The sequence below is a fragment of the Meriones unguiculatus genome, chromosome 2 (assembly GCF_030254825.1).
Source record: "Meriones unguiculatus strain TT.TT164.6M chromosome 2, Bangor_MerUng_6.1, whole genome shotgun sequence".
Lineage (NCBI taxonomy): Eukaryota > Metazoa > Chordata > Mammalia > Rodentia > Muridae > Meriones > Meriones unguiculatus.
The window spans coordinates 99,191,646-99,263,734 of record NC_083350.1 but is presented as its reverse complement, the minus strand read 5'-3'; positions in this window follow the sequence as shown (position 1 = coordinate 99,263,734).

The following is a 72,089-nucleotide window of genomic DNA, read 5'->3' as shown; positions in this document are numbered from 1 at the left end:
CACTTTAGAGAAGCCTTATAAAAGTCCTCCGACCGTCCTCAAGACTTGTGTCCCCTGGGACCCGTCCCACCAAGAGCAGAAATCAAAGGCCCCATCATCATCTCCAGGGATCTATCTATCAAGTTGTATTTCTAGAACTCTGCTCTGCTTTCACCCGCCCAACCGCACTATGGTTTCAGCTTCTATCTGGAGCGAAATGTGCTGGAGAGCCTTCCCTCCTAGTGGGCAACTGTCATTGCATATATATATGCAGGTATGCGTATGTATTTCTAAATATAACCTGTTGAATCTATATAATGTTACTTCCATGTATATCTTCAGGGCTGACCTTTTGTCACTGGACAACTGGCACTACTGTGCTCTTCCCTGGAAAGAACCGCCTCTCCCACTCATTATAGATGAACAGATAGGTGGAAAATTGCTACATAGAGATAGATAGATAGATAGATAGCCAAATAGATGATAGGTAGGTGGGCAGATAGATAATAGATAGATTGACATATGATAGATAGATAGATAGATAGCCAGATAGGTGATAGATAGGTAGGCAGATAGATAGATAACAGCCAGATAGATGATAGATAGGTAGATAGATAGATAGATAGATAGATAGATAGATAGATAGATAGATAGATAGATTGATATATGCTAAATAGATAGTAGATAGATAGATAGATGATAGATAGGTAGATAGATAGATTGATTGATTGATATATGCTAGATAGTAGATAGATAGATAGATAGATAGATAGATAGATAGATAGATAGATAGATAGATAGATAAGTAGGTAGATAGATAGATAATAGATAGGTAGATTGATATATAATAGATAGATAGTTAATAGGTAGGTAGATGATAGACAGGTAGATGGACAGATAGACAGACAGAAAGATAATAGGCCGCACGGGCCCCTTAGTTTCCCTCCCACAGCTGTCAGCCTCACTACTTCACTGTGGTCCCCAGTGCCCAGCCTTGACCCCCACATGCTCACAGAGCATCCCAGACTCTACTCAATAGCTTCTGGAGAAGAGGAAAAGGAGATTGACTGTTGAAGGAGCACCCATACGGTCGATGTCATGTGTCGGCGTGTCTGGGTCATGGACACTGTAGTTTGCTCTGTGTTAACTTATGCTTTACAGGAAGATACTATTTACATTGATTGTTATCAGTCCAGTCCAAGTAAAGAAAATTACCCTCTGGAATATGAGCAGTCCTCATCCATTGGGTGAGAACTTAAGAGAAAAGAATTCTGCTTTACATTGCCTCTGACCTAAAACTGCAGAGTAAGTTCATACCAGAATTTCCAGCCTGCTGCTCTCTCCCACTGTGTTTCTGACTTGCAAGCCCCAACAATCTCAGGAGATAATTCCTTAAAACAAATATCTTTTTGTTGTTGTTGTTTATTTTTGAGATTATTACTTACAACATCTCTCCCTTCCCTTTCCTCCCCAAATCCTCCCATAGGCCTCTGCATCAGAGGAATCATTTTCTGGTGTATTTTGTGGCCCTTTCAGTCCAGTGGGCAAAGGCCAGTTTCCCACACACATTGTTCCTTGCCTTTGTCCATTCTCTGTTGGCCATTTTCCCATTCTTTGTTTAGTGCTGTTCTGGTATGTACTTGACCTGAATTATTGCAACATTTTCTTTCTAATTTACATGTGGCATATAAACCAAATCACAAATTTCATCTCCTTTCCTCATTCTCTATCTATCTATCTATCTGTCTCTCTCTCTCTCTCTCTCACATACACACACACATACACACACACACACCTTCCTCTCCCTCTCCCTCTCCCTCTCCCTCTCTTCAAGTCTTACCCTCCATGAAGTTTATACACAAAGAAAAAAGTTTGAATTGCAAACAGCCAATTGACTTATCACCTCATCTGTATTTATAACTCTTATTCATCCAAGCAAGACATCAGTTTTCCTGGGAAATCAGCTCTGCTCCTCCTGAGGTGTGAGAAAGAAATGATGTACTATTCCCTAGAGATTTAAAGGAATATTTGTAGTAACCTAAAAATAACCTAATCCAGCCACTACACTGAGGTCTAAGGCTCAGCTAATTACCACTGCTTAATTAATTCAGGAGTCCATTCAACTGAATGCCTGGCTGTGCTATGAAATCATCATTTAATAACCAAAGGTTTTCTAGGAGATCTGCATTGTGGCCCATCTGTGGAGACTTATTTAATTCCACCATTTGGTTTCACCTGGTTCCCTGAAAAACTGGTTATCACTAAAGAAAAAGAGGAGGCAAAGGCTCACTGGTCTAAGGAGCCTTGCCTAGAAATGAGAACCTCCCTGGTGACAGAGCCACACTTTATGGAGAGGTCATCGCAACCCGTAAACCACAGGCAGAAAGATTTGTAAGTAATAACAAATACCTTAGTGCCAAAAGGAAAATATGGCCAGAGTACTTAGCCAGTTGAAATGAATGGAGATTCACATTGCAATAGAAACATTATCCAAGAGGCCAAAGTACAACTGTGGTCAGGATGTACTATATGAGAGAACAATTTTTTAAAATATCCAAGGTGCAGATATAGGCCAAGTTCAAATCTTGACTCAGTATTTATTACATATATCATCTTCCTGACTTTGGTTAAGTTTCAACATCCTTATCTGTAAAGTGAACATATTCATAGGGGTGTGGTGAGCATTAAATGATCAAATATTCCTCTACTAATCTAAATACAATGTTTAGCTAATAGCCACTACATGGTAAATGCTTTACAAGTATTGTAGCTAATTATTATGTGTTAGTGAATCCTGTTAACAGTTATCAAATAAAACTGCTGTTTTCAACTGCATCATCAGAGGATGTCTGACTTTAAGATACTTCTTGAGGTCTTACAAAAACTGAAGAAACAGAGAGGATGACATTTTTATCCCTGGTGAAGGAAGGAAATTTGGAGGATCAAAGTGTATGAGATTCCAAAAAGTAAACACTAGTATTATTAGCTAAGGTTACAGGAAGGAGTCAGAAAATATGGTCTGATGAACTCAGTGTCTGGCTCTTTGATCACCTCCCCCTGAGCAGGGAGCCACACAGAAAGACAATGCAGCCAGTCTTGATGAGACCTCATAGGCTAGTGTCAGATGGAAGTGGAGGTGGACCTCTCCTATCAGTGGACTGGGGAGGGCCATGGGAGGAGAAGAGAGAAGAAAGGTGGGATTGGAAGGGGATGAGGGAGGGGGCTACAGCTGGGATACAAAATGAATAAATTGTAATTAATTTTAAAAATAAATTAATTAAATAAAAAAATCCCACCTCTAGGTATACCTATGAGGACTTTTCCAGGAGATTCAACAAAGTGATGAAGATCTACCCTGAACATGGGTAATAGCATCCCATAGGCTGGGATCCCAGATTGAATAAAATGAAAGAAGAGCTGAGCACCAGGATTCATATCTCTTTCCTTCCTGATTGAAGATACAAGGTGATCACCACCTCAAGTTCCTGCTGCTATATGATGGACTTTATCCCTCTCAAACCTGAGCCAAAATAAACTCATTCTCTTTAAAAGGAAGAAAGAAAGAAAGAAAGAAAGAAAGAAAGAAAGAAAGAAAGAAAGAAAGAAAGGATCAATTCAATCCACATATGCATCTTGCAGTCTTTGTTCTACCAGAATTAACTCTGCTTCAGCTGTTAGATATCTGAACTGTTTAAATCTGAATCTTCTGGTAATGTTTTAAACAAATTATTTAACTCATAAGTACTTAATCCAACTGTAGGCTTCAGCCAATTAATATCTCTCATTAATTTTTGAAAATCATTAAGAGTTTGGAACTAGTCTCAATAGATCTATACCTTTTGTGGTCAAATTTTTGTTGACTTATTTTATAACCCAAATAGCTAATTGAATCTCCTCTTTGTATTTTTTTCTGGAGTAATCTGTAGAACCCAGCATGCCAGAGTTTTTTTGTGTTTCCTTAAACAGTTTTCTAAAGTATCTATGTCAGAATCAGCCAACAAACTATCATCTATGTAATGATAAATGATAAATTGAGGAAACTGCCTATGAATTATTTTTATATAATTTATTTTTTCATGAATTACAGTTCATTTATTTTGTATTCCAGCTGTAGCCCCCTCCCTCATCCCCTACCATTCCCACCCTCCCTCTCTCATCTCCTCCCATATCCTTACCCAAGTCCATTGATAGGGAAGGTCCTCCTCCCCTTCCCTCTGACCTTCGCCTATCAGGTCTCATCAGGACTGGCTGCATTGTCTTCTTCTGTGGCCTGGTAAGGCTGCTCCCCCATCAGGGGGGGGAGGTGATTTATTTCTAATGGTTGTCACACAAAATATTAACATAACGTTGGACTATGTAGCAGTCCCTGTGAAAGTACCTTTCAATGGTATCTCTTTATTGGACCACTGTTGTTCAGGGTAGGTACAGAGAAAGTAAACCTTTCTCTATCCTTCTCATGCAAGAGTATTGTGAAAAAAAAACAATCTTTTAAGTCAGTTATTATTATAGGCCATGATCTAGGTAACAAAGAAGGTAAAGGAATTGCAGGCTGTAAAGGACCCGTTGGGATTACAACAAAAACATATTTACCTCAAATAACCAACGCTTCCACTACAAAATGGAATACATATTAGGTAGAAGCAAGAAGGGTACTAAGAGAGGAAGGGAGCAGAAAGTGAAGAGGTAAGGGAATACTGTGAAAGAATAAATAAGAAAAATATAAATAAATATTTTTAAAGGTAGAGATGCATAAAGACATCAGCAATCACAACAAACATGCAGTATCAAATCACTGTTCTTACTCATACAGTTTTTAAAGACACAGTCACATTCAACTATATATATTGCTTATAAAAACAATATCTATTGTCAAAAGTTGAAAGTAAAAAGGTGAGAAAACGTAAAATGTGTAGCAAAGGCTAACCATGAATTTCATGCAGTCATTGCAAACCGTACTCAACCAAACTTAATTGAAAAAAACACTTTAATAATAAATAAATAATTCATATAATCTTGAACTTGCAAATACTTAATAATATTCCTTCAAAACATGTAAAGTGGGGGCTGGAGACATGGCTCAGTGATTAGGAGGACTGACTGCTCTTCTAGAATCCTCTGCATGCACATGGCAGCTCACAACCCTTCGTAATTCCAGTCTAAGTGGATCCAGGGCCTCCTTCTGGCCACCAGGAACACTGCAAGTACATATTGCACAAACATGCACTCAAGCAAAACGCCCACACATAATATAATAAAATGAAATGAACTTATTAAACAAAAAACATCACAATTCATAAATTTCACCAAATTAGCTGTAACTTTTTTTATGGATGGATGGATGGATGGATGGTCAGATTGAATTTGCCCTCAAAGGAAAATTCAATAAACTCTGAACACTCTGTAGCACACAGAAAATATTTTGTGACCAAAGCACTATAAAATTAAGAAATGAGAGAGGTCTGCCCACTGCTTTGTGGCACAGCCAGGTAAAGATGCTCACCTCTATGTGGGCCGCCCACCATGGGCTGCACTACCGTGATGAGCAAGGATTAGATGGAGAGATGGGAGAGAAAGAGAAGCAGAACTGTTTGTGCATTATGAAGAGAAGCAGAACCGGGGACTCAAGGGTGATAAGGAACAGCCTGATGTGAGTAGCATGTGACACCACCTGCATGCCATGGACCACAGTGAGGTCCCAGCTTGTGCTGCCACCGAGAGCCATGTCTGCATCCATGACTTTGCAGCCCTGTGGATAGAAGGTTCTGTGTCAATGTCCATGACCACCAAAGGCCATCCCCAGTCTGAGCTGCGACTTGGGGCCATGTTGCTGTCCAAAGGCTGCACAAATTTGGCCTCACCCTTCGCCAGCTGCAGCATTCAGAAGAGCTGGCCCCATCCCTTGTCTGCCATTTGGTGGCATGGGCATAGGCAAGATCTCTCTCTCTCTCTCTCTCTCTCTCTCTCTCTCTCTCTCTCACACACACACACACACACACACACACACACACTTGTATGCATATGCTCCTCACTGCCTGCAGCAAGCAGAAAAGCTGACCCCAAAACTGTGAGAGCAGAAGAGTTGGCCACACCTCTCGTTGGCTACAGCACTCCAGGAGAGTGGGCCCTATCCCTTGCCAGTTGTATGAAAGGGTGGTCATGGGAGAGATCCTCTCCCCCAGCCTGCCTCAGCCAGTCACCATCTGCAGCAGGCAAAAGAGCTGGCCCAGCTCCTTGCCTGGGTAGTATGGGAGAGCTGGCCTTGGTAGCACGGGTGGGAGAGCACATAAGAGAGGGAGAGCTGGTCCCACCCCTAGCCAGGACAGTGCTGGAGAGCTGGCTCTGAAGGTGTGAGTGCAGGAGAACCTATCCTGCCTCTTGCTGGCTACAGCAAACAGAAGAGCTGGCCCTGCCCCTCACCTGAACAAAGCAGGAGAGCTCACGCTGGTGGCACAGCCACAGGAGAGCTGATGGGCTGAACAACACAGGCACCACGATCCACACCCAGATCCAGGGTTTTCAGTTGGCCCACCCCAACATCCATCCTAACAGGAACTGCCAGAGTTTGTGATGGTACCTGTCCTGCAGAGCCAAAGCTGCAGGATCTCCACAACATAGGGCAACAGGGTATCTGAGAGGAACCACAGTGAGGATCCAGTATTGATAGTGTAGCAAAAGCCAGAAGCCTTGAACTAGACCAATGGCTCATTACAATGAACATTTGCAAGTAAAGCTGTTCAGACAAAACAGTACACTGTGTGACGAACAGTGATACACTGAAGCTTCCACAGCAAGATTCTGTTGTTGTTGTTTTATTTTTAGCTTTCTTTTGAGGGGGGAGGTTGCAAGGGCAAATAGCAGGTATGGAGGGACAGGGAGGTGAGTGGGATTGGAGTGTATAATGTAAAATTCACAAAGAATAAATATAAAGTTTGAAGAAAAGGTAGAGAGAATCTGGGGGAGAAAACACAATCAAAATATTTGTATGAGTATTTTTAATTTTTATTTTCATAATTACACTTTATTCACTTTGTATCTCCCCATAAGCCCCTCCTTTCTCCCCTCCCAGTCCCACCCTCCCTCCCCCTTCTTCACTGCATGCCCCTCCTCAAGTCCACTGATAGGGGAGGTCCTCCTCTCCTTCCTTCTGATCCTAGTCTATCAGATCTCATCAGGAGTGGCTGCAGTGTCATCTTCTATGGCCTGGTAAGGCTGCTCCCCCCTCAAGGGGAGGTGATCAAAGAGCAGGCCAATCAGATTATGTCAGAGGCAGTCCCTGTTCCCATTACTATGGAACCCACTTGAACACTAAACTGCCATGGGCTACATCTGTGCAGGGGTTCTAGGTTATCTCCATGCATGGTATTTGCTTGGAGTATGAGTCTCTGGGAAGTTCCCTGTGTTCAAATGTCTGGTTCTGTTGCTCTCCTTGTGGGGTTCCTGTCCTCTCCAGATCTTACTATTTCCCACTTCTTACATAAGATTCCATGCACTCTGCCCAACAGTTGGCCATAAGTCTCAGCATCTGCTTTGATAGTCTGCAGGGCAGAGCCTTTTAGAGGCCCTCTGTGGCAGGTTCCTAGCCTGTTTCCTGTTTTCTTCCTCCTCTGATGTCCATCCTCTTTGCCTTTCAGGTTGGGGATTGAGCATTTTAGTGAGGGTCCTCTCGATTAGTTTCTTTAGATGCACAGATTTCAGTAGGTTCATCCTATATTACATGTCTATATGAGTGAGTATATATCGTGTGTGTCTTTCTGCTTCTGGAACAGCTCACTCAAGATGATGTATGAAATTTTTTAAATAAAAATGTTTTTTTAAAGCTGCTACAAACATGCTTGAGCAAATGTCCTTGTTTAATACATGAGCGTCTTTTGGATATATGCCTAGGAGTGGTATGGCTGGATCTTGAGGAAGCACTAATCCTAATTGTCTGAGAAAGTGCCAGATTGATTTCCAAAGTGGCTGTACAAGTTTACATTCCCACCAGCAGTGGAGGAGGGTTCCCTTTCTCCACAACCTCTCCAGCATGTGTTGTCACTTGAATTTTTGATCTTAGCCATCCTTATGGGTGTAAGGTGAAATCTCAGGGTCGTTTTGACTTGCATTTCCCTAATGGCTAATGACGTTGAGCATTTCTTTACGTGTTTCTCTGCCATTCGATATTCCTCTACAGAGAATTCTCTGCTTAGCTCTGTTCCCCAATTTTTAATTGGATTGCTTGATTTGCTGCTTTTTAACTTCTTTAGTTCTTTATATAATCTGGATATCAGCACTCTGTCAGATACAGGATTGGTGAAGATCCTTTCCCAATCTGTAGGCAGTCATTTTGTTCTGATGACAGTGTCCCTTGCTTTACAGAAGCTTTTCAGTTTCATGAGGTCCCATTTATTGATTGTTGCTTCTAGAGCCTGTGCTGTTGGCGTTCTGTTCAGGAAGTTGTGTCCTGTGCCAATGAGTTCAAGGCTCTTCCCCACTTTTTCTTCTAAGAGGTTTAGTGTGTCTAGTTTTATATTGAGGTATTTGATCCTCTTGGACTTTAGTTTTGTGCAGAGTGATAAGTATGGATCTATCTGCATTTTTGTACATGTAGACATCCAATTAGACCAGCACCATTATTTGCAGTAACCAGAAGCTGGAAAAAAAAAACAGATGCCCCTCAGTTGAGGAATGGATACAAAAATTGTGGTACATTTACACAATGGAATATTACTCAGCAATAAAAAACAAGGAAATCATGAAATTTGCAGGCAAATGGTGGTCACTGGAAAAGATCATCCTAAGTAAGGTATGCCAGAAGCAGGAAGACACACAGGGTATATACTCACTCATAAGTGGATATTAGATATATAATACAGGCTAAACATGCTAAAATCTGAACATCTAAAGAAACTAATCAAGAAGGAGGACTCTAGCTAAGTTGCTCAATCCCCATTCAGAAAGGCAAAGAGGATGGACATCAAAGAGGGAGAAAATAGGGAAAAGGACAGGAACCTACCACAGTGGGCCTCTGTAAGGCTCTACCCTGCAGAGTTTCAGAGCAGATGCTGAGAATTATAACCAAACTTTGAGCAGAGTGCAGAGAATCTTATGAAAGAAGGGAGAGATAGTAAGACCTGGAGAGGACAGGAGCTCCACAAGGACAGTAACAAAACCAAAAATCTGGGCACGGGGGGTCTTTTCTGAGACTGATACTCCAAACAAGGACCATTCACGGAGATAACCTAGAACCCCTGCACAGATGTAGCTCATAGCAGTTCAGTGTCCAAGTAGGTTTCATAATCATGGGAACAGGGACTGTCTCTGACATGAACTGATTGTCCTGCTCTTTGATCACCTCCCCCTGAGGGGGGAGCAGCCTTACCAGGACACAGAGGAAGACAATGCAGCCACTCCTGATGAGACCTGATAGACTAGGATCAGAAGGAAGGAGAGGAGGACCTCCCCTATCAGTGGGCTTGGGAAGGGACATGGGTGGAGAAGGGGGAAGGAGGGGAGGTTGGGAGGGGGGTGGGAGGGAGCTACAGGGGGGATACAAAGTGAATAAACTATAATTAATAAAATTTTTAAAAGACTGCCTTATTCAGGAAAAAAATGTTTTTTAAAAGATTGATTGTTTTATTTCAGTGAATAGTGGTTATACTGTCTCTTCTAATCCCATTCACTCTGTTAAATAAATTAAAAATCAAAGCATTATTTACTTTACTATGACATTCTGATAACTGCCTACACATGCTGAAACATAATAAGAAAGAATAAAATATAGGAAAAATGTTGAACATGCTAGAACCTTTTTCTAAAAACTTTAAGTACTTTTCTACTATAGAAGTAATTCATAGATAGATAGATAGATAGATAGATAGATAGATAGATAGATACACGAGGACTAATAAAGGCCTATCTCAGAAATGCAAAGATGATTAATATTAGAAAATCAATCAAAATAGCACCACTCCAACATTTTGGGGGGAAAGTGGTAAACTCAAAGCTTCAAAAAAAGGGAGAGGAATTAAACTCAGTCCCTACATATTATAAAAGCTTAGCAACTGAGGCTAAGGGAGAATATCTTTCCTTAACAAAGGGTGTTCATTTTAAAAGGCCTTCTGCAGGAACTAGAGAGATTGCTCAGTGGTTAAGAACACTGGTTGCACTGAAATCGGGGACAAGACAAGGGTACCCACTCTTTCCATATCTCTTCAACATAGTACTTGAAGTTCTAGTTAGAGCAATAAGACAACTAAAGGAGATCAAGGGAATACAAATTGGAACAGAAGAGGTCAAAGTTTCACTATTCGCAGATGATATGATAGTATACATGAGCAACCCCCAAAATTTAACCAGAGAACTCCTTCGGCTGATAAACATCTTCAGCAAAGTGGCTGGATACAAAATTAACTCAAAAAAATTAGAAGCCCTCCTGTATACCAAAGGCAAAAGGGCTGAGAAAGAAATTAGGGAAACAACACCATTCACAATAGCCACTAATAACATAAAGTACCTTGGAGTGACTCTAACCAACCAAGTGAAAGACCTGTATAAGAAAAACTTCAAATCTCTGAAGAAAGAAATTGAAGAAGATATCAGAAGATAGAAAGATGTCCCGTGCTCATGGATCAGTAGGATTAACGTAATGAAAATGGCTATTCTGCCAAAAGCAATCTACAGATTCAATGCAATTCCCATCAAAATACCAACATAATTCTTCATAGATCTTGAGAGAAAAATTATCAACTTCATATGGAGAAACAAAAAAAAAAACCCAGAATTTCCAAAATGATCCTGTACAACAACAGATCGTCTGGAGGCATCTCCATCCCTGATCTCAAGCTGTACTACAGAGCAATAGTCATAAAAACAGCATGGCATTGGCATAGAAATAGAATAGTGGATCAATGGAACCAAATAGAAGACCCAAAATTAAACCCACATATCTATGGATACTTGATTTTTTACAAAGAAGCCAAAACTGTTCAGTGGAATAAAGACAGCATCTTCAACAAATGGTGCTGGTCCAACTGGATGTTTACATGCAGGAAAATAAAAATAGGTCCATATTTATCACCCTGCACAAAACTAAAGTCCAAGTGGATCAAAGATATCAACATAAAACCAGATACACTAAATCGGTTAGAAGAAAAAGTGGGTAAGACATTGGAACTCATTGGCACAGGAGACAACTTCCTGAACAGAACACCAACAGCACAGGCTCTAAGAGCAACAATCAACAAATGGGACCTCATGAAGCTGAAAAGCTTCTGTAAAGCAAAGGACATACTCATCAAAACAAAACGACAGCCTACAGACTGGGAAAAGATCTTCATCAACCCTATATCTGACAGAGGGCTGATATCCAGAATATACAAAGAACTAAAGAAGTTAAAAAGCAACAAATCAAGAAATCCAATTTAAAAAATGGGGTACAGAGCTAAACAGAGAATTCTCAGTAGAGGAATACAGAATGACAGAGAAACACTTAAAGAAATGGTCAACATACTTAGCCATCAGAGAGATGCAAATCAAAACGACCCTGAGATTTCACCTGACACCCACCAGAATGGCTAAGATCAAAAACTCAAGTGACAACACATGCTGGAGAGGTTGTGGAGAAAGGGAAACCCTCCTCCACTGCTGGTGGGAATGCAAACTTGTACAACCACTTTGGAAATCAATCTGGTGCTTTCTCAGATAATTGGGAATAGTGCTTCCTCAAGATCCAGCTATACCACTCCTAGGCATATATCCAAAAGAGGCTCAAGTACACAACAAGGACATTTGCTCAACCATGTTTGTAGCAGCTTTATTCGCAATAGCCAGGAGCTTGAAACAACCCAGATGTCCCTCAGTTGAGGAATGGATACAGAAATTGTGGTAATTTTACACAATGGAATACTACGCAGCAATTAAAAACAAGGAAATCATGAAATTTGCAGGCAAATGGTGGGACCTAGAAACGATCATCCTGAGTAAGGTATCCCAAAAGGAGAAAGACACACATGGCATATACTCACTTATATAGACCTATAAGATAGGATAAATATACTGAAATCTATCCACCTAAAGAAGATAAACAAGAAAGAGGACCCAGGGTACGATGATCAATCCTCACTTAGAAAGACAAATGGGATGGACATTGGATGTAGGAGCAAACAAGTAACAGGACAGGAGCTTACCACAGAGGGCCTCTGAAAGACTCTACCTACCATGTATCAAAGCAGATATTAAGACTCATAACCAAACCTCTGGCAGAATGCAGGGAATCAAAAAAAGGGGGGGTAATATGACCTGGAGAGTTCAGGAGTTCCACAAGGACCAACTATATCTGAGCACAAGGGTCTTTTATGAGACTGTTTCTCCAAACAAGGACCATGTATGGATGTAACCTAGAGCCCCTGCTCAGATGTAGCCCTTGGTAGCTCAGTATCCAAGTGGGTACCCTAATAAGGGGAACAGGGACTGTTTCTGATATGAACTCGATGGCGGGCTCTTTGACTTCTACCCTCCCCCAGGGAGGAGCAGCCTTGCTAGGCCACAGAGGAGGACTTTGCAGCCAGTCCTGAAGATACCTGATAAACCAGTATCAGATGTAAGGGGAGGAGGTTCTCCCTTATCAGTGGACTTGGAAAGGGGCAGGGTGGAGATGAGGGTGGGAGGGTGGGATTGGGAGGGAAAGAGGGAGTGGGATACAGCTGGGATACAAAGTTAACAAACTGTAACTACTATAAAAAAATAAAAATTAAAAAAAAAAAGAACACTGGTTGCTCTTCCAGAGGACCTGAGCTAAGTCCCCAGCATCCACACAGTAACTCACAACTGCCTGTAACTCCGATTCAGGGCTTTCAATTCCTTTTTTTTTTTTTTTTACTTTTTTTTTTTACTTTTGTTGGTACTTGTACTCATGTGGACACATACACACATAGACACAAAATAAAAATAAAATAAATCTTAAAAAAAAAACTTCTTCAACTGTCAGGCTGAAGACATTGGTCTTTCTGTAATAAGGTTGCTTGTGATGGTTAGCTTTAACTATCAAGAAACTATCTGAATTACATAAATTTTCACATAGTTATAAAATCTTGGGCCTGGGAGGTAGTTCAGCAAGTAAAAGCACTTGCTGAGACCCACATTCTGGAAGGAGAGAATCAAATCCTGTTATAAGGCAAAAATAAACACAGTCTAGAATCACCCAGGAAGAGTCTCAAGGAGGAATTGTCAAGACTGATCGATTTGCTGATGTAGAAAGATGTGCCCACTATTGGTGGCACCATTTCCTGGGTGTGGACCCTGAAATGTTTAAGACTGAAGAGTATAGGTTAAGCACAAGCTTTCCTTTTCTTGGCTATGGTTGTAACTTGCTTCTTCAAGTTCATGCTACCCTTACATCCTAATAATGATAGGCCTATAGCTAGGAGCTAAAATAAACCCTTTCTTCCTTAATTTGCTTTTGCAGACTGTTGTATCATAGCTAGGACAATGTCCTTTAATATTGCTTGTATTCAGTGCTTTCCTGGAAGCTGTAGCTAAAAATAAAAGGACTAGAAAAGAGAGAGAGATGTAGAGACCGGACAAGAAGAGCCATAACTGTCATTGTTCACAGATAACAATTGTTTACACAGAAAGATCTATGAGATTATATAAAGAAACCATTAAAAGCAGTAAGAGCTTGATAGATATAAAAATCATACACAAAAATCAATAACCTCCCTATATACAAGCAATATCCAATTAAAAAGCACAACTTAAAAAATTGTCTCAGTCAAAAGTAGCAACAAAAACTGTAAGCTATGTACGAATGTAGCTGACAAACTATATTAATATTTGGAAAACAATGTGCAATTTTACTTAAGCAAATAAATTTTGAAGCATGGCAGGGGAAATGAGGAAATGCTGTGTTCATGACTAAGAAGCAGGCAGTGTTGAGAGATGGCAGCTCTTTAAAAAATGAATCTATAAAGTCAATGCATTCAGATCAAATCCACTGGGGTTTTCACAGACCCTGTCAAGCCAATGCTAAAATTCCTATAGAACAACAAAGGTCAAAGAACAAGCAGCACAATTCTGACAAGTAATGAAATAGGACTCATTATAAAGTCATAGCACAGGAAAATGAGACAGTGGGCAGTTGGAGCAGAGTAGGAAGCTCAGAAACATACCCAAGTGTGAGCATTGGAGCTCGGTATGGAGTGAGAGAGGCCTGGGTGTGGGAGGAGAAGCGCCAGTGTTCTCACAATTCTTTAATATCATCAACAGGATCACTCAAAGGATAATAAGTCTGTTAATATGAATTGTTGGTGAGAATGTAGGAAATTCACATGTGCCTAATAGGAAAATAAGTTGTTCCAGGACGTTGGAGAGTGGACTTTGGAAATTAATCTGGAGCTTTCTCAGAAAATTGGGAATAGCTCCACCTCAAGACCCAGCTATACCCTGGGCAAATACCCAAAAGAGTATCATACAAGTGCATTTGCTCAGCTATGTTCATGGCAGCTTTATTCATAATAGCCAGAATCTGGAAACAACCTAGATGTCTCTTAACCAAAGAATGGATAAAGTTTGAAATACTACTTAGTTCTCAAAAACAAGGAAATCATGCAATCTGCAGGCAAATGGATGGAACTAGAAAAGATCATCCTGAGTGAGGTAACCCAGACCCAGAAAGACACACATGGTATATACTCACTTACAAGTGGATTTTAGCCATAAAGTAAAGGATAGACATACTATAATTCACAGACCTAAAGAAGATAAGTAACAAGAGGGAACCAAGGGAGGATGCTTAAATCTCACTCAGAAGGAAAAATATAATAGACAAAAAAGTGGTTGAAGAGAGGGAACCAGGCAAGAGAGGGGAGCACAGAGAATAATGAGAGTGGAGACCAGACCTGGAGTTAGCAAGGGTGAGAGTACAGAGGGCCCACAGAGAGAAAAGAAAGTGTAGGCAAGGGCATCTCTGTGACAAACTGGAGACCTAAGACAGGGTAGGCTTCTGCGAGGATATGAGGGTGACTCTAGCTGAGACTCCTAGTAACAGGGCCATGGAGACTGAAGAGGACACCCTCTAGCTAGACAGGACTCCTAGTGGAGGGAGGGGAACACCAACCCACCCACAAAAACTTTGACCCAGAATTTATCCTGCCTACAAGATGTGCAGGGCTAAAGTTAGAACAGAGATTGCGGAAATGTCCAACCAATGCCTGACCCAACCTGAGTACCACCCCATGGGAGAAAGCCACCTCCTCACACTATTAATGATAGTCTGCTATGCTCACAGACAGGATCTTAGCATAACTGTCCTCTGAGAGGCTCCACTCAGCAGCAGATTGAAACAGATGCTGAGACTCACAGCCAAATACTGGGAAAAGAGCGGAGAATTTTGTGGAAAAGTGGGAAGAAGGATAGAAGGACCTGAAGGTGATAGGAGCTCCTCAAGAAGACCAACAGAGCCAACTAACCAGGGCCCAGAGGGGTTTGTGGAGATTGAGGCACCAACCAAGGACCGTGAATAGACTGGACCTAGGCCCCCTCTTCAGATGTAGCAGATGGGCAGCTCAGGGTTCACGTGGATCCCCTAGTGAAAGGAGCTCAGGCTGACTCTTAACTCTGTTGCCTGCTTTCTGATCACAGTCCCCTGGCTGGGCTGCCTCATCATGTGACCTGATGATCTGCAGGGTTGGGTGGGCTCTCCTTTCCTGAGGAATATGAGAGGAGAGATGAGGGAAGAGGGAAGGAGGGTGGGGCTGGAAGTAGAGGATCAGGATGTAAAGTGAAGAAATAAATAGTCATTTTTGCAGGCTACTAAACTTGACTCATTCATAAGTGGCTACTCCACTCTTACCTACCCTGTAGAAACTAAGCATGCCTCAGAATGACTAACAAGCGGTGATTTATTTACGTTCATAAGCTGTAATGGAATTACAATAAGCTACGTATTGATTAATCTGTGGTATAGACAGATTATTGTTATGTGAGTTTTGTTTTGTTTTGTTTGGATGGAATAAGTTCGTCCTATAAAATCTTGGCTGGCCTGGCACTCACTGTGTCTCAGACTATCTTTGAACTTGTTGAGTCCCTCCTCCCTCAGCCTCCTAAGAGCTCGGGTTACAAATATGCTCCCACACACACGCCCCGCTTCATTTATGTGATTTTAAAATTTATGTAGCAATACTATACATTTGTTAAAGGCACAAAAATTAATACTGTGGAGGTAGATCAACAGTTAAGAGCACTTGTTACACAGCATGGGGACCATAACTTAATCCCAGCATCCATGAAAAAATCAAATATGGCCCCAACACACCCCAGCAGTGAAGGTAGGGACAGAGAGAGGAGGGTCAGTGGCTTGCAATCTTGTCAGTTTACAATCTAACAGACAGAGACAGAGACAGAGAGACAGAGAGAGAGGGAGAGGGGGGAGCTCTGCCTCTAACGAATAAGGTGAAGAGTGAGAAAGGACAAAATGTGGTGTGCGTACTGACGTACAAGCATGCACACATAACACACATATGCAAACACACATTCACTCCTTACACACAAACATTCACACTCATAAATTAATTTCTTAAGTAAATAAGTAATATTTAAAGTGAAGAGAAGGTATAATAGTTCTGTGGTAGAGCAAAAGATCCCAAGTTCAAACACCAGTGACCCCTGGCATACTTTAAGCCAGACATGGTGGTGTACATCTTTAATCCCAGAACTCCAGAGGCAGCGGCAAGCAAGTATCTATGAGGTTGAGGCTAGCCTGGTCTACATAGGGTGCTCCGTGTCATCCAGGGATACATAGTAAGACTCTGTCTCTAAAAGGGAAAGAGAGAATGAATGTGGGAATGATATGCACTCATTTTGTCGCTATCATTCATTCACTTCTAGGTAGGTCTCTCAGTAAGGATAGGAAGTTATTTAGGTGGTGGCATGTGAGTGAGATGTTTTCTGTTCTTTTGTATGATCAACATGGATGAAACTAACCCATGAAGTTAGAAGTGTGCTCTGCAGAGGTAGAGATCCAAGAAATCCTAAGTTCAAACAAAATGATGTAGAGGTGAATAAGTGGACAGAATGAAGCTGTGACCAGCTGAGTAAGGCTGAAAGAAAGATGGAGAAGAGCAAGAACCAGACAGGAATGATCTCTCCTGCCCAGGGAACAGATGAAATCACTTATTAGACCTCACCCCATGAATCTTCATAAACCAAAATACTCCGTCAAGAGCCCTATCTTTCCTTTTCTCCATCTCATGCTTGGCTAACCACTCTGTGGTTATAGCAGCTTGCCCCACAGCACTGCTCTGCTCTGGGGAGTCCTGCAGCCTCCGCTGGAAAGGAGCATTCCTGCAGGGCGAGGCTGAAGCAGCGATTCTGAATGGGCCCTTAGGTTAGGGTGCATTAGGGAACTCCAAGCTAAGACACTGCCCTTCCTTCTAGCAGCCGCTTGGCCTTGGGTAAGTGACCCTAGCCTCTGTTCCTTCTCCTCCCAAGGTGTACCAAGAATGCTTGCCTGGGCTAGAGAGATGGTTCCATGGCTAAGAGTGCATGCTGCCCTTCGGAAGACCAGAGTTCAGTTTCCTCCGCCTGCAACTCCATCTCCATGGAATCCAACATCCTCTCTGGCCTCTGTGGGCACTCACGTGAGCATTGCCACACATAGCCACACAAGTACCCACAGAATTAAAAATCAAAGTATCTGAGGCTGAAAGACAGTCTGAGGCTGGGAAGATTATCCTGCTCTTCCACAGGACCCAAATCAGCTCTAGGAACCTTGTCAGGAAGATCACAACTACCTATAACTCCCACTCCAGAAATCCAAGGCTGTCTTCTGCCTTCTTTGGACACCTGCAAACATGTTGCACGTACTCACACAAACACTACATACACAGAAATAAAAATAAAATTAAATCTTTTTTAATTGCCTCATTGAGTTATTGTGAAATTAAAGTGAAACAATGTATTCAGGAAGGTTACTATGTTGCCTGTATCAATCAAAATGCTTTGGGTTATAAAATCCAGACTCCAACACAGAGTTCTTCAGCGTTGGCACTTGTTGGCACTCATCACAGAATGTAAGGAAGTGTAGCCTTCTGGGTGGTTTTTGTTACTCTAATTCTCAGTAAGACCATCAAATCTGCTCACCTTCGTCCCAAAGCTGACTGCCCAGTACCTAAAAAGAAAGCTCTCAGCAGGATGAGGCTACATTTTTGTTTATACCCATGGAGTCCAGCATCTCTGGAAGGGGAGAGAAAATTCCTAAAACAAAACAAAACAAAAAAAGGATCAAAAACAAAAGTAAAAACAAAAGCATATATATACTCCTATCACTTTTACATAGTATGAGAGCACTCAGAAATGAAGGCCCAAGAACACAGACAGTCATACGGAACTGTGACTGGAAGACAAAAGGATCTACTCTCCAGACAACAAACAGAGGGGAATTTACAAGACCTGTCATTCAGATCTCTGGGTCTTTAGAAATAAGGACATAGACTAAACCTCTCGGGATGAGGATCTTTGGCCTACTTTCCTTTATTGCCGTTGTTTTGGTTTTTGTTTGTTTATTCACTTTATATCCCTCCCTCTTCTCCATCTTCCCTCCCCTACTCCCCATATAAGGTGAGCCCCGCCCTAACTCACACCAGCATATCAAGTTGCATCAGGACTGATGTGTAGGGGGACTAGGTGGAGTCCATGCACAGTCCTGGGTTGGTATATCAGTCTCCCTATCCGCCCCTGGGCCCTGGTTAGTTGGCTCTGTTGGTCTTCTTGTGGAGTTCCTGCCCCATCCAGGTCCTTCTAGTCTTCCCCCAATCTTCCACAAGTATCCCTGTGCTCTGCCCAGGAGATCAGATGTGGGGAGAGGCAATGAAAGGACAGAGGACTTGTTTTTTGTTTTTTGAGACAGGGTTTCTCTGTGTAGCCCTGACTTTCCTGAAACTCACTACGTAGACCAGGCTGACCTCCAACTCAGAGATCCACCTGCCTCTGACCCCGAGTGCTAGGATTAAAGGCCTGCACAACTACTGCCTAGCTCTTTGACCTACTTTCTAAGAAAGGACAGCCATGTTCTATGTTGACATCAGACAATAAGCAGTAAGAGAACATCCATCACTTAGTAAGGCAGTTACCTCTCTAGAAGCTCACAATAAACCTTTCTGTCACTCAGCAAATGACACCAGGAGGGGTTGACTCAGAGAAAAGAAAAAAGTCAAAAGTTCTTTTTACATAAGTCCTGGGTCAGCAACATCAGCACTGCCTGGAAATAAGAACCCTCTGCTCCGATCCCACACCAATCAACTCTGAGACGCTAGGGTGGCATCTAGCCATCCTTAGGAGTGTTTAACCAGGTCCTCCAGATGCCACAAGACACACCCTAAAGCTGCCTCCCTACAGCACTCAGGCTCTGCACAGGAGAGATAGACACCTCTAAAAACATAGTGTGTGGGGGTGTGTGGGGTGGGGTGTGTTTATTGACAGTCAGGGAGATGTGAAGTAGGTACCCAAACATGCAGTAATGTTCTGTGGGTCATTACCATAAGCCAGACTTGATCTAACCATGTTGCTTGTGTTAGTAAAACAACTCTACAGTGGGCAGAATTTTAGATGCATAATAGCTGCAGAAACTGAAATATAAATTATGCTATTGTCTGAGACCTCACAACAAACCCATGAGAGAGCCCTGACTACCATCGAGGGATGGAATTCCAGAGATGACCTCTAAACAATACCATTACACAGGTTTATTTGGCCTCTTTTGGTTTTTAAAAGTTCCCAACTTACAAAATAAGGGCCCAGCCACTAATCGGTGGTGACTCCCTCACCTAGAGAATGCCATTGATGTAAGTGAAATCTGCAGGCTCTCTAACTCATTGTACAAATAGAAAAACTAGGTCTTGTGAGTAACTGAAATGGGGTCCAGTGAGGAGGCTCAGCAGGTAGGGATTCCTGTTACCTGATGACTGTGTTTGATTCCCATAACACACATGGTAAAAGGAAAGAACTGACTCCTACAAGTTGTCTTCTGACCTCCACAGAAATACTGTGGCACACATGCATCCAATGCACATACACACAAAAAGTAAATGAATACAATTGTTAAACAGTAACTAAAACTCTTTCCAAAATTATTGACCATAGCCAGGAAATAAAATTCCATGTTGTTTTGTTTTGTTTTGTTTTGAATTGTTTTAGACTAAGAAGATTCAGGAGCTGGTGAAATGGCTGTCAGTAAAGTGTTTGCCTTGTAAGTATGAATACCTGAGTTCAGATCCAACAACCTTCTTCTGAAGCCTGGCACAGTGGTGCGCGGCTATTGCTACAGCACTGCAGGATGGGAAGCAGACAAGTGAATCCCTGGGAGCTCAAAGTTCCAAGCCAATGAGAAACACTGTCTCCAACAAAAGGTGGAAGATGCCTGACCTCCACGAAGGCACCTTGCATGTACACACCCATACTTAACTGTATACTCACGCACACACAGATGTATACACGCATAAGAAAGAGGAAGAAGAGAAAGAAGAAGGCAAGGGATAGGAGTGATGGGGTGAGAGAAGAGGAGGGAGGATGAGGAATAGGGGAAAGAGGGTTTTTGAGGCAGAGGAGAAGGTGGTAAAGCAGAGGGAAGAGAAGGAGGAGCACCTCTCAGCAATGACAGAGCTTTACTTCCTTCTTGTTTCCATTTAATTTGGTTTTCAACCACGGAGAGAAAGGATCTTAAACGAACAGTTTCCACAGGAAGAGGAAAGGTTCTCTTATTCTTTCATAAACCCTCAAAAAAAAAAGCCATCTGTACTCCCGCAGCAGCTGTTCAAGCCTTGGAGGTGACTGCACAGGGACTAACCTTGGGCTCCCTTTCCTAAGAAATTGGAAATCAATGTCAAATCAGGTGATAGAGAAAGCCAACGAAGCGCTTTTGTTCATATTCCCTTGCTGTGGGGCATACTCTCTTCGTTAGCATTGATCTGGGAGCAGACAACTGTCTGTGCTTCAGCATGGTCAGGCAGGTCCTTCAAGTGCTCTCAGTCTGACACCAGCTGGCCTTGCTTTGGACTAGAAAAAAAAATCTATATATTTCTCCCTAAAACTTTTATTTGGGACAGTAGTTAGATTTCTATTTCCACTACTTTGGTCAGATTGACTGAAAGGTTGCATACAGGGCACTCACTTGTATTTTCTATAATTGATGCCTTTAAATTCCTAAGTGACCAAAAGTCAAAAGCAAAAGGCCAGGGCAACAAGGCAGAGAAAAGACCAGTAGAATGGCCACTTCTCAAGTCGTGCTGTGGGGACAGAAAAAGCCAATATGTATTCTGCTTACACTGTCAATACATCGTGGGTACTCCAGTGACCAGGGCTGTCTGAGTCCTTCTTCAGTGGACAGCAGCTAGGTGTCCCAAACTCAGGTTTGACTCCGTCTGCCTGGAGATGCCAGCAGATCCCACAGATTGAGAGCTCAGCCCCACAAGACTGTTCCCACTTCAAATGCCAGTTGCAAACCCAGTGTGCCTGTGCTTCTTGTTGGACAACTCTAAAATTAGGGGCCTCCCTGACCCCCTGAAGGCTATTACAGAGGATACCCATGATGTTCAGACGGAAACAATGCGAATAAAAAGACATGGAGGGGGTCTGGGTCACTCTGCAAATTCAGCTATCCAGAAGGTCGCTATTCCTGGTGCTTTAAGGATTTTACAGGGGTTTCTTACACACACTTGATGGTTAAATCAGTGACTACTAAAAATCATTTCAGCCTTCAGCCTCTCTCCAGTTCATCGGGTACTAAGGTTGGGGCTGAATTGCCAACCCCTCCTTCCTTTAACCCTGCTTTAGTCTTTCTAGTGACCAGTGCTCATCCAGAAGCTACTTAGCAGTCTTCTTGTTAGCACCCAAAATACACTCATCACTCAGAGTTATTAAGATATTTTAAAGAGCTATGTGCCAGAGGATGTGGTTGTTTGGGTGAAAATGGCCACCATAGGAACAAAGCAGATGCTAAGAGTCACAGCCAAACTTTGGGCAGAGCTCTGGGAGTCATATGGATGAGTGGGGGGACAGAAGGTCGTGGATGGGACAGGAGCTCCACAAGGAGACCAACAAAGGCAACAAATCTGGGCCCGAGCGGGCCTGTAGGGACTGATGCACCAAACAAAGACCATACATGGAGAGGACCTAGAACGCTGCTCAAATGTGGCTGATAGACAACTCAGTCTCCATGTGGGTTCCCTAGTAAGGAGAACAGGGGCTGTTTCTCTCATGGACTCTGATGCCCACTCTTTGATTACTTCCCCCTGGTGGGGTGGCCTAGCCAGACCACAGAGGAAGAGGATGCAGGCAGTCCTAATGAGATTTGATAGGCTGGGGGTCAGATAGGTAAGGGAGGAGGGCTCCTCCATTCAGAGGACTAGAGGAGGGGAATGGGGGGAAAAGACAGGGAGGGTGGGACTAGTAAGAGATGAGGGAGGGAGTTACAATTGGGATGTAAAGTGAATAAATTATAAAAAGCTAAATACATTTTTAAAAATGGTCCCCATAGGTCCATAGGGAGTGGCACTGTTAGGAGGTGTGGCCTTGTGGGGACAAGAGTGGCCTTGCTGGAGGAAGTTCATCATTAGGGATGATCTTTGATGTTTCAGATGCTCAGGTCAGGCCGAGTGTCACTCTCTCTTTCTGCTGCCTGCTGATCCAGATGTGAAACTCTCAGCTATCTCTCCAGCATCATGTCTGTGTGTTTCCATGCTTCTTGCTGTGATGATAATGGACTAAACCTCTGAACTGTAAGCCAGCCCCAGTTAAATGTTTCACATTATAAGGGTTACCATGGTCATGGTTCCTCTTCACAGCAATAGAAACTCTAAGACAGAGGAGACCAAGTATATATTTATCAGATAGCAATACCGGTCACCTCCTTCAACTTGGTACCTCATTTATCGTGAGACCATCTCTAGCTTCATGACATCTTTTCACTTTCATGAGGCAGAGAGAATAGCTAGTCCCTCTCTCCTTGTGGTCTCAACAGAAGTAGAGAATGTTTCCAGCCCTAAAAAATTAGCCTCATGTTTGGATTGATCTCACCTATGGTGGGAGGCAAACAGGACAAGTTCAAAGCCTGCTTCTTTGTGCTTGTCTTCCTGCTTCTTTGTTATTGATATGAGAACTTGCAACGCTACATGGCTGCTCCAGGGAGTTTGAGAGACAAGTGAAACCAATTAAACTCAGACCTCGGTAAGGAGCACAGCCTTACAGACACTGCGACTTGAAACAGAGATACCCAACTGAACCAAGCTCCCATGAGCCAACCTGGCCCTAACCTACACGTCCATCATCTGAATAGATACTCATTGTTGTGCACCACTGGGATTTCTTTCAGCATTGCTGTAATAATAGTTGACTCAAAAGCTCTTCCTTTTGTGAGAAAATTAGATAATCCCATGCATAGGATGAGCCTAAACAAAATATAATTTTAATTGCTTTTGGAACAAATATAGAGGGTGTGTTGAAGTCCATAAATGTGTCCCTTTTGGAGACTAACTTTTACTTCTTAAAAAAAATATATTACCTTCTTTCAAACTACTTTGGGGAACTGCTTCTAGAAATTACTTTCAAAATCAATAGCACAAATTTTAGATTGTCAACCTAAATAACAATCAAAAGGATTCTCCAAAGAACTGTGATATTTATTTGCAAATAGAACAGCACTGCATATACTGTAAGAAAATGCAAAATGGGTGAAGCAAGAGGAAGGCATTAAAGGGAAAAATTGTGACTACATAGAACACTTTGAAACAGTAAACATCAGCCACAGGAAGCCCTGGGTTGGACAATTACTACACAGATGTCCTTGCAGGCATGCTTCTTATGCATGCCTGTCGTAGCATTATGTGGTGTTGTGATTCTGGCAGAGTTTGGAGGGATGGTTACTCTCAGGCAATCATGTATGAGGGTCTTATGTTGACTGAGAATTGTTCTGGGATCAGAAAAAAAAATCATCATTTTTTTGAAAAGAATTTTTTCTTTGATATTTTTAAAGCTGGGAGACAATACAAATGTGTTTTTTTGTTGTTGTTGTTTCTTAAAGATCAATGAGAATTGTTCAAAATTTTGTTCAGTAGAAGTAATATGTACCTGAAAAAGCTTAAAGAGTGAAGGTAAAGTGAGTCCCTCTCGGGCTACACTGTGAGTCAGTTTTCCTCTCCTTACAGTCACTGCCCCTTTCCTTCAATATATGTGTCACTCAAGTATCTCAAAAGTTCTTTCCACCAAAATGTTGGGCTTCTTGTTACTAATTTCGCAAAGTGAAACTTGAAAACAAATGTTTGGCATCTATTAGAATCCAAACAGTTCTGACCATGTGTCTTTCTTGTATGTCTGATTCCTTTTAAGACAAATACAACATCCAAAACAACCATCCACGTATCTCTGCTTCCTTTGAAGCAAAGTCTTGAGGAAGAAGTTGGTGGCAGTAACCTCCATGAATTAGGAGAATTGGGATTAGAAGGTAAGATCCAAAGTATAAGTCAATTGCCTCAATGGGTGACTCCATGGCTCTCTTGGCATAAGGGGTGTGTGTGTGTGTGTGTGTGTGTGTGTGTGTGTGTGTGTGTGTGTGTTTGTGTCTGTGTGTCTGTTTGTATGTGTGGGTGTATGTGTGTGTATGCATGTGTTTGTGTGTGTGTGTGTGTGTGTGTGCGTGTAAATGAAACTTTAAGCCACAAGATTGTCTAAGCCAATTCTCCATGATTAACCCATGAATGTTGCACCGAAATCTTCATGTTGAGCCTCAGTCTGTGCTTTCCAATCTTTTTGCTTTGGTTTGTCAAAAGCAACACTTTCATTGGACATAGTAATGCAGCAGTCTGTGAAACATCAAACATCAACAAACCAAGAAGATGGGTGGGATCCAAGCACTGAAACACCCACTTTAGAGACACCCAGCTACAGTGTCTCTCAGTGTGTGCTGTTATTTCTGTACAGATAGTCACAAATTCTTTGCCTCCAGTCCCAAGAAGTGATACTGATCTCAAGTATGAGTCTTAATTAATTAAAAAAAATAATTATAAATAACAAGCTATATTTCACAAAATTGCTTTATTTATCATCCAGGAAAACAGGCACTTACAGAAATGAACATGTGATGTGCCTTAAAATATAACTAAATATTTCTCTTTAAGTCAAATTATTTCCAAATGTATCTTAATTTTTGCAGGTAGTTATTGTCTCAGTTAGGTTTTGTTGCTGTGAAGAGACACCATGACCATGGCAATTCTTAGAAAAGAAAGCATTTGGGGAGCAGCCTTACCAGGCCACAGAAGAGGACAATGCAGCCACTCCTGATGAGATCTGATAGACTAAGATCAGAAGGAAGGAGAAGAGGACCTCCCCTATCAGTGGACTTGGGGAGGGGCATGTGTGAAAAAGGGGGAGGGAGGATGGAATCAGGAGGGGAAGAGGGAGGGGCTTATAGGGGATACAAAGTGAATAAAGTGTAATTAATAATAATAATAATTAATAAATAAAATAAAATAAAATTAGAATACAAAAAAAAGCATTTGATTGGGGCTGACTTACAGTTTAGAGGTTTAGTCCATTATCATCATGGCAGGAAGCATGGTGTCATGCAGGTAGACATGGTACTGGAGAGTAACTGAGACTCTGCACCTGTATCAGCAGGCAGCAGGAAGAGAGAGTGACACTGAGTCTGGCTTGAGCTTCTGAAACCTCAAAGCCTACCACCTGTGACACACTTCCTCCAGCAAGGCCACACCTCCAATAATGCCACTCTCTCTGAGTCTGTGGAAGCCATTTCCATTCAAATCACCACAGTTAGAACTGTTGAGTTCCTTAAATTTCTTTTTTGTAATGTTTGATCATAAGCATATAACTATACATATCTGATGATTGTATAATAATTAGGGACATCAAGTTATTCAGTAATTCTCTTTTTAAAAAAAAAGATCTGGCACAGCATACTTAGGTATCTGAATATTCTCTTTCTTGTTTGTTATTTGTTGCAGGCTGTAGGACTCTGAAATCAACATCTGGGAACCGTCCTAAGGTATTCAATACACATTCAGATGTTTTCTAAAGCTTTTTCATTTTCCCTGTTGAGAGGAGTACCAGCTAATCTGCAAGTATTAGCTGCCATTGCTGGTAAATAATTTACACAGATACAATAAGCTAGCTGGTTAACACTGAGCTTTCAAAACTGCCCTTTATCTGGTTAAAGGCAGACTGAATACATTCTCCTGTGCATTGGCTTGTTTTATATCATCTTTTGGTGTTTGCTTGTTTGTTTTTTCAATATAGTCCAGTGGGTGATACCATGTTCCTTCATGAACTTCAGCCACACATGGGTCCACAGTGTGAGGCTGAGGTTAGGGAAAGAGCCTGGGCTGTTTTGTTACTAGTTTATACATAATGGAGAAATAACATTAGTTAAAGAATAAATGATTTGCTGAGTCAAGGGATACAGACCTCAAAAACTAATAAAGTGACCACTAATGATCCCCAGTCCTGACTGATAAATACACTGAAAATATTCATGTCCCCAAAATGTGCTTTTGAGACACTACAGAAGAAACTGTGTTAAATGGGCAGAATGTGCTAGATGCACTTGACAGTCTAGAATAATTTCTATCAGGCAGGAACAACACGGAAGTTTTTCATACCACTCGACAAACATGAGACAGGAACAAATGGGCACAGCATAAAACCGACAGGTCAGCTAATGTCTGCAGCAGGGACCTGGCCATGGGGCTCAGGGCACCCCATCCTCAGGAGAAAATGAGCCATCCAAGGCTAGGTTCATGCGTACATTTAGGGACACCAATGGTGAGCGGTGTCTCTGGCCCACAAACATATATGATCCCTGGTGAGGACAATGGTGTGTCATATCCAAGAACATCAGGGTGTCTTTGGGGTGGGGAGTAGTTGAGCTAGTAGAGCACTTACCTGATATGCATGGAATGCTGGGTTCAATTCCTACCACTACGTAAACCAACCGTGGTGGCAGACACTTGGAATCTCAGCACTCCACAGGTAAAAGCAGAAGGACCAGAAGTTCAAAACAAGCCTGAGCTGCATGAGAACCTGTCAGAAAGAGAGAAAGAGGTAGGGGATGGGTAGAGGGAAGAAGGGAGGAAGAGAAGGAGGGAAGGAGAAAGGGAAGGAAGGAAGGAAGGAAGGAAGGAAGGAAGGAAGGAAGGAAGGAAGGAAGGAAGGGAGGGAGAAATAAAGGAAGGTTGATTTGATTTGGATTCATATGCCCTTCCAGCTGAGAGACTTGAAAGGGTGACTCTCATGCCCCACAAGCCACTCATGTGACCTGAAGGGACTTGCAGAGAAAAAATAGTAACTCCCCGAAGGCTTTTGGTTAGTGTTGACCTCTATCACAAATGGGCAGTTTTAAAGGGATAAGTGAGCAGAAATCCATCACCAGGTATATTTCATACAGAATAGGAGATGCCCTAGGAATGAAGAGTTCTTAGGCAGGTCCTTGGTTTCCAGCAAGGTGCAAGAAGCATACTTTGAGTCTCTGGGGGCAGCAGCTTGGGGGACAGCAAGCATCTGGCACACAGAGGTTGGTTTACAAAGCTTAAATAGATTCCTCCGATGCCATCTGATGATGCCATCTGAAGGGGAAAGATGCCCTCAGCTGCTAAGCTTAGTTCTTGCTAGCAGAAAGTAAGAGCAGGTTAGCACTTGTCCTTGTAAATCTATGTCCTGTCTTTGGCAGATAGGAGGAAGGGCAGAGGGCTTTCCTGCCTCTGCTCAACAATCCTTCAGGTTTAAGGATGTCATATATATGCTGGTAATGCACGAGACTAACCATGTTTATCACATAAAACCATACAATTTAGTGAGATAATGCAGCAAAGTTCTTAGCTCAGTGCCCAGGTTGTACTTAGCCTCCAGTAAATCTAAGTAATCATTGAAAAGGAATTCAAACAAGATTGAAATCCTAGAGTGTTTTCTTAAGGAGTAGGAACAGGGAAATAACTCAGCTGGTAAAGCACTTGTCTCACAAGCATGAGGACCTGAGTTCAATCCCCAGAGCCCCACATAAGAAAGCCAGGCAAGCTGGGAGCAGTAGTACATGCCTATAATCCCAGCACTCAGGGAAGCGGAGGCAGGCAGATCTCTGAGTGCAAGGCCAGCCTGGTCTACAAAGTGAGTCCAGGACAGCCAAGGCTACACAGAGAAACCCTGTCTTGAAAAAAACCAAAGAAGGAAAAGAATAGGTTAGGCATAATTTCAGAAACCTTACATCCCAGCACTCAGGAAGGAGAAGCTGGCCCACCCAGCTACATAATGAACTGTAGGTCAATAGCAGATTTTAAAAAGTGAGAAAGGCATTCGAAGCTGACCTTTAGCCTCCACACAGATGTGCATGAACCTACACACAAACACACACACATGCATGCATATACACGCACACCAAAATAAAAAACTAAAACTAAAAGACTAACATAAACACCAGGAAATTTCTAAGAGTCCCTTTACCAGCTCTGCTTTGTCACTTTGATCCCTCCAGCCCCCCTGCCCACACAATAAGAATCTGTCCCATGGCTAGAGATCGTTCTAAGCCTGTGTTGAATTCCACACTAACTTAGGGCCTCTTATTAATACACTAATAGAAACACAATAATAAAATACTTAACATTAATTGGTTTTGTCCCCTTAATCTTAATTATCTGCCAAGTGCCAGGATAGCAGAACTGTATTCTGTGCTACAATCACACTATGCTTATTACAAACACAATTATTAGAACACCCTCGTGGTGATGTGAGAAAACTCGAAGCCTGTGTCCACGCGGCTGAAGCTGCCAATCTTTCCTGGGACAGAGAAATGCAAAGGTCTCTCTTTCCTTGATAGTGTCTCCTTCAATCACAGCCTGTCTTTATCTTAACAGAGAGAAGAGGCCACAATATTTATCTGGAACACGGTCTTACTGAGGGTCAAGAAGGAGAAGAACCTTTGCTCGAAGCTATTTTAAACATGAAGCAACAGATAGTTAAGAAGGTTCCGTGGCGTAGCCAGGGCTAGATAAACAGCGGAACCAAATTTTTATTTATTTTTTATTTTTTTATATTAATCACAGGTTATTTACTTTGTATCCTAGCCGTAGCCCCCTCCCTCATTCCCTCCCAATCCCACCCTCCCTCCCTTATCTCCTCCCTGTCCCTTTCCAAGTCCACTGATAGGGGAGGACCGAGCCAAGATCTATCTGACTTTTGTTATACTCTTGTCCGCACTCCTGCCTCTTGCCTCCCCTCGGAACAGCCTTCCTCCTCAGTTACAGCCAACCATCTGCCTATCCCAGAAGCCCCGTCCCAACCCAGCAGAGACCATTTGCTCTGCGGTGACCAGGGCAAATGCATATGAATACGGACCTTGCTGGATCTCCGTTAACCCAGCCACGCTTTCCACAGACATTTACTAGAATCAGGAACAAGCGCATTTTCCATCGAGTTGAGTCACAGTGAGATTCAAGAGAATGTCTAAGTGTATGAAAATAATACATTCAAATCAGTTATTAACCGAAGCTCGAGGTGTTTGGGTGTGTCCTTTAGCCTCCCAAGATTGCTATCAGGGGAAAACGTGACCTTTCCAAAAACAGTCTAAAATGGCACTGTTAAAAAGAAAATGTTAAGCTGGCTTGACCCTGCTGGCATTTCTTTGGATTAAATTTAATGAATTCTTTCTTAAAATAATTTTTTTGTATTATGAAAGTAGTTCGTGTTCATTGTAGAGTAGTTGTAAAATAAAGAAGGAACCAAACTCAGTGAGAATCACTATTAATATTTTGGTATTTTCTACATGCCATCTCTTTGCTTCATTAATTTTTTTACAGTTTTTGAATCCATGACATATAAATGTATATAGAGTGATTATTAACAAGCGCTCTTATTTCTCAAGTATGACTACAAATTTTTTTAAAAAAATAAAAACTACAGGCCTGAAAAATGAAAATCACCCAGAATATCAGCACCCAGAGAAGATTCACGACAAACATCTGAAAATTTACACCAGAAGCCTTCTTGTAATATATTTTTACATGACTGGGATCAAGCTACCAAGTGTAAATTTTAAATGAGAGTCAACATTGAAACACTCCGGTTTTATATGGAAGATTCTTCAAAGACTGTGCCTGGTGAGCTGGCATCCAAGGTCATTAATATGAATTTTGAAGAAGCAAGAGATCATAGATCAAGTTCTTCAGCAAAGAAAATGACTAAAATATATTGCTCTTTGCAAACTATGGAAGAAAAATAATTCTTTTGTTTAGCCATTTTCTTCCAGCAGTATCCCCTGGTTATAAATAGTTTTGTGATTCTTAGTAAGTGCTGCAGAATAACACCAATTGTCATGTCGAGTGGTTTTCAGTCAGGGTAAGAGCATCCTTCCAAAGTATGGTGGGGCAATTGTGCCAAAAAGAAAACAAACACGTTTCTGGCTACTGGAGTATGCCTGAAGATGGAAATGAGATCCCACTTCTTCCCTGCTCTGCCTCTTCACCACATGCACAAAGAGCCCTCCCTGCTGCCTTCCTTGGGAGTGGACTTGACTTTCTGCGAGTCTTCTTCCATGATTGATGTTCCCACAGTCTTCTAGCGTCTACATCTCTTTTTTTAAAAATATATTCTTTGAGAGACAGACGGATCACTGTGAGTTCGAGGCCAGCCTGGTCTACAAAGAGAGTTCCGGGACAGCTAGCTCTACATGGAGAAACCCACCTCTCCTGATAGATTAATAGAGACGGAGGAGGCAGCCACTCACACTGTGAACCTCTGTGAAAGTGGGACTGAAATTCGGGCCGGGGAATCCTTAGAGATATGCAATTCTGCAATTACACTTATGATTAAATGAATTAAAAAAGAAGCCCTGCCACACCACATGCCCTGCGGGGTCAGCCCATTATAACTGTAATGCAGATGCATAATAGTCTGGAGTTTAAAGAAGAGCCCAAGAGTTTTTAATCTTCTTTCTTGTCTCCTTCAAATATTAAAGGATATCCTTAGAAACTCATTAAAAGTCCCGCGAGCGCCTGTCTTACTCCCCAAACATTCCTCCCACTCTATTAATACCGACCATCTCTAACAGCCTGGTGCCCCAGTGGCCTCTTTTTTCCCGGGTCTCAAGAAACAAGCTGTTCGCACCCCACTCCCACTAGAAGCCAAAGAAATTGTCATCCTTTTTGCTTTTTTTTTTTCTCATGAGATACTTAGGTGTCCAGTCCTTAATTAAAGAGAGGAAAAAGAGTAGGTAAAGGAAAGCTGTGATTTTCATCCCATCATTTGATAAGGTATGGGATCCAGTTCTCCTGGGAGAATGAGATGTCAGCAGATGAGGAGGAATAAATTTATATGAGACCAAAGCCTCACTACTTCAGCAGCATGGTAGAGCAAGAAGCATCATTCCAAAACACACACACACTCCGCAAGTTCCAAAACCTTTGCAGAAGGCTCTAGGCTGAGGGCGTTGAAGAGCAAGCTCATTGTGTGTGCAGATTTTACACAGAGAAATCCAGGAACATGTATCACCCTGGAGACATAGCACTGACAACTTCAGTCTCCCCACATCTCCACCTCCTCCTCAGCTGCTCCACCCACTACCATCAGCATGGCCACAGCCAGCACGCAGGTTACTTCTTTGAAATTATTTAAATTTTTAAAAGATAAGAGAAATGAAAATAGATTGCTAGTATATCACTATTAACATACTAGTATGTGTTTTAGAGCCATTTATGAATTTTTTTCACATAGTTCAAATCATAAAAGGTATTCCCTTCCCTCCCACCTCGTCGCAGCTGAGCAAGCATCCAGTTCTCCTCCCTCAGAGGCTACTGTGTTCCAAACATTGTTACAATAAAAGAAACAAAGCATTATAGACATAGTCAGGGTCTCCTTTTCCCGTTCTCCCTCCATGATCCCTCCAGGCAACCATTTTATGAATTTGATGCATGCCTCCAATGCCTTTTATGGCTTTTCCCTTCATATACATGTATTTATGAGCAAAGAGAGCATTGTACTTTGTGCTTTTTATACTTTCCATCAATAGAATCACACCTTTTAGTGCTGCTCTGTGCTTCTCGCCCATTCCTTTTAACTGGTATATGGTATTCTATCATATGACTATATTATATCTCTTGCCCCATGTCCCTCTTGATGGAATATCTTACTTTCCAACAACGTCAAGAATGCTGCTCCTTTGGTGCTTTCCAAGTTAAAATAGTTGGGGGCCCATCTCCTACCAGATGATTCTATAATTTCAAAATACTATAATCAAAACCACATAAGATATTCTATGAAAGATGATCTTCTAAATCTAAAAATTTATGTGGAGGAGAAAACAAACTGAAGTTGGGATACTTCTTTGAAAAAGCCTCAGGAAAAAAACAACCTTGTAGTTCTATAATCTGTATTTCTTTTTACTTTGTGTGTTCTTAGCTTGAAGTCTTGAGAAGGAGAAATGGCTGCTTTTGTCCTGGAGGCTCTTTTTCTTCAATAGAATACTGAACTGTAGCAAGTCCAACCAGTATAGTCAAACAGTGAGCCCCAGGTTCAGTGAGAGGTTCAGCCTCAAAAAGTAAGGTGGAGAGCAGTTGACGAGGACATTTGGTGAGTGACCTCCACATATGCACACACACGTGAACATGCCAGACACAACAGGAGAGAGCAGATGCTCACTCTTCCTTCTCAAACATTTGCAATCTCTCTTTTGCAATTTCTCGATCACACTGACAAAGACAGTCGATCTCTTACTACATGATAACAAGAAGTCATAAAGTTCTGGTGGCCACCCTGTGATCCAGGCTGAAGTTGTACCACCAGGGATAGAAAATAGAGCAAAGACTTGGAGAGGAAAGAACAAGTCTGATTCCTTGAGGATATCATGGATACGCTTGTTCAATTTCACCCTAAATTGACTCTTTAGATATATCAAATACGTGAGCCAGTCAATATTTCCTATTGTTCAGGCACATTTGGAATAGGTTCTCTGTTAATTACACTCAAAAGTATCCTAGCTGGTTCCATTTATCCATAGAACTTCCCGGCACAAAGATTAGATCTCTCACTGCCAACAGAGCTAACATTTACATGACACATGCTATATGCTAAGAAAGGTTGTAAGTATTTCACTCATTTGGGGTTCAATTAATATCACTATAGTCCTGTGAGCTACTGTGTGGGGAGGGGAGTTATGAGCCCATTTGTAAAATGAGAGAAGTAAAGTACTTTGGTTAAATAAGTTTGCCAAAGCTAACAGTTGGCATAACCTTGATTTAAATCCAATTGGACCCTCACACTCCAGACTGCTGGCTCTTATGCAGTTTGCTAGCAGCCCACTTTAATGGTCTCCTCATTAATGAAGTCCAGCACCACATTGAAATAGGATGGCTGGGAGTGGGCCATGAGTAGAAAATATTCAAATGTTCATTATCCATCATTTTTAAGGAGCCTGCAGGTACACCTGTCAGTTTTCATTATTCCAAAAATGTCCAAAAAAGATCTAGCCCTCTCTCTCTCTCCCTCTCTCTCTCTCTCTCTCTCTCTCTCTCTCTCCTCTGATGAAATGCCTTTTGTCGGGTTATCACTCAGCTGCTGATGGCTGTTGTCTAGGCTAGGTCGATATTTTCATAATCCTGTGTGTCAAGATCACTGAAGAATAAATGCTTGCGGGTTCTCTCCATGTCCTAGCTTCTACTTTGATGTTAGAAACAAAGCCTGAAGTTTGTATTCCTGGTGTTATATGTATAAAATGCAAGACGTAGAATGTGCAGTTTATTCTCTAACCATGGCGGTCTTCCTGATCACCGTGCAGCCACCCATCCATCATCTTCCCTTGCTGAGGTGGCTGAGGAAGCTCTGACCAATGACACTTGAGACCCTGACTCTGCCTTTATCCTTATGACAAATACTCCTTAGACTGTTATTTTAAAAGTTCCCTTTTCTATGCAGTCGGTGGTGTTTTAAATTAGTAATATTCTGTTCAATGCAACTTAACAAGCATCATTTCCTTTATTGCTACATGCTCCTCTACTGTACATTGGTTTGTTTTGTTGTTTTTTTTTTTTTTTCATTTCTGTTGGTTACTTCGACCTTGAAAAGAGCAAAACTAAGTGAAATAGAAAGAAAAATGAAAGCAGTTTCTCTGAGTTTAAAAAAGATCAGCTGATGGGAGAACATCATTTCATGGCAGCTAAATATGGGATGACATGTTTGATTGTGGACATATTCAAAGCAGAAATCTTTTCCTGGAGCCCAGGAGGAAAGGAGATTTTCAATATTCTTATCCTTAGAGTTCCATGTCCAAACAACCCCTCGAAATAAGAGGGGATGTTACTGCTAATGATCAGATTCAAATGATAACTGCTCCAAACATTGTGGTCCTCCAATGTTATTAAATATGTAAATTAGCATGGAAACCAGCATACAGGTTTTTCAAAACACCAAAGAGAGAATAACTGTCTGACTCAATGGTCCCACTCCTGTAGATACAGCTGGGAAATCAAAGTTCCCATATGCTAGAGATACCAACACACCCATGTGTTGCAGTAACATCCACGGTATCCAAGCTAGAGAAGCAGGCTAGGTACCAATAAATGCACAATAAAACGTAGTATAGCCTTATAGATGGAGGTAGAGGTGATGAAGATAGATACACAATGAGGTTCTGTTCATCCATAAAGAAGAATGAAGTTGCCATCACAGAAAAATGAACAGAGCTGGAAATCACAATGTTATGTGAACTAAGCCAGGCACAAAAGGACAAATACTACCTAATTTTCCATTTACAAAGACTGGCTTTTTATATAATTTATTTGTTTTATTTTGCCTGCATGTATGTCTGTGTGAGGGTGTCAGAATCCCTGAAACTGTAGCTACAGACAGCTATGAACTACCACGTTGGTGCTGGGAATTGAGCCCAGACCCTCATGAAGAACAGTCAGTGCTCTCAACCTCTGAGCCATCTCTTCAGCCCCAAAAGGAAATTCTTTTTAACAAAGAGACAGACATGAAAATAGGAGAAGGACCATTAGAGGAGAAGAAGATGACAAAAAAGACAAAGAAGGAACACCAAAGGACAATAATAGGATGAATATGATCAAAGTACAGTAGGGTCATGTATGAAATTACACCTACTGATTTATAAATTTAATATATTATTACAAATTTGTATGCTTAAAATTTGTCTAAGACAAAAATAAGTCTTGTGCCTGAAAGAGAGGCTACGTAAGCAACACCCTCCTCCTGGTCAAGTCTTATTTCTGTTTGACTTCCTAATCAACTTTAACTACATAGTAGGTGAGAAATGTTTTTAAACTACAGTGCCAAATACAAAGGCTACTCAGAAACTTTAACTAACTTACAAGGAAATCTTTCTAAAGCCTAATGCTTTCACAGATAAATCAAAAGATTAACATGTGTATCTATCCATTATCCCTCCAAAGTTTTGTGCAGCTGGAAGGAAGTGATCAAAAATATGTACATGTCAGAGACAATTTTATACCATGGATGACTGATGGCTAAAGAATATTCTAGATTTTTTTTTCCAAATGATGAATTATATTAGAAAAGCTTCAATAGTTAATACAAATACAATTACAATCTGGTTTTTCCTCTATAGAAAATCGTCGTTCCCAAGGCCAGCTGTAGATCTATCAGCCCCGTGCTTCCCATTGATTTTTTTTTGACATATTCTCATGAGTCTCTCACACACCTTCATAGTGTAAGCCTCAGAGAAAGAGGTTTTGTTTTGTTTTATGCAAAACCTTTGACTCCTATAATGTGCAGTTCACACCTTGGTGTCAGATGAATGACAAGCGATTGCTGTTAGAGGCTGTAACACATTCTGGCATGAAGCTTTACATCAGGTCCTGTTTTCCTCTAGCTGCTAAAATCATTACATGTAAGACATTGGTGCATTAGTGGGACCGTATTCCTCAGCTCTGTTAACTTAATTTTTGAATTGACTGGAAACGTGCTTTTAATATGAAAATCATATTACTGGTGTTCAAATGATCTTGTACTCTGAACAAGGTCATCAGCTTCTGGAACCAAATGAGGTTTTACCCATTGTCATCATCCTCTGTTTTCTTGAAATGTTCTTCCCAACTATTGGTAAACCAAATTTGACGTCAGGATCTGCTCCAAGATACAGTTCATAATTGCAAAGCTAACCTACATGAATAATAAAATTGCAAACGGACAGAGCAGCATCATAAATTCAAGGTAATTATTTTCTAATGTCTATATTTCTACCAGTCTGTGATGGTACAAAAAGCAAGGAGCATCATTCTCTAGAATGAATTCTAACGAATTCCCAAACCCGAGCCCTGGGAAGGCAGAGGCAAGACTGCAACATCAACTTAATAATAAGGCAACTCTGGTGAGAGAAGGATTCTTCTCCCATTCCTCTTCCCTTAAACACTGTTCAGTTAATCACGTGGGAGAGACATGAGGAATTACAGATTCTTGCCTCTGGTGCTTCAGCACCCAGAAGTTGAGCAGACAGGACTCCAGCTCTAGACCTTGCCCTTGATTTCTTTTGCACTTATCTATGTAGCCTTAAAAGCTCACCCTGAGCCTGTATTTGTTAGAGACCACCTAGTAGTCTCATTCTTTCTCTTGGAGGCAAAGAAAGGCCCAGTTAGCATAAGAGACCAGGCTCTATTTAGAATCAATAGCATATCCTTGATTCTAATTGGTTTGTTTTAAGCTCAGACTCATCCCAACCTTTATGACAGTTTCCCCAAAAGCATCTTGGGATGTACAACTTTGTCTTAACTTTTTACCAGTGTTTGAGCACCACAAGACAACTCTGTTTGAGCCCATCTCCCTTCCCCATCATTTCATTGCCTTCACTGCAACTGGAGCTATGTCTCTGTAAGCTGTTCTGTGCGGTCTCACCAGCAACTTCACCAGGAACAAAGTCTTTATTGCCCAACAGCATCTACAATTCATTGACTGCTCTTTGCTGCCACTCCTCCCCAACCCCAGAACATACCACAAGCATCCCACAAAAATCTCCTATTTAATTAGTACTACTGTGCATATTGGAATAATGAAGGCCAAGGAACATAATTAATTTACTTAAGGTCACACCAATTATAAGGGGGTGCAAGCAGAATTTAAAGCCCCCAATATCTGGGGCTCTTCACCACTGAGCTTACTGCCTGCTGTTTGCTTCCTGAGGAAGTTGGTCAGTCATTCAACACACGTTTTAAACATTATATTTGAGCCAGGCACATTGCTGGAAGAGCAAAAGAGAGAAGATGAAAGAATAAACAGGACTATCTAGGACCCTGGGGACAATTGAACCCCTGGACCACTATTGTCCTACTAGGACAATGCTGAGCCTGCCGACCATGGGGCTTACCCAGGCCTCGTTCCAGAAGTAATACCTTAGACCAGGTCTGAAGGGAGCATTCTTCTCTGCTTCCATAGGCTCGGGTTGTTTTGTCAATTGCAAATGCTCCTTCCTGGATTTTCTTCCATCCCTGGGTGGCGCTCCCCAGCATGCTGTCTCGATTTAGGTCAATTGTGGTTTCCTTCCCTGAAGAGCAACACGGGACAGTCAACAATTCATTCCCCCACTCGCTGTTTTCCTCACGTGCTTCCTGTTTTTCTGTCCCTCTTAACTCCCCAACTGCCATCTCGGGCTCAGGTTTGCCCTTTTTAAGCCATTTCTCCCAAGTGATGCTCACTGATCAGCATCACTTATGTGTAGGTTCTGGGGTTGCTTTTTTTCAGGTTTCTTTCTTTCTTACAGCAAGATTTGGAAGCCAGTGTTCAGAGCTCACCCCGCTGTGTTGTGATCACCTGACACTTGCATTTTAGAAGCATCCATCCGCCACAGGCTTCTGCTGCATCTTCTGGTGACATGAGGCAGGAAGGTTTAGGGAGGGAGGAATTTTTCTCTGATTCTAATCTCTCATTTGCATTTCCACATTTGTTTTTTAGTGGGTTCATTGAGCTTGGGGAAAACAGCAATCAAAGCAACCAAGTATTCATGAGATATAAACAAACCAAAACAGTTAAGCCCCACGCAGATGAAGGGGGAGTTGAAATTGGATGATTTACTCATAGCAAGAAATTAAAAAGTCAAACAGAAAAGGGACAGTGATGTGTGAGAAGGGAATGCTGACAGCTAAATTACCCTTCGGGCAAAAAGAGATTATCTCCTGCCAAGACGAAAGGGCATTCAGGCCAGCGCTAGAATTTAAATCCTTGGAGCCCTGCACTGGCTTTTTGGACTATTTCTCTCTGCCCTGTATTCAGTTGTCAGCTCTTTTTTCATTGCAATAAATGCTTGGAGGAACCCAGCCAGGGGCTCTTTAGACGAACACATTTCCACAAATCAGGAAATACATAAATATGTTAAGACAGCGGCCTGTTTGAAGAACTCCATATGTTCTTCATTAGGCAGTTCTGTCCACCTCTGGAGGCCAGATTCCCATCCAAAAGGGTGTTCAACTCATCCTGAGACCAGCTTTGCAAAACAATTACAAAATTCAAATCTCAGTCTGTTACTCACTTGAGCTGTGTAAGAAAAGGGGTGGGCGAAGACTTTAGTAACTCCAGAAACTTCCATCTGTGTGAATGCTGAAACGAGCAAAATATTCATTTTCTTTCTTGGCAGACGATTCTGGTAATTAAGGTAAAATACTAATAACCCTTTTCGAAATGCAAGATAGGTTGTTCCCAAACATATTGAGAGGAATCATATTGAGCAGCTTGAAGCCCAGAGAGATCCTTCAAGAGAACCCTGCCAAGAACAGAAAAAAAAAAAAAAAAAAGCATAGAGATACACGGACCTAAGGTTTAATCTGCCAGGTGTCTCCTTAATGATCACTAGCTTGCATCGCACCCCTTCTCAAGGCTGATACACGTCGGCTCCGTCCTTTATCAAAGAAGCTGTTTGAACGACCATACTTCCCGTTTAGAGCAGCATTGTGCAAACTTAGGAGCGAAGGGTCAGATAACCGATACTCTCATCTTTGCAGATCGTGCGGTCTCTAGCTGTTATCAGCTCTGCCATTGCACTGGGCAGCAAAAGGCAAAGACACAAAGGAATGTGGCTGTGTGCACTTAGAAAAACAGGTGACACAAGGGCGGCAGCTTCCTGATCCCTGTTCCTGAGGATTAAGTAATGCACTATGGTAAAGAGCAAGCCAGCATCTTCCTCTTCCCAGAGGACAGACTTCCGGGTACCTGATCTGTGCTGTATCATCCAGGGAAGATGAGCTCAGCCTATGGGGAAAACAACCCATTTTGGAAGTCTAGACTTCCTGAGCCCCTACAATGACAACAATGACACATCGCAGCATTATTCAGTCGCTCGCTCATTTACGGTGAGTCACTGCTTGATTTGCAGGGTCCTCTACTTCAGTGAAAATATTGAAAGCCCACTAATATTAGTCACAGCAAGAAGCTGCCCCTAAACCTGAAAGAGGAAATTACTTTGCAGTTTTAATTTCAGTCTATGCACTAAAATGACTATCTATCAAATGGCTCCCAAAGCTGCCTTTGGCACTAACATCAACAAGAATGACAGCTTGAAGTCATGTTGTACTATTCAGCAGAATATCATCTGGAGTCTTGAATGGAGACATCTGGCCAGATGTGCCATAGATTACAAAGAAAAGAGTGAAAGCTGTGGACTTCGCTGACCCTGGTTTCTGACTCCTCTTCTACCGTGCCCTACCTGTAAAACCAAGATGAATTGGCCATGAAGTAGAATGTTGGGAGCAAAGAGCTGTACTATGAGATAATGGCCAAGAAAAGACTTTGTTCATTGTGTAGTAGATCTTCCTGAAGAAGGGTCTGAAGCTACCCACTAGATTCAGTGCACTGACTCACTGCTGCCCCGTGATTCACAGTGCATTAACCTGAACATCTACTGTGAGTCCCAGGAATCACTTCCCCAAACTCCACCTAGTCCCATGACGTAAGCTCATAAGGCGCACCCTGATGATCAGAACTCAATGCTGGGGTGTACTGAATCACTCCACACCATTTCCTACTTTGAAGTTTTAAGGGGGAAGGGGGACCACAGACCTGATGGAGAGACAGAAAGCTAGACACTGATGGCTGAATGAAGGAGCCATGTCTTGTCCCATTTGTGAGTATTTGTGTGTGTGTACATGCTTGTGTGTGTGTGTGTGTGTGTGTGTGTGTGTGTGTGTGTGTGTGCTATGTACATATTGTGTATGTGCCCAGGCAGAGGCAGAAAGAGGCTGTTTAGTACCCTGTTTTGTCACTTTCTGCGTTAGGCTCAGCCTCTCACTGAACCTGGAACGTGCTGCTTTCAGCTAAGGCTGTGTGGCCAGAGAGCCGCAGTGAGCCTTCCATCACCGCGGCCTCCCGTACAGCGCTGAGTTTGCAGGCATGCAAGACCACACCCAGCTTTTACATAGGTACTAGGGATCAAAACTCTAGTCTTCATGCTTGTGCAGCAAGGTTCCTACCCGCTGTGCCATCTTCCAAGCCCTGTCTCCTTTTCTGGAGGCTCCAGGTGTCTTGTCACTCTACCTTGGAAATTTCAGATAGCTGGCTCGCTCCACCAATCTCCTGGTGATAAACTTGTCCCTAACACATCCATTCTTTCTGTAGGAAGACTTTCCTTCTACACTCAACATGTCCCCTCGTTGACTTTTTTCCCATCTCTCATTATATCCATGCTCAAAAAAATTAACTGCCTTCCTTCCTGCCAGGATGTGTTGCCTTTCCACTGGTCACTGGCAACCTGTCAGTCTAAGGTATACTCAGAGGGTGAGATGCCATTAACCAAAAACACCACATCGAAGAGAAAGTGTGATCTCAATAGAGTGGCAAGCAGGGCTATCAAACATGTTCCTGGATGATAAAAGGAACTGTTTTCAAGGCATCCATTTCTCATCCAGTTTCATTCCTTTTATTCACTGAATTCTCATTCAAAATTCCAGTTATGAGGAAGAGCAAGGTTTGTCTTTTGTGTCCCTTGACATGGCTATTCTCAAGTTTATGTTGATGCATAAACAGAATAAGCTAGGGAAAGAGGTTTTGAAATGTAGAGTAAGTGATTAATAGACACCACGCACGCTTGGCTTCAAGGCTGGAGTAGTCAGTGTAGACTAAGAAATGAAAGGCAGATCAATGGAAATCGCTTCACACTGAAACTAACAGTCTGTGTGTATTCGTGACAAAGGATAAATGACACATGCTAATGGTTAAAATATGAAGAGGGATAATGTGTGGACAAGGGTCTCCTCACCCCTCCTAGCATGTGAGAACACGGTGAAAAGACGCCTTTTAGGAACCAAAAAGTGTCAAGTCTCCAGGCTCTTTGTCCTTGGACTGCCAGGCTCCAGATCCTTCAGGAATCTGTTCCTGTTGCTTATTACACAAACCAGCTCAGATTCTTTGTAATAGCAACCAAAATGGATCAGGATGCTTTGCTCTCCCACCTCACCAATATTACTTCTCTTTAATGGATACTCTGGGAACAGACACACATACACACACACACACACACACACACACACACACACACACACACTCATCCCTCTTCTGCTTATCTATCTCCCTCACAAGTGTACAAACATATCTTCTACAGTCTAAGAAACCAAAGTCCATGGAAGGCTGTGACATAAACCCAAGACCATAAATGTGTAAGCATTCTTTGTAACAGTCAAGTCCCTGATGTTTGATGATCTTAAACCTGAAGACAGCCCATGTCTTTTAACCTGCTTCTAGGTTATCAACAAAATGTAGTCATAGAGCCAGAGTCACTCACATGCGTACGTGTGTAAGCACTCACACTGAGCACACACACAAACTCAGCACTTCTAGATGGAAGGTTTAATTTGGAAGTACACTGCTGTTAGTGAAATGATCCTACAAGCACCAGCCACACATCTCCCCCCTTATCTTCCTTTGGTTAAATGTTTTGAAATGAGTTTCAAATGGGGTTAGCTCAAATGACAGCTCTTCCTTTCACCTTGTTTCTGCAGATGCCATTTGTGGAAATGTTTTATGGTTCTGTTAATTACCTACATAGAGAGGTGATTTTATTGTTTCTAGAGAAACGCTATAAATGTAAATATTCTGAGGCAGGAGATTTTTTTTTTCAGCAAACTAAAGCAGGGGTGCTTTATACAGGAACTGGTGTGTACGTTCAAAAAGCAGGGGGGCTAAGAGTAACATCATGCTAAGGTAGTCTAAGCGTGGAAGAACCCAGGCAGATTGCTGTGTTCTCAGCGCAGCCTTATTAACAGTAAGTACAGTCTGACTCTTCCAGTCAACAACTGTGCTACTTTGGGTGAGTTACCTACCTCCCTATGCTCTCATTTCTGTGTTTGTGAAATTGGTCCATGATAAGACTCACTCAGAGCATTGTGAAGATGACAGATAACCCCATGACACCTGCTTAAAACAGAATTTGGCCAGACTTGGGTGGCTACTGCACACTGGGACCCAAGAGGTGTGGGGTTGTCCTGGGGACAGTCACCTACACACCTTTGTGACCTGATAGTGTAGGAATAAAGCTGATTTCCTTGTTGGCTTTCCGGTATCCCAACCTGGCCAGTCTCCTTTCCATTTCTACAGGATTCCTCAAAACGGGAAGTAAATGCCTTAATTATGAACAAAAATGAAATTTTTTTCTCTTCTGCATCAACAAAAAAAAATGATTATTGTTTTTCCTGAGGAAAATACTCTTAGCCCTCCTGGCAAGTGAGTGCATCGGAGACTTGCTGTGCTCAGCGTGAGGAGCCTGGCTCTTGCTAAGGAGAGCGATAAATGTGCACTTCAGTGACTCTGAGCACAGCCAGGGGTCGGCGCACCTCAGACATGAGCAGAACAGCTCAATATTTTGACACACACCGGTGTCCCACCTCAGGGTGCTCTCAGTTGGTACCAAAGAGGACAGTCTCTCCAGCTGCGGCAACCATAGCACTGCCTGGCATGGTGACCCGGGCCCTAACTGCTACTGCCTTGCTCTGAGGTGATGTCCCCATTCCAACAGAGGAGCAAAGACTTGACAAGCCATCTGAGGGAGTGCAAATCGTGCCTCCACAATTTCAAGCAACACAGCGAAGGATGAGCTGTTTACTCCCTAGGAGCTTTAAGACCATTGGCATCCGAACAAGGGGCAAGAACACTTACCCCAGCAGGAATAGTGAAGGGAAAAGAATGAGATGAAGTAAATAAGGCATTTTTGCTGGTAGCTGGCACAGAGATGCTGCAGTTCTGATTTTTCAGACCTCAGTGCTAATGTATCTGGAACATTACACACCTGATTTGTCCAAGAGCAGAGAAAAAAATAGAGGTTCCTCTGCATCTTGCCCCCAGCTTGCTGAAGTACAGAATCAACTAGTACCTTTAGTCTCAGGTGGCCTCATGTTTTCAGATCCTCAGTCTCACTGGAGGGTGCAGGCCAAGAAGGCAGAACCGGCCCTCCTCAGCCTCCAAGCCTCTTTTCTTGCAAACAGGCCTGATTTTCTTCTCTCAGAAGTTTCCTTAAAATGTCAAGAAGTAACCAGCACATATCATTATTGTGACCTTTCTCCACACTTCCCCTAAAGGGGATGGCCAGGGAACGAGGGCTTTGCTTCCTGTGGAAAGCATCACTGAGAAATGTTTCCCCACATTCTAAGGGATATCACCAGCATCCCAGCCTGCAGTCCCTGCCTGCCAGGTATCTGACTCTTGGTCCCTGCCAAGGAAGCTGATGTCACATATTCTGGAGGAAAGGGACTCACCAGGAACATTTGGGTTCTACCTCCAGTTTCATACTAGAAAGGAAGAGGGTGTGAGGCTTTTGAATATCAAAATTTTAAATGGTGGGGGAGAGAGATGGGAATGGGAGGAGATGAAGGGGCCTACAGCTGTGATACAAAGTGAATAAATTGAAATAAATAAATACATACATACTTTTTTGAGTTTTTTTATTTTTATTTTTATATTAATTACAGTTCATTCACTTTGCATTCCAGCTGTAGCCCCTCCCTCATTCCCCCCCACAATCCCACCCTCCCTCCCTCATCTCCTCCCTGCCCCTCTCTAAGTCCTCTGATAGGGGAGGTCCTCCTCCCCTTCCATCTGACCCTAGATTATCAGGTATCTTCAGGACTGGCTGCAATGTCCTCCTCTGCGGCCTAGCAAGGCTGCTCCTCCCTCCCCCTGAGGTTAAAGAGCCAGCTACTGAGTTCATGTCAGAGACAGTCCCTATTCCCCTTACTAGGGAAACCCACTTGAATGCTAAGGTGCCATGGGATACATCTGAGCAGGGGTTCGAGGTTATATCTATGTATGGTCCTTGGTTGGAGAATCAGTCTCAGAAAAGACTCCTGTGTCCAGCTATATTTGGTCCTTGTGGCACTCCTGTCCTCTCTAGGTCTTACTAACTCCCCCTCTTTCATATGATTCCCTGCACTCTGCCCGAGGTTTGGTTATGTGTCTCAGCATCTTCTTTGATACACTGTTAGGTAGAGTCTTTCAGAGGCCCTCTGTGGTAGGCTCCTGTCCTGTTTATTGTTTTCACCTACTTCCAATGTCCATCCCATTTGTCTTTCTAAGTGCTGATTGATCATTTTACCCAGGGTCCAACTTCTTGTTTATCTTCTTTAGGTGTACAGATTTTAGTATGTTTATCCTATCTTATAGGTCTAGTATCCACTTATAAGTGAGTATATAGCGTGTGTGTCTTTCTTCTGGAATACCTCACTCAGGATGATCTCTTCTAGATCCCGCCATTTGCCTGCAAATTCCATGATTTCCTTGTTTTTAATTGCTGAGTAGTATTACATTGTGTAAGTGTACCACAATTTCTGTATCCATTCCTCCTTGAGAGACATCTGGGTTGTTTCCAGGTTCTGGCTACTACGAATAAAGCTGCTACAAACATGGTTAAGCAAATGTTCTTGTTGTGTACTTGAGCCTCTTTTGGATATATGCCTACGAGTGGTATGGCTGGATCTTGAGGAAACACTATTCTCAATTGTCTGAGAAAGCGCAGATTGATTTCCAGAGTGGTTGTACCAGTTTACATTCCCACCAGCAGTGGAGGAGGGTTCCCCTTTCTCCACAACCTCTCCAGCATGTGTTGTCACTTGAGTTTTTGATCTTAGCCATTCTGATGGGTGTAAGGTGAAATCTCAGGGTCATTTTGATTTGCATCTCCCTGATGGCTAAGGATGTTGAACATTTCTTTATGCATTTCTCTGCCATTCTATATTCCTCTACAGAGAATTCTCTGTTTAGCTCTGTACCCCATTTTTTAATTGGATTTCTTGATTTGTTGCTTTTTTAACTTCTTTAGTTCTTTATATATTCTGGATATCAGCCCTCTGTCAGATATAGGGTTGGTGAAGATCCTTTCCCAATATGTAGACTGTAGTTTTGTTCTGACAATAGTGTGTTTTGCTTTACAGAAGCTTTTTAGTTTCATGAGGTCCCATTTATTGACTGTTGATGTTAGAGCCTGCGTTGTTGGTGTTATGTTCAGGAAGTTGTCTCCTGTGCCAATGAGTTCTAGGCTCTTCCCCACTTTTTCTTCTAACCGATTTAATGTGTCTGGTTTCATGTTGAGGTCTTTGATCCACTTGGACTTTAGTTTTGTGCAGGGTGATAAGTATGGATCTATTTGCATTTTTCTACATGTAGATATCCAGTTGGACCAGCACCATTTGTTGAAGATGCTGTCTTTTTTCCATTGAATGGTTTTGGCTTCTTTGTCAAAAATCAAGTATCCATAGGTGTGTAGGTTTATTTCTGAGTCTTCTATTTGGTTCCATTTATCCACTGTTCTGTTTCTATGCCAATACCATGCCGGTTTTATGACTATTGCTTTGTAGTACAGCTTGAGATCAGGGATGGAGATACCTCCAGACATCTGTTGTTGTTCAGGATTGTTTTGGAAATTCTGGGGTTTTTTTTTTTCCATATGAAGTTGAGAATTTTTCTTTCAAGGTCTGTAAAGAATTGTGTTGCTATTTTGATGGGATTGAATCTGTAGATTGCTTTTGGCAGAATGGCCATTTTCACTATGTTAATCCTACCAATCTATGAGCATGGCAGATCTTTCCATCTTCTGTTTCTTCTTCAATTTCTTTCTTCAGAGACTTGAAGTTTTTTTTCAAACAGGTCTTTCACTTGCTTGGTTAGAGTCACACCAAGGTACTTTATGTTTTTAGTGTCAATCGTGAAGGGTGTTGTTTCCTTAATTTCTTTCTCAGCCCTTTTGTGTTTGGTATACTGGAGGGCTTCTGATTTTTTTGAGTTAATTTTTTATCCAGCCATTTTGCTGACCATGTTTATCAGGTGAAGGAGTTCTCTGGCTGAATTTTGCGGGTCACTCATGTATACTATCATACCATCTATGAATAGTGATACTTTAACTTCTTCCTTTCTGATTTGTATCCCCTTTATTTTTAAAAATAAAATAAAAGCTACATATTTTTTAAAAATTGATTTAAAAAATTGAAATAGGGTGACACTTCTGAAAACCTACAGCCTGAGTGGCTATCAGTATTCCAGCAGTCACCACTACATGACTTTGGATAGACTTCTTGGATGCCCTGAGCCTGTTTTCTCATCTTTAAAATGGGATGATGGTCAGAGCCTCATAATTCCATTGTTATGAATAGCAAATAAGCATGTACTGCGAGTGTAGCAATATGATCTTAACAAACACGATACCTCGTCACTGTTAAATATGTTGCTGCTATACACTGCTGCTACCTGTAGGGAAGTTGGTAACAGGCTGCCCCTTGCCCCTTGGCCTCGTGAGGTTTACATAATGATGTTAATGACTGTGAGTACAGCAAAAAATGATCAGTGCGATTAAAGGGGCAGTCCATACTGCTACATCTTCAGCCAACGGGAGCCTCCAGGTAAAACTTAGCCTGGCGCTCTAAGTCCAAAGGGCCAACAGCTGGAACATTCTGCATGGAAAGCGGGCAGAGAAAAAGTCATCCATACCAACTCGTCACACTTCATACTGTGCTTTAAAGCTGTTCGCACTGGGTTTCGCCTCTAGTTAGTGGCAGGGTGATGTCATGACATGAGCTCCAGCTGCCAGGGTTCTAATGCTTATTGTACCAGTGGCCAGATGTGTGGTCCCAAATCAGGTTTGCTGCCTCTTTCTGCTTCTGCCTTCTTACCTCATGGCATGATATTCAATTGTCAAATTAGCCAATATCCGTAAGCCACACAGAACATTTTCCACACAGTAAGCACTCAACATGTAGCTGTCCCAGCTTCCTCCTTTAAAAATCTTGAATTGCACATGTAGTTCATTTCTCTGTGCAGGCGTGTGCACACTCGTGCCGTAGTGAAAGCGTGAGTCTGTGGGCAAGCTGAAGAAGTCTCTTCTTCCTTCCCAGCAGGTGCATCTCGGGGACTGAGCTCAGATTGTCAGGTGTTGGCAAGCACCTTTCCCAGTTGAGCCACATGGCTGGGCCTCTTTCGAGCACCTAAGTAGATCCACAGATAAGGGAGCTATCTCTATGACAGCCTCCAAGGAACAAGCTAGTAATTTTCAACGCAAGAGCTCAAACTCAGGTGTCTGGGCTCCGTATTCATAATTCTTTCCCCTCCTGAAAGTAGACTATCAGTGAGAAAAAAATTCAAATCCCCTTTATAAAATCAACACATAAAGGGTACAGATTAAAATGTTTCCTGAAGACAGGATATTGTGACACATGACTGAGTAAAGTAGCAACAGAGAAACAAAAGAAGCCAGAGGTTTTAATTAAAAAGATAAATAAGCAGCAAAGCAGCTAGCTTAGAATGAGGGGGATTAAGAATACTTTCCTTCATAATTAAATCTCTAAGGGTTTGGTTGGGACACACAGTTTACACCAACTTAAAACAAAGTGACTGACTAGCAGCTGCACAAGCTACTATACAGAACTGGAACCACCAAGCACTGTTAACAAACCAGTTTTGAGAGTATGATCAGACAATCACTGTCAGGCAAAGAAGCACGACACTTAAGGGGTTCATATTTAATGCAAGGAAAGACCGCATTTACTCAAATATCCATATTAAACTACAATTATCATTTTATCTATTTCTGAGCTTTTGGTGAAGTGCCCGACACCAAATTTCTTATCTTTTCAGTATTCTGCCTACATGTGTGCCTGCGCACCAGAAGAGGGAACCAGATCTCACTATAGATGGTTGTGAGCCAGTATGTGATTGCTGGAATTGAACTCAGGACCTCTGGAAGAACAGCCAGTGCTCTTAACCTCTGAGCCATCTCACCAGCCCCAAATTCCTTATCTTAACCATCTCTAAGTACAGCTCAGCAGCACGGAGCCCATTCACTGTGTGGCCATCAGTGCAGTCCATTTCCAGAGCCCTTCCCAGTTCACCAAACAGAAACTCTGTGCCCTTGAGACAATAGTTCCACCCTCTGCCGTGGATTACTCAAGTCAGTTCTTGAGTCAGAATACTGATCTTTCACATACTTAGCTGGCCTTCTTGGAAGCAAAATCTACAATTTGGAGGCTTCAGCCTTACTTACTCCAAGCACAAGAAGACTAGCTAAAACCATGCCATCGTTTTTACATCTCCAGCCAGAATTCTGATTTCAGAGCATCAAACGACGGAAAGAAGTTGTTGTAAATCCAAACCAGATCACAGGACAAGAGTCTCTAGAATCTGTCTTATCCATTGGATCAGCTGTTCCTACAGTTTAATCAAGGAATGTCAGTCCCTTCTCCATTGAAACGGGATAACGGGTGGGAAGTTTTGTGCATACAAATCCCTTTTCCCCACTGTTTTGTTCAGCTTTAGTTTTGGTTTTGGTTTAGTTTTTATTTTTCGGAGGGAATGGGCCGGCCACCCCAACCCACTCCCATAACTGTGCCTTTAGTCCTATTTGCCACAAGAGACCAAATAGTCCGGCTGCTGTCCAAGTCTCAAAGTCACTCCATAGCATCAGCCTAACAAGCCACAAAGAGTCTATTCTTTGCAAATAACAATGAGTTTTTCATCTCAGGCTTTTGATGGGTAAGGACAGATATTTAAAAGGAAAGCTTTATTACTGCTAATCAAAGAAAAGAGGCATCTTTAAAAGCAAGATTTATCAGGAGTTTTCTACAGGGCAAACAGCGTGACCTTAGGCTTTTTTCCTGGAAATATGTCATTATGGACAATGAACATTGTAGCAGAACTGTCTGGTTGTTCCCCACCCCGTGAGCCTAAGGCAGTCCTTACCACAGACTCCACAGCCTACTGTGGAGGTACTGATGAAAACAGTCAATCACCTCACATTTATTTGGCACCACAGGTACCCCTGAGTGTCGTTTCCCTGCTTCTGAGCTTTGGAGGCTCTGCTGTTTCGCCTGCTAATGACATTAACAGGAATACGTGCATCAACTACTAGCATGGCCACTTCTAGCCAACACGGTTGGTCCAGAAAGCTCCAGACTCAGTCATCAGCGCGCAAAGAGTCCTGTACAGAATGAACTGTTGTCCATACCAATTCTAGCAGTGAAGGAGAAATGTCTGCAGACGTGTGCTTATGCACGAGAACAACACACACAAACACAGTCAAGCAGATTTTGCCTGTCTGGTGGTTTCCCATGGACCCCCTGACTCTTTTATCTTTTCATAGATAACCAGGGATGAGCTCAGGACAGCCTGCCCCATTTGCCTTCATGAGACACCTGCCACAAGCTCTGGCCACACTAACTTTTTCCATCTGTCGGCCCCAAAGATTCGGAGAAAATGACAACCCCAGCATTGCCCCAGCCCAGGAAAGCTCACTAGTGAAGTGTTCGTTCTAATGACTCCATAATGTCATGCCCCTCACTGTGCTGTTTTATTGTGAGGCTTAATCAAAGGCCCAGAGAAGTAAAGATGTCTATCTCGATTGCAGGAATCCCTGGGGACAGGGAAGCAGTGTACGGGAGTTGGGGGCTATGCATGAAGGCTGAGCGTTGCAGGCTCTGAGGTGGTTTGTGAGTCTAGAGGTTTCTCTATTGTCTCTGTGTAAAAGTATATGTATTATGTATGAGACAGGGGAGGGGAATCTGTCAAGGAGCTTTCTGTGGTGGGTCTGAAGTCAAACATGTATGTAATATATGTATGATTGTGTGTCTATGGGGGCATAGAGAGATGTCTGTGTGAATGTGGTATAGATATACATATACATAACCTGCCTAGGTGTGCACATGTGATATGTACGCATGAGAACAACACACACAAACAAAAAAGTATATACAGCATATATGATCAAGCAAACTTTTTTGTGCTGTGTGTGTGCATTAGAGGACATGACAGGGTATATATATGATGTGTACATTCATGTGTTCTTTCCTTTGTATGTTTGTTTGTTTGTTTGTTTTGTTAGGAGACACATGGCTGGGGTTGGCTTTAAATTCATGATCCTCTTGACTTCACCTCCCAAGTATAGAGATTAATGAGCGTGCCACCGTGCCAAGCCTATTTATGTTTTCCTTTGTATGGTGTATGGACAAATATGGAGTGTATTCATGCTTGTGACATATATGTTCATTGTTAGTGTGTGTTGTGTGGCATGTGTGTGCTTCTGCTGGACATGCATTCATGTGCCTTCATAGTGTCAGCCCTCGTATCTACAGGCTCCATGCCTAAGGGTTCAGCTGTGTTAGGACTTCTAAGTAACTCGGAGATGAAGCGTGCTAAAGCACATGTGTATGCTACATGCCATGCCACCTCATTTTAGTTAAGGGACGTCAGCATTCCAGGCAGTTATTAGGAAACAGTGCCCTGAAGATACCAACGAATGACTGAATACATAGTTTGCAGAATTCTTTATAGATCCTGGATTCAAATGCATCCATTGTATGGAAGCATAATTTGACAGGTGCATGTGTGCATTTGGTCCTGTGGTCCTATACACTGTATGGAAGCCAGTCACCTCAGCTATTTAGGGGGAAAAAACAAAACACCATAGGCACCAAGGCCATGATGATCACTCTCATTGCTATTGTTTTCTGAAAAGAAAAAAAGAGCCCAAAGCACCTCAGATTTTGGATCTTTACCTTGATGTGAACAGCGTGACCTTAAAGGGTCTGCCCTTAAAGATTCTGGATCTAATGACACGCTGGACTAAGTTGCACAGAACCAAAATTATCAGTCTACTTACAAACAGGCTCTGCTGAAGAACTTGAATGACCAACTAAATGGCCAATCCCAAAGGCAGAGCAGCCCTGATGAGTTTCTGACACAGGGAGAAGGCTGCTGGAAAATAGAAAAGACTGGACTTCCACACAAAATGACCTTCTCCCCAGCCAGGGTAAAAGGCAAGAAAAACGCCCAAGGCTTTCTTCTTGACTTTTTCATTCTCCAAATGAGTAGAAGTTCCCATATCATAGATCAAGGTAAGAAAAGAAAGGGGAAGAAGGAAAAAGAGAAAGAAGGGAGAAGGGCGATAAGGGGAGAAATATTTCTTCTAAAGTTCCAAAGGTTCTGCTCTGTCGTCCCACTAGGCTTCAATGTCCAGCCTGTGGTCAAGCAGGAATATGTGCAAAGCCCTGGCAGTCAGCAGTTAGCAGGGAGTCAGCTGTTAGCCGTTAGCCAGAAGTCAGCAGTCAGCAGGGAGTCAGCAGTTACACAGAAGTCACTGGTTATCCAGGAGGCCCTTGTGAGGCTATGGCTCCAAAACCAGTCACCATACTTTATACTTCTTCCTGAGACTGTTGCTGAGCAATTTAACTCCAAATTGGCAAGACTTGGTCATTAAATAACTCCTGTGCTGTAATGGAGGCCACAAATTCTATTCCTAATTCTAGTCTCACCTCTAATCATTTCCAGTAATATCAAAGAAAGCCTATTTCTTTTTCCTTAAATTTCTATAAATTTCTACATAATACTAAACCCTTCTCATAGAATGACCTTCTAGGCTCTCTCAACCCTGATTGCTTCTGCTGTAGTAAAGATGATCTGTACATCCGGCTGAAAGGTAGGAGAAGTCCATGTTTACCACCCAGGCCATTTACATAACAAGCTTCCTTCAAGCCCCCTGTTCTATCTGTGCCATCAGGAACCCTATAGCTGTCCAGGCCAGTCACTGAACCACCTTCTCTCTGCACTGGACTGTTCCAGCTCTGAACTTCAGCAGAATGGCAGGAGTTCTGCTTGATAATAGTCCAGATCTATATTCTACCAACCAAAGTCCAATGGCTATGATTCCACCAGGAAATGGGAAGTTTTAACACTGTTATTACATTAGGGGATCACTAACATTATGTGTATGTGGTCTGTCATTGACCACTGTCCTTATGTATCACATGACTGAATTAATTTGTTTCAGTGTGCTTACCACTCTGAACCCACGCCATTCACTCATGGTGCTTGACATTTCACAGTGAATATTTGGACCTGTATCTGTATACTCTGTTGGGAACTTCTCAAGGACAGAATTTTTCGTGTGTGTGCCTTTATAAAATCTGGCTCTACATGTTCTGTCTCATTTAATCCTCACAACAAACAATAATTATCCCCATTTTAAGTCTGAGAGAAATGAGCTCTGGAATGCTTAACAAATTTGTCCCGTTTGCATAGGGCAAACAGAAGAGCGAGTCCTTGTGCTCACATGATTCAAACCCAAGGTCAAGTCCCTTTATTATGCAGGGAGCAAGGAACCTGAGCCATCTTTGTGTCAGCCTCAGTCTAATAATATCTCATGGTACATAGGTGGAATAAAGGGGGGAAATTTACAAAGTAATTGTTAGATAAATAGAGGGGTTCTGGCTTCCTGTAAATTCATATCATTATGTTCCACCTTGAGATCATCCTACGCCCAGAGAATGATTGCAATAGTCTAACTTTTTCAAAAAAAGTAATCTCTAAATTTACCGGCTTCCTGTTTCATAGAAGCTGAAGAGGATAATTGTAGTTTGTATCCCAGAGAGGTTCTCACACAGGTCCTGGGGGAAGATGTTCACTGCAGCACTGTTTGTAGTGGCAGGAAATTGGAGGATCGTTACTGTAGGAGAGGCAGAATGAGATAGATGCGAACCCTGGGGACAAGGCAATCAGAAGGATGGATGGTAAGCAGACAGAGAAACATGGGCACTTATTAAAGGCAAAGCACTGAATGTAAAAGCAAGAAAGAAGACTATACCTCGGACATGGTGCTATATGATACCATCAACAGAAGCTGAAAATGCATAAACCCAAGCACAGTGCATATTTTGGTGGTGTGGTGAGTGATTAATTGCATAAGTTCAGCAAGGCATGGCGGTTCATATCTGTAATCTAGAACTCTAGAGGCTGAAGCAGGAATATTAGCACAAGTTTAAGAGCAGCCTGGGCTATATATTGAGTTTCAGGTCTGCCTGGGCTACAGAGTGAGTCTCTGTAAAAAAAAATATCAACAGCAATACAATAAAAACATGGTATTAAGAATTCAGCTGCCTCACTTGTACAACCACTTTGGAAATCAATCTGGCACTCTCTCAGAAAACTTGGAATAGCCCAACTGCAGGACCCAGCTATACCACTCCTGGGCATACACCCTAAACCCTTACAACAAGAACATATGCTCAACTATGTCCATAGCAGCTTTATTCATAATAGCCAGAAACTGGAAACAATCTAGATGTCCCTCAACTGAAGAATGGATAGAGAAACTGGTACATTTATACTGTGGAATACTATTCAGCCATTAAAAATCAAGGAAATCATGAAATTTGCAGGCAAATGGATGGAACTAAAAAAGATCATCCTGAGTAAGGTAATACAGACACAGAAATATGTGCATGGTATACACTCACTTGTAAGCTCATTCTAGTCGTATAGCACAGGATAGATATGCTATAATGCACAGACCCCAAGAAGATTAAGTAACAAGGAGGACCCAAGGGAGAAATAGAAGACACAGAGGTAGTGGCTGAAGAGTGTGAACAAGGTAGAAGAGGGAGCACAGAGAGAAATAAGGGTAGAGATCAGACATGGGGAGAGCAGGAGCAGGAGCACAGAAGGTCTGCAGAGACAAAGAGAAATGGTGGGTGGGAGCATCTCTGTGACAAGCTGCAGATCCAAGTCAGAAGAGGACTCTGGGAGGATACGAGGGGACTCTAGGCAAGACTCCTAGTAGCAGAGGCCATGGACACTGAGGAAGACAGCCCATAACTAGACAAGACTCCTAGTGGAGCAAGAATACCAACCCACCTACAAAAACTTCAAATGAAAACCTTTCCTGACTGCAGGGTCTGCAGGGACAAACACAGAACAAATGGCGTAGAGACTGCGGGAAGGTCCAACAATGCTGGGTCTAACCGAAGACCCACCCCGAGGAAGAAAGCCAACCCCTATCACTGTTAATGATACTCTGCTAAGCTTGCACACAGAAGCCTATCAGAGTTGTCCTCTGAGAGGCTCCACCCAGAAATGGTTCAAAAAAGATACTGAGACTCACAGTCAAACATTGGCCAACGATAAGGAGCCTAGTGGAAAAGAGCGGGGGAGGATAGAGGAACCTAGAAGTGACAAGAGCTTCACAAGAAGACCAACAGAGCCAACTAACCAGGGCCCAGAGGGGCCTATGGAGTCTGAAGCATCAAGAACCATGCATGGACTGGACTTAGGCTCTCTACATATATGTAGCAGATGGGCAGCTCAGGCTTCATGTGGGGCTACTAGTGAGTGGATGAGATCTCTGACATGGACTGTGTTGCCTGCTTTCTGATCACTTCCCCCTGATGGGACTGCCCTACCAGTCAGTCAGGTCACAGGGCAAGAAAACAAACTTAGTCCTCATGTGTTAAATGAGCTGGGGTGCTTGGGTGGCGGTGGAGGGCAGAAGAGAGGGTGGGAATGGGAGGAGAAGAGGAAAGGGCTTATGACTGAGATGTAAATTGAATAAACAAATTAATTAATAAAAAAAGAGAGAAAGAATTCAACTACCTGAGTTCAAATCCTACACTGTTGCTTAATAACCACGTAACCTTAGACAAGTAGTTTCAATGGTTCAGTTCTTTCATCATATAAATGGAGATAATAAAAACAATTAACTCATAAAGATGTGGGAATTAAATCATTGCATATAATCTGCAACTAGACATAGCATATAATAAACTATGTACAAGTATCACATAGAGCTACATATATAAGAAGATGTGCAGAGAAAAGATACATAATAAACAAGTAGTGCGACTGCTCGTAAGGAATAGGAACGAGACTGTAATCTCAAAAAGAATAAAGGATAACAAGAGGAGCACTGCACAGAGCAAGGATATTAATTTATCACAAACTCCGGAGTATGATTAATCCAATCCTCTTCAGTTAGTGTTGTCTTAAAAACACTAGACTGTGTATCCTCAGAGGTTTGGCTCCACATAATCTGTTGATCTCTGCGTTGTGTCCAGTGGTAATTTTATGTCATGGTCTCCATTTGCTATAAGGAAAGGCTTCTTTGATAAAGGGTGGTAGCTACACTTATCTTTGGGAATGAAGATAAAATTTAGAATGCAGGAAGGACTTGTGCTGGCCTAGCAGAGTGATGGTAGTACACTCTTGTTTAAGGCCATGACCTCACTAACCCTAGGATGCTGGCTAGGTTTTCAGTACCAAGTATGATTTCCCTCTGTTGAGTGGGCCTCCATTGAGACAGCTTTTCTTTGCCACTGACATGTGAGTGTCATTATTGCACGTTTATGCATATCATGCCATGCTGGTAATTATTGTGGTTCATAGGTGTAACGGTTGTGTTGAAACTCATTGCTTCCCTCTTTTGGCAGCTTGGATAGTGTTTTCTAAAACCATGGAAGCTATACTTCAGTCTTTCAGATCAGATCCAGCTTGAAATATCTGAGTCCCGGGTCCTAAATAATGTCTTCAGCAACAGGAGCCAACCCTCAAGGCCAAAAAGCAACCAAAGACTAAATTGATAATCTATATTGTTTTGAGAGTCACATGACTACCTAGTATTAGGGTTTTTGTTAGGCTATGGTTCTTAGGGAAAGCACTGTCAGCCCAAGGGATTTAACATCCTTTAAGGTGTGTGTGTGTGTGTGTGTGTGTGTGTGTGTAACAATAATAAAGGCTAAAAGGCTATCAATTTGAAAGGGGGAAAAGACATGGAAGATGTTCAAGGTAGGGTAGCTCGGAGAAGTTGGAGGGAGGAAAGGGAAGTGGGAAATAACATAATTCTATTTCAACTAAAAAATAAAAGCACTAGAATTCATTATATCTGTTGACGCCACTTCAGACCCCTTCCTGCTGGAGTGTTAGGGAAACCTTCACAAAGACGATGAGAAGCAGAGAAACCCATCAGCCTCTTGTACAACTACTGATTAATTTCTTCAATAAGAGGCCACCAAAAGCACACAGGAAAAAAAGGCCAAGAAACAAAACAGTTCCACCTACTCTACGCCTCCAAAGTAAGCAAGCTCCTCATGGTCCCGGCACGATACTATAGCTGAAATGGCCATTCCCTACAAGGAGAGCCAGCAACTGCGTGTGGGAAATTATTCCAGAGATTGAAGCAGAAGCTTTTGCAAGTTTTAGCCTTATCAAACTGTTAATAATTACTGAATCACGAGCAAAGAAGAAGCAAATACAAAATAATTTTGGTTTTCCTGTGGGTATGGTGCTGATTTTTAATGTGTATGTGTTGGAACAAATATCAGATACATGTTTTACTACCACAAGCTATCCCGAGACCCAGTGCAAAGAAATGTACTATTACTCAACCATTACTACTGTTAGGCCTGTTAGTCCAAACTGCCATGGCCAAATCTATGCGGAGTTTAGCATATTGAAATCTATGTCTGTTGACATTACATTTTCTTCATTGATGAATGATGTGAAATCAAAGCTTTGACTTGTCATTGGGACCCAAAAGGCATGCTAGTTTTCCTTCCTGATTTTGATAGGCTAGAACTGTTTTAAATAAGTTCTTGGAAGGGACTCATATTCCTTTTGGGTCTTGGTTTTTGGCTCCTCGTGTGCTCCCTTTAAAGCCATGTGGCTGTATCAGTGTGATGGTTAGTTTTGATTTTCAACCTGATTCAACCTAGACTCAGTTGGGAGGAGAGTGTCAGTGAGGGATTATCTAACTTTGGTCGACCTGTGGGCCTGTGGGGCTGTGGGAGTGGGTCTGGGAGGAGTTATCGGGAGGAGTTGGAGGTGAATACAGTCAAAATGCTCTGTATTTGATTCTCCAGGAAGTTTTAAAGTATTTTTAAATGTTTGTCAAATATCTAAAATCCCTCTCTTTCTCTCAGTCCAAATAAAGGCATGCCCAAAGTGGGCATTTCCAGCAAGTGGTAAGCAGCTTATTGTGACAGCAAAATGGAACAAAATAGTCCAAGTTATAGAAATAGAATTGATGGATTAATGAACTCCAAATACTTGAAATCTCTTGGGTGAGGCTGTTTCAGAGAGGATTCTTTACAGTTGGAATGCCAATCTGAATAGTAAGAGACTTTAAAAACAAAAAAGAAGACTAGACGAACATGAATTCGTGTAAGTCAAATGGAAAGTAAATAAGAGAATCAACACAGCTCTGAGAAAAATATATGGTGACCAGTGTGGAAACAAATGAAGACTAACCAAATGGAGACATGCACGCTCTATTCAGAGTTTGTTGGGAAGCAGAGAAGCCAGACTTTGCCACAGAATTTGGCAAAGACTCAGAGGTAGGCAGAGGGGAGGGAATATGGTGTGGAGGGGGAAAAGCAGTTCTCTGCATGCCGGTTTGGACATCTGTTGTCCTGAGGAAGCTGGGGCAGGCTCGGTAGAAACAAGGTATCCTCTGCGACTGGTTAGGGATATATATTTGGCTTTCCCTGGTTGGTCTTAAACTGGAAATAGGGACAAAAAATATGGAACCTGTCAGATATTACTCAAGTCTCAGCCATTTGGGGCCAATCATTACAGTATGATTGTTTGCCTTCCTGGACCAGTTGTTAGAGGCAGTGATCTGACTTCCTGCTACTCTGAAAGGAGATGGCAGGCTGGCTTCCTCTGCTGGTTCCTATAAATGATGGATACGTTCCCCAGGCTGGCTGCTACAGACTATGAGTCAGAGTTCTATTTTTGTATATGGTCTGGCCTTTGTCCTTTCGTATATTCAAATTCTCACCAGGAAAACACATCTTAGGAAGAGCTCAGCAGCAATGAAGCCAATGAACTCCAGGCACACCCCTCTCCTCTTGCCACTGGCTAGCTGTGCCACTTAAGGTTTCGTGATGTCCTTCTAGCCCTCAGTTTCCTCAGTTTCTGTCTGTAACAGAAATACACAGAGAGCTAGATGGTGCCGTGGGTGGAGGCGCTTGCCACCAAGCCTGATAAGCTGAATTCAATCCCCAGGGGCCTGCATGGTAGGAGAAAACAGAGTCTCATGTTCCTCTGATCTCCACATGCACACCACGGTATGCATGTGCCAACACACGCACACACTCCTGAATAATAAATAGAGAAATGTGCTGTTTAATGGAGAGGCAGCCTAAAATTGTGATAAGGTCTAAACTTAGGGTCCGTAAAAAAAGCTTAGCCTGGAACATGGGGAGTGGCCAGTGATTAGCACCTGCTTGTACTGTTGCCCTAACTAGTATCTTTTAACCGGATTCAATGCAGCAATCTAACCTGATAAAGGAAATAAAATCCCAGAGATCAACAGCTCAGGAGAAGGCCTATGGAGAGCTTTGCTAGGCCATTAAGAACAGACGAAGTGCTCTGGGTAATAATAAAAAAATAAATAAATAAAAAAAAAAACATTCACTGGGGAAAAGAAGTGAACCCCAGGGAAAAGAGAACAGCAGAGAACTTCCTTCAATATCCTTAATATCTTATGTTTGATTGATAACTAATATCTCTGAAAGTGATTGCATCCTCTTATATGGCAGCAACATGAAAAGGATACAAGGGCATAAAGTGGAGGAGGGGAGGTCCCACAGGTGCCTGGTTGGATGGCTATAGGCCAGTGCAAGCTCAGAGCAGGCTCACTAGATGCATCGTGTCCTATGTGGCTGGCTCGGGGTGGACATTTTGGCTATGTTTCATGAACTGTTTGTCTAGCACACAAGAAGTCCTAGATGCAACTGTCAGGCTCACAAAAGAGTGAGAGAGGAAGGGAAGGGGGAGAAAGTCATCTGCAAAGTTGTGAGCTGAAGAAAAAAAGGAATACAATAAAAACTTGAAGATATCCTCAGAGACAGGCACTACACTACAGGCAAGAAAACCATGGAGCAGAAGGCACAGACCTTATGGTCAGTCAGAATTCAAGAGAAGGCTTAACAGCTAAGTAGAATTTCGGGGAGGGAGAGAGAAAGAAAGAGGCAGAGGAAGAACTTGAATGTTTTTCTTCAAAGCACAGCACAGAGAGATAAATGTGCGGTTATAAAAATATTTTTTTAAAAAAAGCAGCAGCACCGAAAAGTTCATTCCCTTCGAAGTACATGCTCAAAATTTCCTATGAACTATTGACGTCATCCATTTGAACACTTAGGGGACTGTTGTATTTTTTATATTTTCTCTCAGTAGTTTATAAGAGTCTCTAAAGTATAAAGTCATTTTCCTGTGGGAGAAGACGCCTTTCCAAAGGCGAAGGTTCTGTTTTTCACAGAACCGAACCTGACGCCTTGACCCCCAAAGATCCTAAGGACTTCAGCTAAGCAGCTCGCGCTGAGACTGCTTTGGTTCAGACAGCCTGAGCTTGTGAGAAAAGAAAAGACGCACCCACTGGAAACGTTCGGTTGAATTTAATGAGGAAGTCTGTACCTTCTGGAGTGTGCAAGTTGCTAATAAATTGCATTTCTTCACTTTATAAAGTACATTGCTAGTGTGGTATTTTGGTTTGTGGTTTATGATAGGTGCTATAGTTTCAAGGTTTGAATATGGGTTTCATTAATCCTTAATTCATCCCTCTAAAAGAAGGGAAGGAGCTGGCTACCCTTGGTGCATAGTGCCCTCTATTGGATGGAATGAGATCTCCTATTTTTGCATAGCTTGAGAAAGAATCCAGTGCATGCTAAAGCAGACTGTCCAATCCCTGTATAGGGAAGATTCTGGCTCTCACCCCCTCTGAAGATGCAAAGGGGAGTCGTGGACACCTAAGGTGATCTGAAATACCCAGTGTCTCTAATTCCAGTAAAGGATGAAAGACTCCGGGACTTCCACAGCTATTATGGCTAACATTTGTTGAAAGTCCAAGGAAGACAGCATATGGTCATCTGGATTCAGAAGTCTAACCAGAAAACTAAAACCCCTCGAGAATGAGGTAAACAGACGATTTTAACCTCACCATATTGGTACAGGCATTCAAACAGAACCATAGTGGCTTCAAGAAAAGAAACGTCACACACTTAGTATCCAGAACAACTCCCGGAAGTTAGAGCCTTCTCATCCAGCCTGCCAAGCAACTGAACTGTAGAATGTATACCTCACAACTAATGGATGCTTGGAAGTAAGGAAAGGTGACCTAGAAATAAAAGGCTTTTACATGAAAAGAAGGAAGGAATAATGAAAGAAAGAGAAGCTATTCACAAGAGCCACGTTATGGAATCAGCCCGTGTTTCCATGGCAAGATGAACGCGTGTGTCAGAGCACTGTCTAACAGAGTGGAGTTGTGTTCAGCCATGAAGAACGAAAGCACTCCATTTAAGAAAGCGTATGGGGCTGAAGGTGGTTGTATGAAGCAAGACTCAGAAAGACCAATATCATTTGTTTTCTCTCATGAACAGACCTTAAATGTTTAAAAGTAGACATGAAACTACAAGGGAGACGTTTGGGATCATACAGGTCCAGCAGTAGGGGAAAGGAGGATAAGAAAAGGTGATGGGAGGGGAAATGTAATCTCATGTGAAACTGTTATAACGAAGTTCTCTGTTTTGTACAATCAGTAATAAAAATGTAAACATGTGAGAGGCTCACCACGTTCTCTTCTCCTCCCCACTACAAACCACAGTCCGAACCCAATGTACTGACAGTTCTCGCAAATAAAGTTTTACTGGAATCCATCCATGCTCCTTCCTTCACACATTGACTGTGGCGGTTCCTAAACTACCAGGGCACAACTGAGGAGCAGGAAAATAAAGGGAAGAAAAGGAAAAACATTTACCACATGACCTTTATGTAAAAAAAAAAAAAAAAAAAAAAAAAAAAAAAAGTATCATCAACTCCAAATGGGTGGGGGTTGAGAGAGAGAGCAGCATGGAGTGAATTTCCATGTGGACTGTGATGGCCATGTAACCTAGAAATAAAATCAGCCTTCCTCATCTCAAGCCACTGAGGCTTTGGCATGGTTTTGTCCTGACAAAGCACAGGGTAAAAGAATCTCTGACAAGAACAGAAAAGGATATACCCAGAATCCAGGACCCCTTCAAAGAAACTCTTGCCAACATCAGTGATGAAGAATATGCAAATTCAGTGTCGTTGCCATTGTTCTCTTACCAACTGGGGGATAAATACTCTCCCCACATGCAAATGAGACTATCTGTTAAGCCAGACAAAGACATGATACCCCCACCAACTCCAGATGAATTAATTTCCGTATCTAAGGAGGCCTGACCAGCTTTAATCAGACACTAGTTTTGTTTTATGAGAAAAGGGAAGAGGCTCATTACGGCAAATCCCAGACACACCTAGATAAATTCCTAAACTTGGACTCATGAGCTCAGGAGGAATACTCTTCCATTGCCTTCCCGGCTCCTGAATCACTGGGCCGGAGGCAGAGCCTGATTTGTGACCTTCATCTGTCTGCCAGCTCTCGTAGATCATTTCCACCTAATAGAGCCTTAAAACTGTCATCATTTTCTTTACTTCAACATTTGAGGGAAGAGAAGTTAAAGATTGATCCACCACCGGCTCCGCTATTTTGCAACTTCCTGGGCTGGTTAAGGAGGTCAATGCAAATAAATGTAGCTTTCCAGGACATGTGAAATGGTAGCACTCTCTGCAGTCTCTACAGCGTGGAGGTTCTGGGAGACACAGGAGGCAGTGGACGGCTAGAATAGACCACTGTAGCCAACACATCACACCCGTGGGGAGCCAGGGTAAAGCTTTTCACAGAGCCCTGGGATTGATCACTATAACCACCCAAAAGCTAGCTGGGAGCTCTGAAGGAAATGAAGTGCTTCCTGCCTGTTTTATTCAGCTGCTGGCACTAAAACACAGTTCTCCCCTCAAAGGGAATATGAGATAGTTGGTTCTGAGGCCGAACATGAGTTTCTATAGCCTGGGAACACAGGTGCGGCTTGTCCCCAAATACCATGTTCCAACATGGTTTCAGTTTCATGAAGTTTTTATAGCAACAGAACAAAGAAAGTCATACATCAAGGCATTTTTTAAAAATACATTAGTGGATATATCAGGTAAGTGAATTGGAGCAAAATGGAGACGTCTCTTATCATGGGGCTCAGATGGCGTTCTTAGCCTCTGAGTCAGTGAAAGCTAAGGTCTACTTGCTAATCCAAAGTGAGATTTCACAAGGGTGGGTACTGGGTCCAACAAATAGGTGGGCAATGTGTGGTATTGAGGGAACCTAAGATGCCCAGTATAGTCTGGCTCCAGACCTGCAATATTCAAGCTTGCCAATCAATGAAGTTCTCATCAGTCAACCTTGTATGTCTATCACATAGGTGAGGCCCTTTTCTTTTGGAAATTTCAGTTGACACAGCCATGTACCACATCTAAATGAACTAAACAGCCCCTCTGTGGACAAAGGCAGGACACTGAGCACTGAGGAGCTGTGGCTCCTTGCCTGCCCACTAAGACTTAGAGATGGCTCCACTGGACACTGGCGCTGAGAGGCGTGAGGTACCTATTCAAGGTCACTGCAGACAAATAAGGAACTTCAAGAGAAAGGCCTCTGTAGATTCACTTGAGATTGGAGGTAGGGCGGGACAGGCGAGGTGTGTAATGGATGCATGTGGTCTTGAGGAAGGTCCCCGGGCATTTTATAAAGCACCTGCACCCACCTGGCTCTGTGGGCTTGTTCTGCCCAACACTGTTTCATTCAAATTCAGCTCAGGAGGGAAACTCTTCTAACACAAAACTCCACAGTCAGCTCTCTACAGGTTCAGAGACTAAAGATAAGTCTTGTCCTGTCTTTTCTCTGCTCATTAGTTCCAGCCTTCTGTAGTCTTCCAGGTTCAGTTAGCAGAAATGAACTCCCACCCTCTTTGGGGAAAGTAGGCACCATAGTTATAAAGCAGGGCTAGAGAGCTAGCTCAGCCCCTTAAGAGCACATACTGCTCTTTCTGAGGGTTCAAGTTCAGTTCTCAGCACCTACCTCAGGCATCTCACAGGTGCTTGTAACTCCAGTCCCAGGACACCTATGACTTTCATAGGCACCTGCATCCCTGGGCACATACCTCCCCATCACACGCATGCACAAGGCTGTTACACAAAGAACCCCTATCTCAAAAACCCAAAAAATAAAAATTAAAAAACAAATTTAAAATAAAGATAAATCTTTTTTTTTTGGGGAAAGTAAACAGAGCTTGATGCTTTGGATAGTTTAACAGAGTTCTAGCACATCAGCTTTAGCAATTGCCTGGGCTTCTTTGTGTTCACAAATGACTTCTAGCTATGTGGTCTTAAGCAAGACTTTAAAATATTTTTAAATATTGCCTTAAAGGTGAAATCAAGGCCACCAGCAAATGCAGTTAGCAGTACTAACCACAACTACCCTACTAGACAGTGAATGAGGTGATGATCATGAGTGAACATGCCAGAGGAAGACCTAGGAATGTTAACGGATGTGCTTACAGAGTTATCTACATAACAGTCATCTACTTTCTAAACAAGTTCATATAACAAAGAGAAACCATGAATAGTCGCCATAGATGTAGAGACTGCTTTACCCAATAAACCTTGCTGAATGCTTTATATGAGTCATGATAGTTCTAAGAATAACAGAGCCCACAGACTATAGCCCACAGCCACACTACCTAACTTGGCATGGACCTTGAGCTAAGAACTATTTACATACTTTTAAAACAAAGAATATTGCCTTTTTTGTTGTTTGTTTGTTTGTTTTTTCAAGACCAGGTTTCTCTATGAAGCTTTGGCTGTCCTAGAACGCACTCTGTAGACCAGGCTGGTCTCAAACTCAGAGATCCGTCTGCCTCCTGAGGGCTGGGATTAAAAGTATGTACCACCACTACCCAGCTGAATATTACCTTTTTAAGAAAATATTTATTCTTTTATGTAAATGGATGTATGTCTGTGTATCGTGTGCATGCAGTGCCCTCAGAGGCAAGAAGAGGACATCAGATATACTGAACTAGAGTTACAAACAGTTGTGAACCCCTTTGTGGGTGCTGGGAATGGATCCCAGGTCCTCCGAAAGAGCAACCAGTGCTTTTAACCACTGAGCATCTCCCCGCCAATATTACCATTTTGGAGAAAAAAGTTGCACAAACAATACAGTTGATTGCTCCTTGAGCTCCAACACTTAAAACATTTACTATCCGGCTTTTCTCAGAAGAGCGGTTTGCTCTCCCCTGTACTAAAAGTCCAACACTGAATAAAAAAACGGCCCCTGTCCTCAAATAACTCACATTTGGATATAAGTTATACAATTCCTGCCATAGTTCTTTGTCATTTTCTAGCCTTGTGTTTTAAAAGCAAGATAAGACAATGTGAAGCAAACTCCTTTAAAAAGTTATAAAGATTAATAAAAGAATGAGAGGAAAAATTTATGAGAAAAGTTTAAAGCAATTTAGATTATTTATTCTCAAGGAAGGGAGTCTATGGGGAAACTTAAGAATAGTCTTCAAATATTTGAAGGGATATTATTAAGCAAAAGGCTTTCGATTGTAGACATAAAGATTAATGGAACATAGGCTAAAAAATTTTTATTATAGAGATGGAAGAATCTCTTTTGGAAAGCTTTTAAACTTCTACAATGAATCGAGAAATCCATTTTCCTTAAGCCTCTCAAATCTAGCATATTTTCTCATCTGTCTGGGAGCTTTCAGGGTTGTTGAGTGTCTTCCAGGCTCAAGGTGAAGGTTAAACTACCTGTCATGTGTCTGCCTAGCTCCCTGATTCTTCCTTCCCAAAGAAAATCCTTTCTCTCTCTGCACCCGTTTTCACCTCCTCCTGCAAAACAAAAGCCCGACATGCTTTGAGCTTGTGACTTCTTGACTCAAAACTTGCACTAGTTCAACAGCCCTGGAAAATAAAAGTGCTTAAATAATATTGTGTGCCCAGACAAGAAGCGATCAACACTAGTTTTTGGTTGTTTTTTTTTTTTCCTTGACACATAAAGAGAATTTTAGACTCAATATTTTAGTTAAAAGCAACTGTTAGTTGGGGAAAAAAATAAGATAGGTCCATTAGAGGACTAGGATTCAACAAGACTTGAATAAATAACTATTACAAGTAAATACTGCTGAGGCTTATTAAGAGAAACGTAAGTAGAAGATGAACACAGACTTAAAAGATCATGAACCCCACAACTAAAATAGGCACAGGTCGTTTATATATTCCTCTTTAAAAGATGCAAATACTTACAAAGGATCCAAATTCAAAATCTGACTATGTTCCATATAGGAGTATGCCACTGAAAGCCCAGTGAGCATCAGGTAAACCACAGAGGGCTTTAATGCAGAACTTGCCCTCATTCTTATGCACAGTGAAGGCTTTTGTAGCGCAATGAACTGATGAGTGCAAAACTTTGTCATGAAATTCATCAAGAACATCAATGGTTGATAGATGGAGAGGGGGAAAAAGGACCATAGATACTTTAAAAAGAAAATATAGAAAAATATTCATTGTAGACGTTAAGAGTTACACATAGGGGTGTTTCTGAGTAATTGGACATACAGAGAGTTTAAAAAAAAATCTTGGGAAGGAAAATAAAGAGTTGGCTAAAAATAAGCCAAGTAAATTATGCTAATCTGCTTCCCATTGCTGTGACTAAATTACTTAAAGGGAGGAAAGGTTTGGAGCTAGGTAGATAAGATGGTCTGGGGCTTGGTAGACAGTTCAGCCGCAAAGTGTTTGTTAGGAAAGCAGGTGGCTCTGAATTAAGATTCCAAACACCCATTTAAAGGCAGCTTGGCGTAGTACTGCATACCTGTAACCCCAAAGCTGAGGACATGGCGTCAGGGAGCTCCCTGAGGCTTGCTGGCCAGACAGTCTAGCCAAATTGGCAAGCCCCAGGTTCAGTGGGAGACTCTGTCCCCAAAAAGTAAAGCGGCGGTCAACTGAGAACGACTCCCAGCATTGACCTCCAGCCTCCAAATATACACACGCATATTTGTTCACGCACCCTCACATAAACTCATGCACGCACACAAAGACACACAGACAGAAGAAAGAAGGAGAACTGTGTCTGCTGGCTCCCAGTGTCAGGGCTTCAGTCCGCAGTCCCATGGCTAGATTGTTTTGCGCTTGTGACAGCACAAGCATACGGTGGCCAAGCACATGGTACTGAAAGTCTACCTACCACATGGCCACCGAGGACCTAGAGCAGTGAGAAAAGGGAAGGGTCCCACACTGCTTGTCCACCCCTACCTTATTTTCAGCACAGCTGTCAGAGTGTTTTTTTTTTTAACTCTGTCGAATCACATCATGCCAAAGTCCTGCAGGGCCTTGTGTGGTCATGTACTGCTATTGCCGAGACCCTGTGCACGCTCCCTTCACCTGCCATCTCTACCTCAGCCACACCGGCATCCTCACTGTTCCTTACGCTTGTCAAGTACACACCAGTTCCAGAGACTCTACTGTTCTGTCTTTCCTGGAACTCTCCTCTTCTGATATCTAAACGATTCATTCTCGTACAAACACCCCCATCGTAACTCGAAGGAGTCAGCATTTTACCTGCTTACACCTTTCCTGCCGCCCTATGAAATGCAACACACACACACACACACACATCCTATACCACACACTCCCTTATTTTGTCTTATGTGGAGGCCACCCATCTTTCCCTAGTATGTTAAATACTTTATTTTTGTTGTTTATATCCCTTGTCCTTCATACATAAGATCCAAGAAGTTGGTGCCTTCATTTCTGTTACTATTGTGTGCTCAGAGCTTGATTAGAACCTTGCCTTGAATTCCTCCTCAACAGACATCTGTTGACGGAATATGAACATGCTTTGAAGATTACAAGTCACTGTGTGCATGGAGTATGGCAATGCTTTTAGGATGGGCAAATGGAGTGACTTTCTAAAAACATAAACATAAAAAATCTCCAGTCTATTTTTCTCCTCAAAGTACCCTCTTCGCTCCATTGTAAAGATATTGTTATTCCTCCACACCTGCAGGTTACACACTGCTAAACTGGGTCATGTGACACCAAGAGGTGAGATTCAGAACAGCCAATAGTCTGTTTTGCAGGAACCCATGGGAATTATCAAAATGATCACTGCTGAACTTGCCAAAGCACTATGTTCCTGGAGAAGCGTGTGAACAATGACAGCAGTGTGTGTGTGTGTGTGTGTGTGTGTGTGTGTGTGTGTGTGTGTGTGTGTGTGTTTTCATTTAGTTAGTCACTTTACATCTCAGTAGCCCCCTTCCTCCTCTCTTCCTGGTCCCTCCCCTCTGTCCCTTCCTTATCCCCTTATTCCCTCTCCCCTGCCCCTCAGAAAAGGGGAAACCCACTCCAGCACATCTGGTCTCATCTGGACTGTGCACTTCCTCCTGGCAAGGCAACCACATCAGGGTGAAAGGACCAAAAGGCATGCAACAGGGACCATGTCAGAGGCAGTCCCCATCTCCTTTCTGGGGGACCCACACAGAGGCTAAGCTGCCCATCGGGTATACATGTGTAGAGGGTCTGGGTCTAGTCCACGCATGGTGCTTCAGTCTCCACAAGCCCCTCTGGGCCCAGGTTAGTTGGCTCTGTTGGTCTTGTTGTGGAGCTCCTGTCCCTCTGGGTCCTTCCTCTCACTCTTCTATAAGGCTCCCTACGCTCTGTCCTATGTTTGGCTGTGAGTCTCAGTGTCTGTTTTTATCTGTTGGGGGTGGTTCTTCTACACCGTGCTCTTGTCAAACCTGTAGAGAAATGAACATGAGCTAGAAATCAAAACACCGAGTTCATTGCTACTCCTCCCAGCTCAGGGTTTTTCGCTCTCAGCTCTCTCAACATTTCGGCTACGTGGTCCTTTGACACTGAGGATATTAGCATTTGCAGGGTCTGCTCAGCCTCAGTAGATCCTACTGGTACCCTCTTCCAACTCCCAGTTGCCACAACCCAAAGTCTCCAGACATTGCCAAATGTTCCCTGGGGTTGAGAGCCACCACTCCTACCTTGGAAAATTAAAATCGCGATAAATCAATAAATCCTAAGGACATTGCTGTCTTCATTTCTGAGACAGCAGCAGTAGCACAGACCACATACCACAGACCTAAAGAGGCAGTGCGCATACAAGCACTTCATGAATTCCCCATGTCGTTGCCGTGTGCCTGTTAGCTTTCACTCCTCACAGGTAATGTGAAGATTTTGCTCTGGTAAAGGACTTGGCTTATAGAGGCCGCCCTGACGGCAGCCATGCTGCATTTCTACTGCTAAAATCTGAGCTTGGTGGGTCTTATCAGTCCATACCTGCAATTCACAAATTATCTCCAAACCCATTCGGTGTTTGGCTTTTTTCCCCCCTTAAAGAGCATGCCCTTTAAAGAGTGCAGTTAGAGGTGGTCTGCTCACCCATGGCTAATTTTGCAGGCTGTTTATCTACAGTGGGATTTATTCGAGTCTGCCTTGGTAAATGTAATGAAGCCTGGGTGTGCTTTCACAGGGGAGTAAGGTGAGCCTGGGGACAGCAGAGAAGAGTTTCCAGCTAGTTTTAGAAATGTCATTTCAGAATCCCTTAAATTGGAAAAATTCTAGACAGTTCGAAAAGAAGATTCCAATACACAAACTTATCACAACAAATAAGACAGGAAAGCCGCAGCTGTTCTTGGGACAGAAGACAGGACAATGTTGTGTCTGGATTCTATCTCAGAGACTATTAGTGGCGTGACTTGCTACTGTCTCAATTCCTCCAAGGTCTAGACAATGGAACATATCTACTGCAAGATTAATTTAGTCTTTCTCTAGCCAAAAAGCCGACATGGATGGGATTCTTGGAGGGTGAATATAATTACCCAATTTTATAAAAGCGAAAAAAGAAGTGCTCCAAGGTCACACACACAAAAAAAATGCTGAACTTGAACTCTCCATTTGCCTTTGGATCCCAGCATTTTCAACCAAACCCTATGAAATACCTCAACATTCTTTGAGTGTTGTCCACTATTTTACCATCTGCCTTTGAGAAAACCACAACAGGGAAGAGAAGGGAATTCTAATGGGATCAATATATTTACAAGGGGCAAAACAGGAAACTCTGAGAAAAATAAGTTTAATTGGTGCTTTCGATGGGAAAAGACAATTCAGCCCTTTCTGGAGTTACTGTTGACAAGAGTTTCTGCTTCGCTACCAGAGTGACCTCAGACAGCCTCCTACAGAAAGTCTAGGCATATGGACCAGCCTATCAGGCTGGACACATGCCACAAAAACTGTCCTCATCCAGGGGTGAGATGAAAGGCATCCCAGGAGACCAGAGGACAAGAAGGCATCAAACACCAGTGAGAAAATTGAATGACGTTCAAGAGGTGTTCAGTAGATGGCTCCATCAGCAAAGCACTCGCTGTGAACGCACAGTGTCCTGCTCAGTCCCCAGCACTCCTGGAAAGAGCCAGGTGGGCTGGCATACACTCGTGGTCCCAGCACTGGGGGGGCAGACACACCCAGATTGACTTCCATGTTTCACTCTGCACTCCCCACAGTCCAGAAGAAGGTGATGGAGTCCCTGGAGCTGCACTTACAGGCTACTGTAAGCCACCCATTGTGTATCCTGAGGCCAAAACTAAGGTCCTCTACAGAAGTTGTAGATGTTCATCACTGCTGAGCCATCTCTCCAAAATATTTTAAACAGGATCGCAGGTGGCCCAAGCTAGTCTCAACCTTGCTATGCAGCCAAGGATGACTTGAACTTGAACTTGCTGGGATTGCAGGCATTTGCCAGCATGCCTAGTAATTATAATTTTTTTAAGCTAAAATAGAAGCTCCTAGTTTAACAGAAGTAGTATCCAATCAGAAAATCCACAGCTTCCTGCTGTGACAAACCATCTTTAATCGACTAATAACAGGATGGTGTCTCGGATCACCCTTGTGGGGGGAAGGGTACTTATAATGATTACTTACCACAAAAATAAGAAAATTTCTATGTTTTAACCTCTTGTGTAGCTGATTTTATTCATCTGACGTACAGCCTTGGTCCCACACTTCCTAGATATGTGACCTCATGAAATTACTTAACTTTTATTTGTAAAATGGGAAGCAATAATAAACAGTATTTATCAGGCATAATCGTTGCGAAGATTAAATGAGATGCAAGCAAAGTGCTCTGTTGCTGACACCATGCAAGCTTCTCAATAAATATTTTATTATTATTATTATTATTACTATTATTAAAGGCAAAAACTGGAAATATGCACGCATCAGCTGGCTCTGACCAAATGAGCCCACTTCTCTGTCCATGGAAGGCCTATCTCCTGCCCCTCACTAAATCACACTCTTCAAACGTAGTAACTGAGGTGTGTTCTATTTCTTCCAGTTTGATCTTACCCACTGGTACTAATTTTTCCCTTCATCTCTTTATTTAAACAAAGTAAGTTGGCTTCTTGTCAATGAGACGCCTCTGGACTCCGGCATGAAGCTTCTCTTTGGCTTGCACCTCAGCTTTTCGACTGTAAAAGCCTCAGCTTGCCCAGGAGGTGTACCTTGAGTCACGCGTCCGACAGTATTTTCTGTCCCTCTGTGCTGGCCACCCGTATCTTGACCCCTCTTCTTTGTCTTTCCCCTTGCTGGCTGCCAGCTTCGTCAGACTCAGACCCTTCAAATCCTCATGTAGACTAGGCTGGCCTCAAACCCAGACATCCACGTGCCTCTGCCTCCCAAGTGCTGGGATTAAAGGACTGTGCTGCTGCCACCACCAGGCAAGTCAACCTTGTTCTTGACAGAAAGGAGGGCGAAGCTCACACACAAATCCGCACCTCCACTCCTGACCCCCTCCTCCTCCTTGCGCCATAGCTCGATGACTTAGCCAATCTCAGCCTATTTCAGTTAGACTCTTGTGTTAGTCATACTTTTTTTTTTTGTAACTGTGATAAAATACCTTAAAAAAAAAAAAACCACTTAAGAGATGAAGGATTCATTTTAGCATGTTTCCAGATGTTTTCATTCCATAGTCCTTGGCTCTACTGACTCTGGTTGAGCAAAAAGTCATGGCACAGGGCAGAGACCATTCAGTTCATGGTGGACGGGGAGCAGAGCCAGGTAATGCCTGACTTAGGAGTCTTCTCCTTCCACTCTCAGTCTATCTGGCTCTCTCACCTTCAGGGCAGCTTTTCTACGCTGAGGTAATTGTCCCTGGAGATGCCCTCCCACTTATATGCTTTACTGATATCCTAGTGTTTCTCAGTTCAGGAAAGTTGATCATCCAAATTTGTCATCATGACAAAGCTACTCAGAAGTTACTCAAAAGCAAATATGACCACTGATATCCATTCTTCTACAGTCGCCAGAGTCCAAGTTATCCAGAATCAAATGTGGACAGGCGCGGATGTTTATAACTTTATTCCCTCATCAAATGCACCCCAAGCGTTAGCCATGTGCTGAGCACCAAAGCATGTGAACAAGACTGGTACCTGCTCCCACAGAGGAAACAGTCCAGTGTTTCCCCAGCCCCACTGCTGGAAGACTTTACTGTTCTTGCCAACACACCGTGTTCCCTAATACTGTGGGAGCTACTGGGGTCTTTCTTTCACTAAAAACTTTCTATATTTTCCCCTATTTTAAATAGGGGCAAATCAATCATTTTCAGATTCATAAAACTGAAAAGTGTTTGCTAATTCCAAGAGATGATCTCATGATTTTAGAGGTAAAATGCCACACACACACACACACCACACACACACAAGAGGTTTGGGACCTTTGAGACCAGCATCTCTCGCTGGCAGGCCTGATATGGGCCATTGGCAGCAGACCTTGATGGGGAGAGGCCAGACCTACTTCCTGTCTCCTCTCTGCTTCCTGATCCGCCTAGTTATGAAGAAGCAGCTGCCTCATGCCCCTGTCGGTTGGTACCTGCCGCCATCCTTTCCCCACCCTGATCCACCATATGCGCTAACCCAGGAGCCAAAAGAAGCCCCCTC